The following is a 72,089-nucleotide window of genomic DNA, read 5'->3' on the forward strand; positions in this document are numbered from 1 at the left end:
CCTCCACACCGCGACAAGGTAACGTAAATCCCGGCACTATAGATTTGAGTTGTATACCTGATGAGAGGGAAAACAAAAGTAGAGAGTGGCAAATATCAGCCGACCTATTCACAACACGTTAAATAGCCACCGGGCAGCCAACTGGTTCTGTACCGCCACGCAGTACACCACTACAGCACGTCGTGGCCTGCAGTTTCACAGCAGTATCAGTGCACCATAACTGCACACAACCAAGGTCTCACCATATCTCATTAACTGGTGAAGTTGACCTCTGACCTGTTGCGGTGAGATTTGCGGCCCTTAAATGTCCTTAAACCTGTTGACCCATTGACCCGCTGGACCTGCGAGGCAAAACATTTCAAGCTATAGACTACATTATGGGGAAATATTTTATTGTACAATCAACAACTAAGGTCCGTTCGCCTCCCCCCCCCCCACCCCCTGAACCACGAACCCCCGAGAGATGCGGACTCATGAACCCGAGGCGGTAGGCTGATTACTTAATTATCTTCTAAAATTCTTGGGGTGAGGTGAAAGGCAGGAATATGCTCACTGGCCAAGACTATATTGAGAGAGAGAGAGAGAGGTGGCAAGTCAGGGGCAGGACTCCAGTTGGTGACGTAACAGGACAACAATAAACAAGTTTTTCTTTACTTGAAGCCCTCTGAGGCATAGTCCCGGTATAAGAGGTGGAGGCGTATCCCAGACACACTACCACCACCACCACCATCACCACCACCGCCACTACCACCACCACCATCACCACCACCGCCACTACCACCACCACCACCACCGCCACTACCACCACCACCACCACCATCACCACCACCGCCACTACCACTACACACTACTACCACCACTACCACCACCACCACCATCGCATGACCCATTCCATCCATCCACCCATCCATCCCATTCTATACCCACCAACACCCACCAACATTCCCCAACATCCACCAACACTCACCAACACCCACCAACATTCCCCAACACCTACCAACACCCACCAACATTCCCCAACATCCACCAACACTCACCAACACCCACCAACACCAACACCCACCAACACTTCAACAACCACCAACACCAACACCCACCAACATTCCCCAACATCCACCAACACCCACCAACACTCCCCAACAACCACCAACACTCACCAACACCCCCCAACAACCACCAACACTCCCCAACACCCCCCAACAACCAACAACACTCCCCAACACCCACCAACACTCACCAACACTTCAACAACCACCAACACTCCCCAACACCCCCCAACAACCACCAACACTACCAACATTCCCCAACACTCACCAACACTCCCAACACCCCAACAACCACCAACAACACTCCCCAACACCTACCAACACTCACCAACACCACCAACACTCCCCAACACCCTCCAACACCCACCAACACTCCCCCAACACCCAAGTTATCCTGGGACCAAAACACAGGCAGTGATGTAATAGAATCAGACCATTTCCGCCACCGGTGATCAGCCAATCCTGGGAACGATTTGGTTGTCTTGGCATCACACACACACATTCACTCGATCAATAATGTTATCAACCCAAGAAGAGTTTTATTGTCAGGCTGTGTGGCGGGGATAGAGGAGATTTAGGGAGGAGAAAGGAGAAGGGGAAAGTGACGTATAAAAGCGCGGACAAAAGTTGGAAGACACTGACCCAAAGGAATATGGACATTGAATCTTTGATCTGTTGAGTCAAGAAGCTTCATAAACAAGTTGTTTTGTATGCTCTACATTACCCCTTCCCTTCTCTCCACTCCTTCCTTCCTCTTCCCTTTGTCTCCTCTTTCCTTGTTTCCCACACTTCTCCTACCCCTCCCCCATCCTTCATTTCTCCTCCCCCTCTCCTATCCGCCCTTGACCTAATACTTCATCATCTAAGGAGACGTGAGGAGGCTCGGCGCTATTACTACAATTAAGAGAGGCTTCCCGCTCACTGCATTGTGGTGAGGAGAGTAACTTGAACTTATAGGTTAGGTTAGATGGCCCAAAGCTCAAACTAGCCCAATTTTACATTAACGTAACTAAACTCAACCTATCACCTCCCCTCCTCCTCCATCCACCTTCCCACAGTTCCCCTACGTCTCCCATCCTCCTCCTCCCCCTTTCCACACTCTCCCTGCCCTTCCAACCTCTGAAGACAAGAGAGAAGTAACAAGGAATATAGCTCAGGATGACCCCACAGGTGGTCGACAACCCACCACAAACATGGGACTAATAAGACGCAGCTAAACATCATAACACCCCAGGCCGAGGTGTTCAGCCCTGGAGATGTACTGTATGTTGTCTCGGCTATTTTTTATTTATTTTTTTATAATTCCTGGACCGCGATAAGGAGCAGTAATGAATAGTTCTGAGTCTCTGTATTCGCACTATAACCTATTCCTTCATGTCAGAGGTATATAAACAACCTGCTGTAATAAACCAGCCTGTTTTTGTCTCACGTAAACTGATAAAACATGAGTTTACTGTGAACGAACAGTGTTCTTCTATTATCTGTGTCTGTAAGAATTGGAATTGTAAACCGGCAAATCTTCTGCTTACTTTATTTTATTTATTTTTTGCCAAATTTTGCTTAATGATCTAACTCAAAGTTCCACCGGGATTGTGCTAAGGTATCAGTGTCCTTATATAGCCCTTCACAGCTGACTAAATCATCAAATATATATAATTTTTACATTATAGTATAGTATGACGGTTTTTGTCGTGGGTTCCTTATGGCTTCCTTCATCGGTCATATCGTGGTTGAAGGACACCAGACTGGTTAAGAGCTTCTCGAGTTACTGTCTATATGGCGTTAATTAGTTCATAAAGCAGTAATGGGTGTGGTAGAGTACACTGGTGATGAAGGACTTGTAGGATAAAGAACAACAGAAGATAAAGGACTTGTAGAATAAAGAACAACTTTAGATGAAGGACTTGTAGGATAAAGAACAACAGAAGATAAAGGACTTGTAGAATAAAGAACAACTTTAGATGAAGGACTTGTAAGATAAAGAACAACAGAAGATGAAGGACTTGTAAGATAAAGAACAACAGAAGATGAAGGACTTGTAGCATAGATAACAACAGATGCTTGGATCAACACTTCACCTCACTTCTAAAGCTGTCTTGTATATCCTCTGCCATCTCTAACAATTAATCTTTGCCCTCAACACCGTCACCTGGAAAGACCATAAATCTACCTGATAATTATGTCATGTAAAAGGTGTAATTGTGCGTGTTTTATTTTTAAATCCTATGTAACTGGTGTCATCGTTCCCTTGTCGTGGTTATTTTTGCCTCTTAATCGACACCAACCTAACATCCCAGTGTGTGTGTGTGTGTGGTCAGCATACTCGCCTTACGAGCCAATGGACCCAGGTTCGTTACGGTTAACAAATTTATTGACAAAGCTTGGAGTATCCAGGTTCGATCACCGGGCAAGGTGAAATAATGAGCAAGTGCCTTTACCTCCAATTGCCTGTCTACCCAGCAGTAATTGGGAACCTGGTGTTAATTGATTTGCTGAACGTGTTTTGGGTTAATGGTTAGCGAGAGCAGTTGGCGAGTTGTTTGGTCTTTCTAGGTGAGTGAGTGAATTAGGGACGGAGGGTGGGAGTTAGTAAGTGGGGGTGGGACGGAGGGAGTGAGGGAGGATGGTGATGGTTCAAGGTGGATATCAGAGTTAAGGGTGGTAAGCCATGGCGGCTGACTCCCTCCCTGTTGAACGTCTCGTCGCAAGCCCGTCGCTAATTCACCTTAATCTCATTATGTGGAAGAAAATGTTGAAGGAGAGAACCGCTAAAAATACTGTAATACCCCGTCAAGACCAGATGTTCCTTCGAGGTTTAGTCTTTGTTTTTCATTACCTCTGTACTGTTGTGCGTCGTCTTTCTATTCCTTAATATGTCATTATATTCCTGACCTTAAAAGAATTTCGAAACCTAATACTGTTCTTATACTTAATCAAATAGTTTATTTCTACAATTCCTTGTTAGTCACTCGAGTTAATTAACATTAATAAGTACCATTTAATGCTGTACGCCTGAGTGTTTGTATCAGGTGGGTCTCTAAAACATTTTTTTTTAATTAAATAGAATCTTGCATTGGGTATTGAGGAGGTGGAGCGACCCCAAGGGAGGTGGCCAGCGAAGGTTGGCTTTTAATCTAATGAACTTTTATTGTGGGATTAAGTGCTCCCAAGGGAGTGTTAGTCGATGTGTCGGGGAGGGGGAGATATGGATCACGGGTACACCCTCCCAAAATGTGGCTACACAGTGTTAATCACGGCCAAATTTAGGAGAAACGTAGATAAAGTTTCTGTTGATCTACTCACTGAAGCTGGCTGGTATAGCTTACCCAGAGAATGGGAAGACGCTGAATCTCTGGGTACCATGTGTGTGTCTCGGACTGCGAATCGAACCCAGGACATACAAGATATACACACACTTTACCACTTGACTGTTCCACCAACACCCATTAAAATTTCTAACATGGTTATACAATATATGACTCGGTTAAGCATATTTTAGGTTATCCGAAGTAATTTATCATAATATAGAGGCCATTAACTCAGTTTGTTCACTTTAACAATTCCTATTACACATGTCGTCAGTGTCAGATCCAAATATTTGTCAACTCACGTGACAGATCATAAGAACATAAGAATGGAGGAAACTGCAGTGGGCCTATTGACCCATACTGGGCAGTCCCATTTATACCCAACCCCTATTGCTCATATAAACATCCAACCTTGTTTGAAGCTATCCATCGTATTCGAGTTAATGATGATATTTGGTAACTTGTTCCATTCATCCACTACTCTGTTTCCAAACCAGTGTTTACCTATTTCACGCCGAAATCTAAATTTGTCTAATTTAAAACCATTGTTACGAGTTCGCTCCTGGTTGGATAGTTTGAATACCTTTGTAATGTCCCCTTTGTTTAACCAGGACTTCCATTTATACACCTCTATCATGTCGCCCCTCACTCTACGTCTCTCGAGGGAGTGCAAATTAAGATGCTTTAACCTGTCTCTGTATTCAAGGTTCCTAATGCCCGGGATTAGTCTTGTCATTCTCCTCTGGATTCTTTCCAAGGATTCTATATCCATTCTGTAATACGGTGACCAGAACTGAACTGCGTAATCCAGGTGAGGTCTCACAAGCGCTAGATATAATTTTAAGATGACCTCGCTAGTCTTGTAACTAACACTCCTTTGTATGAACCCAGTACTTTATTAGCCTTGTTACGAGCAAAAACACATTGTTTCCTTGGCTTAAGATATATACTTATCATTACTCCTAAATCTCTCTCGCAGTCTGATTCCATAATGGCATCGTTGTTCATCTGGTAACTGGTTTCCCAGTTTACATCTCCTATACTGAGTACTTTACATTTGTCCACATTGAATTTCATCTGCCATTTTTCCGACCATTTGAAAAATTTGTTTAAATCTTCCTGTAGTTTTGCAGAGTCCTCGTCAGATTCAATTACACGTCCTATTTTAGTGTCATCAGCAAATTTACTTCTGTTGCTGTCCATGCTGATATCTATGTCGTTTATGTATATAATAAATAATAATGGTCCAAGTACCGAGCCTTGGGGAACTCTAGTGACGTTGCTCCAATGCGATTTAGTGCCGATTATGCTCACTCGCTGTTTCCTGTCCCATAACCACGCCCTAATCCATTTAAGGATATTACCTTTGATGCCATGCGCTTCTACCTTTCTAATTAGTCTTTCGTGGGGGACTCTGTCGAAGGCTTTGCTAAAGTCGAGATATACCACATCATAATTGTGCCCCTCGTCCACCGATTCAAAAACTGATGAAAAGAATGTTAATAGATTGGTTAGACATGAACGCCCGCTTGTGAAACCATGTTGGGAATCATTGATCAACTTGTGCTTCTCCAGGTGGTTTCAAATAGGACAGTTATCACGTTATTAGTGATAGGAAAATAACTGACACAGGTATGTGTTTAATATAATATAATATTAATTTATTTTTTATAGTTCAATAAAGCAGCGAGTTCATTTTGGGTACTCTGATCTAGTAAGAGTCAGTCCGGCCCAGCCACACACAAAAGAACAAGGAGAGTATACGTGAGCCATGAGGCCGCCTCACTTCCGTGAAAACTGGCGGGCTTCTTTTTTATTTATTATTTTTTTTTTTACGGGGATTAGCCCACCCGTGCACAGGTCACTGACCTACATCGAGGCCTGGGAGGCGAAAATGTAGTAGTAATAATAATAGTAGTAATAATAATAGTAGTAATAATAATAATAATAATAATAATAACAATAACAATAATAATAATAATACTATTACTGTACTACTACTACTACTAATGATAATAATAATACTAATAATACTAATAATACTAATACTAATACTAATACTAATAATAATAATAATAATAATAAATAATAGTGATAATAATAATAATAATAATAATAATAATAATAATAATAATAATAATAATAATAATTCTTCAGTAAAAAAAATTTAATAAAGAATACAAAATTGAAAATAAAATAATAAAATTATAATGATAATAATAACACTAATAATAATAATAATAATAATAAAAAAATACCTAAATGAAAAAAAAAAAAAAATCAAGTGAGAAACCATATAAATGTTGTGTTGTCAATAGTAAGAAAAACAATTGAAATCCCACAATTGTGTAAATGAGGCAGTAAGTCAGAGCAGCAACCTGGGACTTGGTCACAATTTTTGTGATGCCATATGGCAGCAGGGTCTACCACTAGACAACACATTATGCTTCCAATATCTTCCCAGGCGGTAGTACCTCCCTGTTTGGTAGCTGCCTACTACCTACTACCTGTTAATCTGACGTCACATTTCTAATTCACGGTGATGCTGGATGATTGGTGACGCCTGTGTCAGCCGCCAGGGCAGGGAAAGGAGAGTGAATGGGTGTGAACGGCTGTGAAGATAGTGTGAACGCCAGTAAAGATGAATGCCAGTGAAACTAAACGCTAGTGTAATGCAGGCCATGACTGAGGAAAGGTTACTCGTGTCTGATTTTACTGTCATGCTGCAGGCTAAATATTCTATCTTTGTAAACGGTTCAAATAAGTGTGTAATGGTTTGTAACAAAAAAGATATTCTGAAATAATTGTGTGTCACTGAGTTGATACTGCCAGTGATGTATAAACCTTTGAAACAGAATACAGTAGTGTTACAATTTACTTATTAAATGTTATGTTGATTTGAATTTGTCATAATAATGAAAGGTTTTGAATGTCTGATGTTGCATTTCAACCTTTCTCTTTTACCTGTAATATCAATAATAAATTCTTTAATGCTATACTGTACAGTACTGTACTCATGATTTTTCTCATTACAAAAAGGAGTATATTGGATGTCTAAAGAGTGCCAAAGTCCAAATTGCCTGGGATGTGAACAAACACTAAAGTAGGCCTTGGCTGTTGCCTTTATCAACAGCATGAGGACCTTCTCTTCAAGTGACAGGAAAGATATATGCAATCAGCTGACAAGTTTGATGGTGCATGGCAGTGAAACATGGGAAGTTAAAGAGGATGACATATTTAGTCTTGAACAAACTGAAATGAGAATGGCAAAATGAATTTGTAATGTATCACTGATAGATGAGATACCCTGTTCAGAGATAACAGTGGAGCTAGGTACTGAGAATACTGTATTGGCAAGGTTTTACAAAAAGATAGGCCAATATGGTTTGGGCAAGTGGATAAAATGTTAAGAGATCAACTGAGTCAAGAGATACAGAGCTTGAATACGACGGGGACTTCCCTTAAGGAAGAGAGCTAGGGATAAGCCGAGAATAACATGGCGGCGAGAGGTTGTAAGAAATGCTCTCAAAGATGAGAACCGACACTTGACTGCAAGAGATCATGCAGCATGGACAGCTACCATCAGGTAATGATGGCTAACCTATGCAAACATGGAAAATGGCCATAATACAACAGTGATGACGATCCCCTATCTCTCAAATACTCGGCTAAACATAATTTAGCCTACTTTAAAACTGTTTCATTGAGTTTGCATTACATCTTTTGCTAAAGTATGTTTGCTCCCATCTACATTTGATGTGACAGCCATGACCTAATTTATATTCTTCCACACACACATCTTCCTCCTACCTTTCATAATACAAGCTGCAACTCCTTCACAAGCTCTTATCTCCCTTCTCTTATCTCCACCTGATCAAACCTTATACTTCTCAGTTCACCAAATCCCACATCCATAGTTTTACATGCACCCTGAACTGAACACTGTTTATATCAGTCAAACCTCTTACATTTAAAAGACAGAAATAATACAACAATAATAATATGACACTTGTTACACATACCAGATTCAGTAAACCTAAAATGATTAAATATACAGTAGGTATATTATATTAAATGTGGTGGTCAACATACCTGCCTGCCTTATCAGAAAGTGAGTGATTCTTGGTGATTAGGTTCAACTTCTATATGTGACAGTTGATATGGCCTCGGGACCAATTCATATTTAGCTACACTTCTCAATAAACTGTTTCTAAATAAGTTTGTTTAAGATGCTGTAGTGAAACCTTTATATAACAGACTTCTCTCTTCATATAATCCATTAGGTGGGGGTGGTTCACATCAAACAAACCCTCGATATAATGGACTTTCATCTCCGTATAGTTCGTTAATTAGAGGTTTCACTGTACAAAGTATATTTTCCAGGGCTTCATATCTGGTTAATTTCTGGTCATATACAAAACAATATATACTGATGAACCATAGGAGATAAAATACACACAATGTACTTGAAAGTCTTTATGTGCAGTTATTCATTAATTAAAACTACATCTCATCCCCACTGAATGACTGACAAATGGAATTCACAAAAAAATTAAACACAACTTATTCCAATACAAATACTACTGAAGATTTTTCATATTTGCATTACAATTGGTTTATATTCACTGTACAGTCTATTTAATACACAGAACATTCCACAAGAGTTCTGTATAGGAGTACATACTGAAATACAACTATAAAGTCCATATGAACATATTTGAGGAGATCACACATTTCTCCAGGTCATTCACCACACAGTAATTTTAAGTAGTAGTCATCTGCAACAGTTATATATGACCAAAATTAATACTCAGGATTTTACCTCTTAGCTACTTCTACTCTAAGGAAGTATGACTGAAAATTTTTGTCATATATATACTGAAATGTTTACAAAAAAGTCAATACCTGTAATTCATTAAATTTTCACAATTGAACTTACATTAATGTGAGATAAATCATGTATCAACTGACAAACTTCCATGCTTTATGGATAATGACATTATCCAACTACAATATTTTAGAAGGAATTCATAAAGAACTAAATTGATTAACAAGCATAACAGCATTCAGATGACAACCAAAAGTCCTAACACCACTTAAAATATCAAACCTATAAGACTTAGCTGACAGTTGGTTGTCAAGAAGTTTCTTGATCTGCGACACAAAAAATCTAAATTTTTACCTCAAGAAAGACCACAAAGGCAAACAAAAATTTACTCATGTCATAAATATTAGTTCAAAAGTGTCAAGAAATATTCTCCACTTATTCACGCATGTCTGTTGAATACATTTCAGCTAAATTTACTTTGGTGCATTCACTTCGTTTCAACACTAAACAAATTCTAGTTTGCATAACTTTTTCCTTAAACAAAATATCGCATAACTTTTTACTTAAACAAAAAAATCACATTCTAATAAAGACAACCTGGTATAAGTTCACTGTTGTGCTATTATATAAGGGACCAGTTACTTTTGACAGGAGTAAAAATTGCAGCTTTTGCTGAGCAATGGTCAGGTAAAGTTTTGACAGCAGCTCACCTATATTATCCTGTAGTCGTCAGTCAACACTAAACTTAGGTATTGTTACCATAAATTTTTATCAAAATTTCTAAACCAGGAATAAAACTCAATCATTTCTACATTCCTCACATTTTCATGGAAAATATATATTCCTCTGTAGAAAATGATATTATCTTAGATGAAACAGAAAATCAGAAGAGAATACTGTAGTTCCCAAAGTGAAATCTAATACAGTATTAAACAATGGATCAGGATCACTTTAAAAAATATACTTGAGACGTACCAGTGTGTAAATAAAATAAATGTTTACTTTGAGGTTGCAAAGTGACTTCCACACAAATGAAGTAAAGGTGTGTATATTACAGTGCAATTTAAATAAAAACTTCAAATTTACTTCATTCACCTTAAAGTAATACAGTACTTCCATAACTTCAGTTCCTGCTGCAGATTTAGTTATTTGTTCTTTGTGGCATTAGTTTCAAGAGTACTAATACCTTTTATCTCTGGTACTGATGATTTGGACTGTATTTGAACTTGGGAAGCAATACAATCTCCCCTCCCAAGTTGCCTTACACATAACACATTGGTTAAATCACCAAATTCTAAAAATGTAAGAGAACATTCCACAACTTTACTCAATGCCCAATTTCTTACTAATGATATTGTCTCTTATTAAAGTCACAAAAAAAAAAAATGCTTGGGATGATTCAGGTCATATAGGCAATACATGTACCAATAATTTTAATTCACTTAAGGTTATTGAAAAATAACTTGGGTCTTCTAAGCAACATGTTAAATCTGGATCATATACAACCTTTGAGGAATCTTGTGGTTTAGCTTAAGGTGACAGCAGTCGTGGCACAAGCATCAATACTTGTATCTCCCTGAAATAAAAATACGCACTTGAAGAGAATGAAATTAAAGAGAAAAATAACGTAATCCTCGATATGTTAGACTACGGAGTGAGTAATTAAAAAATATAAAAAGTCAATAAATACAAGTAGCTACAGCATTAAACAAATCTACAAGGGTAAACTACACCAAAGAGAAATAATAATTTCAAACTTCCTTCAAAGGTGAACCCACAGCAAAAGAAAACAAGTCTACAGAAAAGGCCGGGAGTGTGGTTTATGTAAGGAAATGCTTTTATCATGAACAGAAAAAAGGTGTTGTAGTTAAGTTCTATATCTTTAAAGGAGAAAAGAGTATGCAGAGGTGTGCTAATATATGTAAATCACACTCAACAGGACCACAGAAACTAGGTCCAATACCATGCAGTATAACATGCTAAAAGATTCTTGTAGACAAAGACTCAAAAAGAAAATTCCGTGTGCACATCTACATCATCATCTCCATAGTGTCAATATTGTATACAGTACAGTACACCTTTTCCCACTGCTGAAGGGTGGTGGCATGAGACCAATCTTCACCAAACATTTCAATAAATATCATCATCTTTGCAACAATAGTGTAGTTTCCCATTTAGCAAACTCCTGAAACATTTAACTACAGTAGACTTATATACATGTTAACTTGCCTACCATATATTGTGAAATATTAATAAAGTAATTGTCAACTGGCTTCCATTATTGTTTCTTTTTTACTTTATAGATGAAAAGTGAGTGTGACTCCATTATGCACAGAGAGAAGATCTGGTTTAAAAAATAAATAAAAAAAATATACAAGAAATCAAAGGTGGTGATGGTGGTGGTGTGTTTGAAAAAGGCAAAAACACAAAGAATGTTCCCAAAGAGAGGTTATAGTAAACAGAAGACAGTCCTTAACTCCCACAACAAAACAGTACAGTACTCTCCATACATTATCAAAAATTTATATTCAAATACAAGTATGAATATATTTTCTGGTGAATCATGGCTAAAACTATATTTTATGGAATATAAGACTTTTCTAAATAGTTATAAAAAAAAAATCATCCCATGTCCTGTATGTGAAGTTACAGTCTTCCACTAGCTAAATTCTACCTAGCCCAAGCCAGAATTAAAAATATATTCTTGTTTACTTAAACATATTACTTTTATTTAATTAAAAAGGAATTCATGTATATATAAAGCTGGATTTATAACTAATAATGATGGAAACCCATGATGATTAGGATCTGCACAGCACCCAACTCTTCAGAGCTAAGCAGTAACTTTCTGAACTCGTACAAAAGAATTATTATCTATTATTGTCTTATCTGCAACACTTATCTTATTTTTATTAGGAAACATCTTTAGCTTTTGAAAGAAGTTAAAAATTATGATAACAATGAATAACATCTACAGCCATCACCGCGTGTTCGTAAGGTCTCACTAGTACTTGCATGTCAAGACCTAGTAATAACTTGAACAGTAATGTCATCTTACGGCAAAGACTTGTATTCAGTCGCCATTACGTGTTTTTGGAGTGCTTAATACGGACATCATATTACAACAAGTAATGACCATAACAATAACAACTGAGAGAGTACTGACAATTTGAATGTGATTTTACCTACATTTTAAGAAAACTTTGGCTCCAGGAGAAAAATACATTAAAAAGTTTTCCCCCTAAATATTCCATGCTGAAATACGAGTGTGCCCGTGACTCTTATATGCCATAAAATACAGTACATCCAAATTGTTTAAAATACCAGACCAGAGGCAGATGATGGGGGACACAGTACATAAATTACCTACAGTTACACCTCTTAATAATCTATGATTCACTTTGATCAGCCTTACACTATCATCAGAGCTACTCCAGTGACAAGCAACAACCAAATAAAGGGAGAGTGCTAAGCAATATTTCTAATTAGGAGGATACAATATTTAACTCTCTATACAATTAAAACATTACAAAAAATTTAATTCAACACTTTTTAACATTTCAAAGAAACCAATCAATCACAAGTCCAATTTGGGGTAACCAATAATAAAAACACTGCTGGGACATTTTACGTTCTTTCTTTCATTTCAACCTCAGTATTATCATTGCTGCTTAGTTTCTATACATAACCCTAAGATAATCATTCGAGATATAGAGTACAGTATATAAATAACTACACAGGTATCAACAGATTCACCGACTTATTTTTTTTCAAAATGTGACCCTAATCTATTAAAAAAACCAGATGTTAACAAGAAAACAACGGTAAATATTTCATGACATTTACAAAAGCATGTCAAAAAAGTCAGTTTCTACCTGATTGCTGGTTAACTCTTCACCCATTGGAATGACTCACATTGAGCAACAAATCATAACAGAACATGGTTTAAATTTTTAGCGACAGTACCTACTATACATTAATAATACTGAATATGATTTTTGGTACAGTACAGTACTGCCCAAAGCTAGATTATGTACAGAAAAAAAATATATATATATATATATATATATATATATATATATATATATATATATATATATATATATATATATATATATATATATATATATATATATATATATATTTGGTTGATTGGAGGATATTATGAGGCATGAATAAAATTGGAATATTGTCATGGGTGTTGAGGATGAACAAATATAAAAACAAAAATAAAATGGGAAAAATAAAATAGCTTGATGTTACTGTTACTATGGCTCATAAAAGAGATACAGTGCTTTTATTACAAGCTGCCAAGCCTACTCAATGGGAAATTCTGTACAAAACATTAATTTTGTGCAAAGCTACTACACTAATGATGTGATGAATCTGCAAATACTTCAGTGAATGCGGAGTAAAGAAATCTTTTGTAATGTTTTCACACTTCACTGATCTCTCTAAACATTAATAACTTGTCATGAATACAGGAGAGTACTGTAATATATGTGGTAGAAACTCAAAGGTGATTATTATGCTATTATGTAACACTGAGTAGTACCAGGTTCAGTTGAATGATGAGTGTGTTGAGTGCATGTGCCACTGCCTGTCATTCTGCTTGTCCACTACCTTCTCTGAAGGGTTGTCAATCTACTCAACATGAAGCCTATATAACTGAAATCATATCCTATACACACTGTACTAGTATATCTTTCGTCATTACAAATTATAATAACTACACCAATATGAATGCTAAGTGAATACTGAGACAATTTATAATAACTAATAAACATTAAAACAAAAATAACATGGAAGCATGTCAAATAAAAGCCACAATATAATGTCTTGTTTATTGAACTAGCTCTTGTATGATTCATCACTCCTTTGCTGAGAGAGAGAGAGAGCATCCTGCATACTGTACGCTGAAATTACACCTTGTCAGCGGTTTCCCATTTCATTGGCATCGTTTTGACATCTAATCCGATGTCTTCAGCCGACCTGGGTTGATACAAACATACAGATCATTAGGGTAAATCTCAAAGATTTTTTAATTACTACAATTATAACTCATTATGGGTAACTGACTCCTTTATTCCCAATTCTAACTTTAAAATTGCCAGCTTAAGAAGTATACCATAGTTAAGCAAATCATCCAAACAGGAACTTAAGCTTAAATTCCATATTGACAGGAGGGCATGCTATGAACAAGTGCTAAAAGATTAACACCAGGGAGTTCAGTCTAATTTATTATGTTGTATACCATATTTTGAGGCTAATGACTGACATTATTACAGTAGAGAGCTGTACTGCCACAAGAGAGTTGGGAGGCACAGGAAGGGGAAGGGTTTTAGTGTTACCTATACACCATACGAGGGTGTAGGAATATGTAAGGTGTTTTCCTTTCTGCAAATTAAAAAATATATTGTGGCTTTTACACAACATGCACACATCTTAAATATTTACATTGGCTCAGACGATCAGCGTCTGGCACCAGCACCTCGGGAGTTAGCGTGAGATTCTCCTGAGAAGGTAATCACTCTTTAGCAAATTAAAGGTTATTTTGCAGCCTTAAATTCAAGAACACTTTGAAAAAGAATACAAGAAATTAAGAAAACATTGAAATAAGAAAAAAAGGGAGATTCAAAGAACTAAAAACCAAAATTGGATAATATTCACAATAAAGTGTAAAGGCCCAGCTCAGTCATTTCTTATACTTCATGGTACAAGCTAGGATGGGTACAATGTATGTTGCTTAATGCCACCCTAAAAATCCTATTGTATATAAATATAAGATCATAATTAACTACAGCAGAGTAAGTAACACCTCTGCAACTTAATGCACATCAAAATTATTTCACAGCTAGTGACATAAAATTATCAAAAGCTTCTTGGCTTTTGTTTGTTTTCTTGTATGTATTCTGCCCCAGGCTTAGAAAGTTAAGATACTGTATAAAGGTTTAGGGAGGCTACATTGGCCCTCGGACAGGGAAGCACCATGAAAGATCTGAGAAGCTAAATGAGCCTTTTTAACCTAGTTAAGTGTATATAATATTCTGCCTTCTTTTTTAAGTTTTACAAAACAACCAGTGTTGTGTTTCATTTACTGTATGTGAATGACTCATTGAAGCAAAATTCTTCCGACTCATCACTACTTGCCATAAGAGTATGTTCTCTCGACTTTTGTGGAAATACAGCATTTGATAATTTATGACTACTGTACAGTGGAACCCTGTTTGTATCAGTCTTCGTGCAGCATGAGACATGAAGAGTGTGCTCTTGAACATTTGCCCGTTGATGTACAGGGTCATGTACGTACACATAAAAACACTTAGCAGCATTATCTATATACAGTACAGTAGCTATACCTAACACTTAAGAAATAAATACAGTAGTACACATTCTGAACCTTTTTTCTCATTAGAGAGAAGTTATGTGATAAAACATAAAATTGACTGGTGTCCAATTTTAATATATCTTTTAATCACAAGTTCATTCACTGTCTTTTAGGGCTTAGTTATATTCCCCAAGCTCAAAATGGTTCATAAAAGTGAACTACCTCTCAGTGAAAAGGAAATCTTAAGCACATCAAGACACAGCTTGCTGACAATCACATGCCACCCTGGCCTACAATGCCGACAAAAAAAAATTATTTAAGCTGTGTGACCTCACCTGGGTCCTACTGTACCTAACACATCTCTACTTAACTTCAAATAATCAGATGAAGTTGTCTAACATCACAAAGTGTGGCTTTAATTGGTACCCAACACCTTTAACAAGAGATGTGTGACTAAGATTTATGAGAGTAAGCAAGGCTAACACGAGGTTTTCAAAAAATTCTAAAATTACACCAAATTTCAACACTAAGCAAGTTGATATAGCACTTTTCCTAACCCAACGATCATCAGTTCATATTCCGTGGTAAGCCACCGAGTGGAAGGCTTCCAGTCAACAAAGATGTAGATAGAGTACCAACTTTATGGCAGGGAAAGTGTAACACTCTCCTATCTACCAATGGCTGATGAGTCTTAAGTGTGCTGTCACCACACTGCCCATAACGGGTTATCAAGATTATGGAACCCACTTTCATTATATATACATGTAACTGATCTTGGCCTAATTATCCCATCAAAGGCATGGAAGGCCAGCCCAGTTGTGAGTCTCGACATGTTGCTGAGTGCATTCTTATTACAGTCAGTTCTGCTATAACGCGATAGTTGTGTTCTTGTAAAATATCGTGTTATAGAAAATCGCGTAATAGAAATAACAGGGCTTATGGAGAAAATAGGGTTAGGTGCAGATTACTCGAAATCGAAAAAATTTAGTAGTTAGCCTAACACAAAGGATAGCACAGTCTAAATAAATGTTACATTCATATCTAATAATGAAATCATACAGTAAATATAACACTTTACCTTGAAAAAATATGAATGTAACTTGATGGGGGAGAAGGGTGATTTTGAGGTTGATAACATCGAGCTTCTCTTCAAGTGTTATATCCTTTCTTTTACGATCATCACCGGGAATTCTATCACCAGAACGCTTCTTGGAGATATTCTTCTTTACCATATTCACAGTTAATACCACAAAATTGGAGAAATAATAAGCAAAAATCGCGTTATAGCAAACAAGCGTTCGCGTTATACAAATATCGTTCCTCTATTCATAAATCGCGTTACAGCAAATTCACGTTATCAAAACACGCGTTATAGCAGAACTCACTGTATATGCAAATGTTACCGATGCCACAGTTGATATCAAACAATACAATGCAACAGATTTGATACTGTACACACTTTATAGCATTAACAAAAAATGCACACAAATACTGTAATTGTACCCTTTACATACTACAATATAAAGAGCAACAATACACAGCAAAAACTACAAATTCACTTCCAAATACAGTTGGGGAGTAGTGAACAACCCACAACAGCTGTCCGAGTGTTGGTGGAGTCAGTGCCAAGTGAAAGGGGAGCGGAGATATGCTTGACAGTTGGGGGAGGAGAGGCTTCATCCAAAAGATACTGTAATGCATTGTAGCTTTCCCACCTTGTCAACGTATATGAATCCACATGAACCTGTTATCTCAGGGACAAAGTGAGGTCAGTAATAAGAGTGTCTTTTAAACTCTATTGCCTCCTTTCTCCCGAGTCCCAGTCTTACTATATGGATGAAAATACAAGTGGCACAAAAGTAAAAAAAAATTTAACCACCACTGTTTTAAACCAGCCTCTATGAATAAGCTGACAATGACACAAAGATGCCCCCTGAGAACAGCTACATGACTAGGGTAGAGGAGATGAAACAAAAATGAACTACCTAAAACTTTATGGTATACACTGAATCTTTAGTTAAAAAGAAATTTAATAGTTCTGCCAACCATTTCCCATCAAAGTTTGAAAAACAAAAAAAAATTTTGAGAAAAACAAAAACAAAAAAACAAATCCTTGTCACCTATATAACATCTAAAATAATGAGTGGCTAGAATGAGAAATAAACACACTCACCCTCCACAGCACATTTAATCATCATGAATGCTGTAGCACAGGGGTTCTTATACAGTATTCTGATTCCACAATAAAACCCAAAATATCAGACTGGTTACTGTATACAGTGTATAAACCTATCCCATTGTACAGTTTTTCATATACAGTGATCTCCCCGTTAGCTGGACCTCTCCAAAGCCAGAATTGAAAGCCTTAGTTTGTAAATGGTATCATCGTGCTGGACAGAATTTTTCAACATAAAATACATTTGGGAGGAGGAAGCTGATAATATATATGCTACTAAGTTTAGTTGTAAACTTAAAGGAGACAGCTGCCATAAATCTGTTTATATTATATACCTGAGTTAATTTATTAAATTTTTGGCAGTACAGGTAATAATTAGTCTTAAGTGCAACTTTCTCCATTCAAAAGTTATTTGTAAATATTGTAATGGGGAATCAAGAATTTTCTGATATTGTAGTGTACACCATTCCCTACACTGTCCTCTCTATAGTTCATATAGTATACAACATATGACTTGAAAACACATTGTAGCCAACCACTATGTTTACTTACGTGGCGAGTATGAGCGTGATCTGGACCTTTCGTAGCGCTCATACTTGTCGTAAGCACGATCATATCTGTCATAACGATCATAATGTTGCTGTCGGTCGTAGCGATCGTAGCCGCCGCCGCCTCTGTAGTAACTGCGATCTCCACGGTCATATCTACCAAGGAAGTGAAACAAGAATATGAACATTTATCTGTATCACCACAAGTAATCAAAGGAAAACCCCAAACCACTTCATGTATCACTAAAGTAGTCAACAATATGCTGATACAGTATCTATTAAGAGGTGACCTAAAGCTTGAAATAAAATCCACAATGATAGCCATTAAAAGTTTTCCACTAATGTTTTAAGGGAAAAAAAATAAAAAAAAAATAGATGAACCAAGAGTTAAGTGGAACAATTAGATTTCCACATCACTGAATATTTGAGAAACAAGGGCTCAACCTCTGACATAACAGAGATGGAGTATACTACCACTGTACTGTAAATGGTACAATTCTGAGAACAATAATTACTCTAATAATAAACATCAAAGGGAACTGGTTATCAGGCATTGAAGAATGAGCAATTCAGGCAAGTTGTTTTCAAAAGGTGGCAAATGTTGGCAATGTACAGTACTTATTCTACATGTAAAGGATTTTTTTTGTTTTTTGTTTTTTTTTTCATTAAATTATTTCTTTTTTGTTTTGGTAACAGGTAACACAAGGCCAAACTTTGACTCCTGTTAAGCCAAGTATACATTTACAATAACCTATGATCAATGAGAAGCTGAAGATAAGCCATAAACACGATTCAACATAAGACCATGACAAATTTTCAAAGGGAAAAAAAAAAGACTAACACATAAGGTTCATAACTCACGGTGCTTCTATGTTTAACTCGACCTTTGACTACGCTTAGGTAAAAAGAGACACACACACACACACACACCAAAAAGGGCTGTACAATACATACAGTTTCAGGGATTTGCATACTGAGGTTTTCTTTGCAAAGACGAAGCTACAGATATAAATATGGAAACTCGAAATTAGTTTTAAATGGTTTCTCTTCTTGACATGAAGTTGATCCCTACATGAAAGCACCATATAAAAATCTACGATATACTTTACTGGCTCGGCAAGTCTCGCAAATCTAAGCAAAGTAAAGAAAATTAAAAAATGATTCCCCTAATAGGTACAGTATCACCTAGGAACAAAGGCCCTTCACCTATGAAACTTAGGTCAGTAAATTCTTATTCACTATAAATTTTCCGTGAAAATAAAAATAGGTAAAACATATTCTAAAAATCACTTACTTCACCATGCATTGATATAGAACAAAATACATTCCATCCCTAATTTGTTCTGAAAAATATACCTAACACTGAGAAGCAGTTCACTTCAACTACAGTACAGTACAATACAATACTATTAAAACTATCATAGACTACAATTTCAGAGTTAACTACAGGTGAGTACAGTATTTTTAGAAATTGTTTCTTACTATTTTAGTAATTTTTTTTATATTTTCTCTTTTATTCTTCTCCCACTTTTCTCTGGAGTGGGTTAAGATGTACACAAACCACATAAAAGGAGCACATTACAGGGAGCGTGGTGCATGGAGAGTGGCAAGGGACAGTAAAGGGCTACGATTACAAGTAGAAATATCCACACGTGTATTGTTTCACCTTGCATGGTATGTAAAGTGAATTTCAAGTGTCCACAGCAATTTGCATGTTTCAGATCACTTCAAAATGGAAATGAAACTGAACTGATGTAAATGTGAATCAATGCAGGTGCTAAGAATGCCCTTTTTTTCACGCTTCAAAAGTCCCTTATTCACATTATTGCAAGATTGTCAGATTCAAGAACCAAAGCATTCTTCCTCTTCAGTTACTGTTTAAAATTTATTCTCACTTACATAACAGATGTGTTCTGCTGTGGTAGTCCCCTTTATAAGGGCTCCAAATACCTACCAAGTTCATCCCTCATCAAAATTTAAGTATATAGTATTCACCAAGCAAACACCGTACAGTGTCTCATACCTGACAATTTTAGGAAAATCGAAAGAGCAGTTCTGAAATATTGTATAGTTTTATCCACCTCCTACACCATCCAATGACATTAAATTTCATGAGTTTCAGGCGTGAGAATTATAAAAAGCAGTAGGAACAAGAGCAATCCTCCCCCATATTTATATAACAAACTTCCAGACTTCAAGGTGCACAACTCCTATGCAGTGTACTAAATCAGCTCAAAACATGGAGAGGCAAACACACAAGACAAATTTTGTGCCACCTAGTCTCTGCTATAAAGGATATCCGTACAAATATATCCAAGTAAACATGAACACAATGCTACAGATGTACTATGTATTTCCTTACATATTTTCAGCTTTTGGCTCTTCAATTACGGGGGTACTAAATTAAAATGACTGCAGGCAAATACTCAACACTTACGAGAGATTAGTAATACAAATTCCAAAAAAAATATCTGTATACAGTATTAGAAAAACAGAGTAAATGAAATCCCAGAAAATCTTCGATGAGCCCAACCAGGTTATTACCACACCACGGTGACAAGTAAACAATTGTAACCTAAAATGTTCACATGCACTAGTCTTATCAATCAGGTTTTGAACATTTTGGCAGCATAATCCTGAAACTGGTTTAACCTAATCTTGCATTGTAAACATTAAACAAAGGTAACAAGATAGTGTAAAGGGATGCAATCTCCTCTGCATAAACTATAATCATTCAAGGGTTAATTGATTTATTTGGCCAAGTTAAATAGCATTATGAACAAAAGGACAAATCATATTTTTACACAAGCTAAGAAGTACTAGAGACAGAAAGATGGATGAGTAGACAGAGTCCTGTGCTATAACTGCAGGTTCCACAATAGGGAGACAGAGGGTTGAAATATGAAACCCAAACTGATGTTCAACTACTGTGTAATGTTCCTCTCTTTTTCCAACCACTTTTCATAATGAAAACATGGTAGACTAAGAGCACTGCAAACAACAAGTAAATTGGCCACAGAGCTGAAGAAAACTCCCCCTATATACAGTACTCGGGTAATGCTGATCTTGATCATTTGACCCCAAAATTCAGTCTAAAAACCCAACCAAATTTAGCAAATGCAAAATCCACACAAAACTATATTTTCTTGTCAGGATTCTAAGAACCTTGACCATAAGACCTTTGACTACTAAAAAAATTGAGAGAATTCTGCATATCCCTAACATCAACTCCCTTGTAATGTCTGGTGAAACACAATTAGCAGAACAACAATTATTGAGAAAACATCAAAATTATATCACTATAAACACCACAAAAAGCACAAATAAAAACTCAAATCTCCCCAGGCTTGAATGCTCATTTACGATCTCTTGTGTGAAACTGGAAGTGTTGTCTGACATATTAATTATTGAATGTTATCAAAATTTCCTTACACAAAACTATGGAGGAACAATTACTTAGCACCATAGTTACTCTGAAGGAATGTTTAAAAGACTCAGTAAAGTATTTAGCCTTTAGCCAGGTCATTATCTTTTACTACAAGAGGCGACTTCAACTTCAAGCAACAATACACACACATAAGAACCTCAATAATTAAATAGTTCTTTCTGTAGTGTTGGTAATCAAATGCAACTCTGGAACCTTTTACAACATTTGGAAAAGCTAAAATGTTCTGGGACAATAGCCTCTAAGACCAAGCCAATTTTATAACACTAGGATAATAAAGAAGTGAAATAATCAGGTTGAAGGACAAGATTGACAAATTAAGCCCATAATTTACAGCATGTTGTACTAGCTTTTAACCATGAGGTGAAGCCAATACACACAACACACCTAGTAATGTAATCTCTGCTATGCCACTGTTACTATTATAATGATTCAGGGTGGACCAAATTTGCAAATACTGAGTGACGTGGTAATCAAATACTTTATCATGAGTTGCTGCAAATTGTAAGTGATAATAACCCTTTATTTTGTTCTCAAATTATCCCATCTTACCTCATGCTAGAGAGAATCCTCAATTCTTAGTGTTTCTCACATTATATTTGTGTTTCATGTTGGACTTGTCAACTGCCAAAGGAACTTGTTCTTAACGAACCTGAATACTTCTCATTCAATGCTTAACAACCTTCACCAATAACTTGTGGTTCATCATCTTCAGCCCAGAGGCCTATACAACAAGCTTCTGTACACTTGCTTAACTAGCTTGCCTCCACATGAATACTTTGTCTGGTGGTGGCTTGAGTTGTGCAGTAACTCCCAGGCCGGGTACATACCCACGGTCATAATAGTCGCGGCGGCCACCGCTGGAACGTTGCCTGTAACGTGGCGACGGAGAACGGTATCTATCACCCCTGTACCCGCCGCCACCTCGCCCACCATATCCTCTGTCATAACCTCCTCGGCTGAAACACACAGAGAACAGTACTTTTTATGTAATACTGGAGTTTATTATGTGATATCCATAAATAAATTAAAACCACATACAAGAAGTTGACGACTTACCTACAGTATGTACACTAAAACCACTGTTAATAGACAAAAAACTAAAGCCCGAGACACTGCAGGTGAGCTATGCATTGTCGACTTTCCAATGAAACAATTGCATTCTCATTTTATTTCAGTGAAACCTCTATCTAACGGACTACTCTCTCCATATAGAGCGTCAGATGAAGGTTTCACATCCGAGAAACCCTCGATAAAGCAGACTTTCATCTCTGTAAAGTCCATTAAATGGAGGTCTCGCCATTTATAAACAGCTGTAAATAAAATCCAAGGCCAAGTGTCCCACTGTAAAGAGGTAATTATGATATATAAATTGGAAAGAAATTGGAAAAAAAAAGCATTATATTAATCTGAGAAATCTTGTGATCTATCCAGGCACAATCTCCTACACTCCCTCACCTTACTGTTGATTTCTTCATATATTTCTCTCCCTTAGTATCATTCCTAGTTTGTAAAATCTCTGTCTTTGGGTCTTCCTTATCTTACCCATCACTTGGGTACACTCTTTCTATCATCACGTCTCCGTCCATCCTTCCAACAAGCCTTCATCACGTTGAATTTAGTTAACCTTCAATTATTCAACATCCCATTGCTTTAGTTAGTCTCATAATATCTTTCAGGTTCATCCTCTTTTTAAGGTTACGCTTCCTGTTTCATGATCGGTTCTCAGATAAGAGAAAAAAGAAAAGAAAAATTACATGGAGGGGGAGAGGAGGAATGCTTAACAATAACAAAAGAAACAAATAAAACTATAGCCAAAAAAAAAAAAAAAGGGTCCTTCGAAAGAACTTACGTGGTGGGTCGACCCATGTAAATGCCTGGAGTAGGTGTGTGAGGTCGCTTGGTGATGGAGAAGTCGACTCTGATCCTCCGTCCGTCGATCTCCATGCCTGAACACTCATCCTTGGCTTCAGCAGCATCTTTTATGGACTCAAAGTACACAAATGCAAATCCTCTTGATTTTCCAGTCTGATAGAGTGAAGTATGAGGGTTAATAGTACAGTTCAGTTTAAAAGAAAGAAAGAAAAATAAAATAAAATCCCAATCTTGTTTAATTCCCTGAAAAATATATATATATATATATATATATATATATATATATATATATATATATATATATATATATATATTAGTTTACATACTGTATACCCTAATACTCAATCTATATAAAGTAAAATGGGAGTTAACGTACAGTACAGTACAGAAGGAATTCAACCACAAAACATTCTTTACTACACACAGTACTGTAGTCTCTAGGCCAATGAAATATCTTCTATCTAATATATGAACAAGTGTCAGGATGACTATAAGTGTTGTTGAAGAGTAAGATAAACCACAGTTAGGGAAAGAAATACTGCACAATCCAAATATAAGGTAAGTATGACATGATAATCTTTCTTTATATATCTTTTTCCTTAATAGCTGGGTATTTTGCTGTGTTCTAATAGTTCTGAGGTTCATAAAAATATTATATGGTATATAAAAAGTAAGCAGAGAATCAGAACATAACCCTCTCAATGATGGAGAACTGCCCCCTCCCCCCCCCCCGATATTTGAGACACTTGACTAGACTCGTCATGCCTGAACTTGAGGAGCATTTCAACTTCTGGAAGCCTAAACATCCCACTAGCCCCTCCCACAAGCCCAATGCATGTACTGTGCTGTGCTTGATGCATGCAACTAGTGATCCTTCAACAAGCTCCCGTTTTCATGAATGTGTAAATTCTGACATCTTAATAATAAGTTCAAATCAGGGAAAAACTCACCTTTGAGTCAAGCACTACTTGCACTTTCTCCAGTGGTCCAAACTTGTCAAAGATGCTATGAAGCTCTCTCTCTGTTGTGTACACACTTAGACCGAACACTCCAAGACACTTTGAAGGCTCGGGGTTGTCTCGAGTACCAATATGACGGCGGCGATTAGACATGGGGGATCTTGATTGAGGCGACCTGTCGAGTTGAGCAAACTTAACTGTTACGAGAGGGATCGACTGTCCACAGTGTGTCCAGTAGAGATGTAACATAAGCAATAATAAGGGCAAACTCAAGTCAACACCACTGCTACCCAAGTATAAGAGCTATCAGTGATTACCACAAAGCTAAATACTGGAAATAAGGCAACAGAGAAAGTTGATGTGAACTTTTGGCAACAGAGAAAGTTGATGTTAACTTTGGGCAACAGGAATCCAAAGTACAACTAACATCTGATTGGCTTATAAGTTTCGAAACTTGGAACAATAAGGTATTCAAGGTTTGTTGTTGGTCTACAGTATATATGCTTTTTACAATCACAAACAAATACAACTGGTCATATCAATCATTCAAACGGTTTTAATTAAACGAAGTGCAGCGCGTCACCGTACACAGGATCGAAATATAACCGTCACGCACCATCCATCAATAATTATAATCCAATTTTGCGACAGTTTAATACTGAGATATAGGACAAGATACAGTACTGCACTCAACACCAGGTGTCATGGAAGTGAATCTGGAAAAATACTGTACTACATCCAAAGATGGTTACTTTACCAGTATTTTACTAATGGCATAAAAAATAATTTGGGGACATCAATCGGTTGAACAATGGCGTCCGACTATCATGAATAAGGTACAGTATTGGTGATCACTGACCTATTTATTACTTACTAATGTGAAGTATTCTTAAAAATATTAGTTTAAAAATATTTGATCACTGATCTGTCTTATAAGTTTTTTCTACTCTATCATGCTGTTTAAATATTACAGTTATTGTATATACGTACTGTAATTTGTTCTACTCAAGCTACGAAAAACTAGAAATATATCCACCGAGACCATCAGTCCAAAATACTGAATGCAAATTTACATGCAGAGTTCAGGAAATAATATTACATACAGTAATAAGAGTTACTTATAAAATGTGCCACAATACATGCATGATCTACACACCCAAAAAAGCCCCAAATCAAACAAATGCATTTAGCTCTCATTGTATTTATATGTAACAGGCACCTGGTCTTAAACTTAGTAAATACCAAGTAAAAATAAAGTCTTGCACTACAATGATGCACTGCTGGATAAAGGTTAAACCTCTGCTTGGGAAGTACAGTATAAGGTAGTCAATAAGAATATGGATAAGGAAATTTAAGCACCTTCCCAAAAGATAACATTAATATATTTAAAAAATGTACCAGTATCACCCATATATTGTACAGTGACTCCACAATGGACAATAACCTTATACATGCATCACCTTCCATGGTTTGGCTTAACTAAGCGAAGACTCGGGATAACTGGAGGGTAAAGTAAAACATTCATGAGGGTAACTTTCTTCAACTACTACATAGAAAAAAAAAAAAAAACCGAGGTACATTTTTTTCCTTCTCATACAGTTTCTTCTTCCAGAGCAGATGATAGTACTGTAGAGGTATAGAGGCATAAAATGTTATACAGTATACTGTACACACTGGTACCCATAAAATAAGGATCCAAACACCACAACACTCTCACACATATGGACAAACGCCACACAGAACTTTCGCATACCGAGTACGTCGTGAGCGCCGGCTTCCATCGTGACCATTACGGGGCGACCCACTTCGAGAGCGGTGCCTACGAGGCGTGCGGGAACGTGACCTGAAATTTTATAATGACCACAATAATTACCCACCCACTCATCATGTATGCAGGAAACACATTAATAAATACTGTACTCAAGAGAGCCACTGAATAAAATAAAATTAATCGAGGTTAGTAATGTGTTGAGGATAATAACATTAATGGGCAAAGTTGAGGGCAGGAGGGCCAAGGGAAAGCAGAGACTGGAATGGACGAATTAAATTAAAAGCGGAGTCAACAGAAAGGTAAAAAAAAATCTCACAGGATTGGTAAAAACAGCCTGAAAACGTTTCGAGTAGAGAACTGTGGTCGCCAACCCTCAGGTATGAGTACGGTAATCTGACTGATTGATTGATGAGCATTAGCAAGGTAAAATTTACATTCGGGAAAATTGGTAAAAAGAAAAATTGGTAAAAAGAAAAATTGCCTCCATACCAGCCATCTTGAGTGATTTCATTATTATTCCAGAATTCTGTACCAGCACCTGCTCCAATTTTAGTTTTCCTGACAATTTTACAGTACAGTATATAACCCAATTCACCTTTTCTTCTTTACAACAACCAATTCTTTGAGAAAATACAAGTATCACTTGATCTCATACCAGAGGACTTTATAGTATACAGAAACCAAAGCCCATTACCCACTATATTTCTACTGTGGTTCAGGGGGAGTGGCAAAAGGACTTAGTACAGTACAGTAGTTGACTGCACAAGTGAAGGATAGCAATAATGTATTACTTACTTCCAGGTAATGTAACAACAAGGTTTCTCCTGCAATTAGCTCAGGAGGAACCTTACCGTAAGGTTAATTTATATTTAATTGAATTTACTAGTACAGTAGGGTTGGGATATATCGCGACTTTATAGAACGATATTTTGTTATCGTGTTTACCAAAATCATCATAATTTTCCTTTATATAGTGATAATTTTTTTTATTTTGCGAGGGAAATCGGGCAGGAAATATTTCAAATGTGCCGCCATGGCAAACAAATGCGTTATTTGCACACCAGAGGTGCCACTGTGGCTGCTCACTCACTTATTCACGCCCGCCCGCTCAGTCACGCTTGCCCGCTCAGTCTTTCTGAGTGAGTGACGAGAAAGCAGCCGACTCTACTGCAGATTCCGACTTCTAAGGCGAGTGTAAATGGGTTGCTAGTGACGTGAAAAGTGAAGTGAACATAATGGAAAGCTTAATGGAAATGATTTAATACTGTAACTAATATTTTTGGTGTTCGTTTATGTAGGTGTGGGATTGTCAAGTGAGGGTGGCAGTGTGTCGTCAGCTGCCGAGTCTGGTGTTCCTTGATATTGAAATAGCCTGTTGTTCCCGAGTTTAGTGTTCATTGGTGCTTTAGTTGGTAAGAAAATTAACTCGTAAAGTCAAGTTTAGTCAATTTTTTTTGCCTCCAGAACCTAACCCTATTTTCCCCTTTGATTACATGTAATTATATATCGCGATTTAGTATATAGCGACCATCGTTGGACCCTATCTCGCTATATATCCAGACCCTACTGTACAGTACTTCTAGAGGTATTTATGCCCAACCTCAATGGTCAACATGCACATCTGCTTAAATCTAATAACACTCACTATCAGTTCACACAGCTCGAGCCTTAACTAAGTATGAAACATGCCTTTCACTTAAAACGGTCGGTGATGACGGAGAATACATGGCCTTCACAAAATGCACCCAATCAACAAGTGTCAAGGTGTGTCCAAAAGACAGGTCAAACATGGACACACACACAATATCTCACTACCATCAATGTAATGATGTTTCTTAATTATTCCTTTTCTTTTTGACATTAAGCCAATATCACTTCTTGATGTTCAACTTATATCACAAAGATCCTGCAACAAACCAGCTGTTGTTGATATCTTGGTCACTCCTATATAACTGTCTTTTAGACCTGTCCAATACACTGGTCAGCATTAGCTGACTTACAAGTCCACAGCTGTAACCACTTCCCCATTAATTACCACCTCCCATAATGAGGGTTTCCGACATGCAAATAGGAGACGACGTCTAATTTTTTAGTGGGCTCTATGGTTAAATATACATGAGGGAATAATGTAATCACACAGTATGTAGGGGCTGTAAGTCCTACACCTCAACACTAAACTCTCACCTTTAAACTTTATACTATTTTATTATTCAGTTCAGTTTGGGGGATGATTTAATAGTAATAAGATCATTACAGTTCCAGCTGTTGTATACATAACTGAACCTGTAATTACCCCTAATCAATTAAATATACTCGGCATTAACATTCACATATGACAAAGACAAGTGTTACCCTCGTCTTCCTCCCCTTCTCTCCAGCCTATACATTTTCCAATATGTTAATGGTGTTAGAGGGTTCGGTTAATGTTGTTTCACCTTACATAATATTAACCAAGTCTGGTGGCTTTTGTTATGGAAACCTTTTATACTGGCATATTTACTGTAATACTCTATTTGCCAGTGTATCTGATGCTCCTAGATCTTGGAAGGAAATATTCAAGATTTTTTCCCCAATGAATATATGGTATATATTTAACCCCTGCACTACTGGATGCCACTTTTGAGTACAGTATTTCATTTGGCTGACATTAGATGATCTTATTTAGCACACAAGACACACCTTGTACCCATAAGGATAATATTTATTCTGACCACTACAGAACAAAACATCAAATGAAAATAAAAGGAAAAGGTATTTTAGTGAATATGTAAGTATGTGTGTGCTGTATGTATGTACTGTATGTATGTACTGTATGTGTGTAGTGTATGTGTGTAGTGTATGTGTGTAGTGTACTGTATGTGTGTGCTGTATGTGTACAGTACTGTATGTGTGTGCTGTATGTATGTACTGTATGTATGTACTGTATGTGTGTAGTGTATGTGTGTAGTGTATGTGTGTAGTGTACTGTATGTGTGTGCTGTATGTGTACAGTACTGTATGTGTGTGCTGTATATGTACTGTATGTATGTACTGTATGTGTGTACTGTATGTGTGTAGTGTATGTGTGTGCTGTATGTATGTGTGTACAGTACTGTATGTGTGTACTGTAGTTTACCATAATTATCTTATTATTCCTTACTGAATAAACATCAATGCATCATAAAGGTCTTTACTAATCTTGGAAGCCTGAAAAACCCTAATCACTGCTGTTACCCTTAAATAATTTTATACAGTATACAATAGATTAATATACTTGTATTACTTACTATACAGTATAATGTACTGTATCTGTTGAGCCATCGTCTAAAACAATGGTTCCCTCTAATACTGTAGTACTGCACTAACTTCAGATAAAGAGATGAGGAGTTGGGATAGCAAAGCACGGAGTTGACTTGAGGGTAGACTCTTGCATTTTTCTAAATTTTGTTGTCTTGTTTCTGATTATTTGAGAGAGGATTTTCCCATTATTATTTATTTGTATGTATTTTGTGTGTTTCTACACACACACATATATAAAGTATACAATACAGGTAAAAGAAATAATTGTCCTAAGGGCAAACACATAGGGAATACAGTATACATTTCTTTGCATACGAGTAAAAAATGTACCCCCCGCCAAGTCAGCAAATGTTATTCACGGATTTGGCTATTCGCAGCCAATTTTGAGAACCTAACCCCCGCAAATTTTATGGGCACGCTGTACTGTGCAATAAGTAAAAAATATAAAAGTTTGATGCTCATCTTTAGCCTATTTTAAGAGATGCCCCCCCCCCCCTTTTCTTGGCTAAATTTTTTCCATCAAGTTAAAATCAACTATAAATAAAACAATCCATTCAAAAAAATAAATAAATAAAAGTTGGTAAGACAATGAATGAGGTTCTCCAAGACTGTCCCACAAAATTAAAAGTTAAGTAATAAACCACTTGTCACTTGCATTGTTTGGACACCACTGACTTGTATAACTGAAAATTTCACATAAAAAACAATAAATATAAATTTCAAATGGCACTCCTCCTCCCTATACCAAAGGTAATACAAAACTGATAACTATACAGACTGAGCAAAGTCAAAATTGATCTGACACTATGTGCTGTCTCTCTAAAAGATCTAAAACATTTGGTTACTTCTGACCAGACAAAATTTATATACCGTAATTAGAAACAATTTGATATTCCCAACCTGTTGTCAGCAATTTCCTCCAACACCACAAACTCTGAAAGATCTTGTCCTGCTAACCACTGGGGACCGTCGAATGTCACAGACTCCCACATGTCCAGCATATTGGTTATTCTGTTTACTGTACAAGTATTTCAAAGTCCTCAAGACCCAACAACAAGCTTCGTTACTCGTGTCTAAATTCTGTCTTGACTCAAGCACTTTCCAGTTAGTCTTGTGAAACACCAAACTCAATACAGTACAGTAGCAGATTAACGGCCAACACGATGTTTCTGTTACATTATCAAGGATAGGTTCTTAGCCTGATCATGTGGATCACTATCAGCGTACATCCTTCGTGCATCCACCTCTCAAGTCAAGTATGAGAGGTGACAAGGTGACAAATTATATTCATGTCAATTTGCATGCGTGTAATTATTCAAATGAGACGAGTCATATAACTTTCTGGTCATGTGTTTTCTAATTTGACCATAAGTTTTAGGTAAAAGAAAATATCTTAATGAAATTCAACAAAGCAAAGTATTTTAAACACTTTCCTACATCCTCCTTATTTTAGTACAGTAACTGTACTTTGTGGAATTTGAATTAAATGGTAATGAAGAAAAATTAGTTAAGAGAAGTTAAGTTATGGTATCTAAAAACTCAGCCCAGGAATGCATCCTCTAATCATAACACAGAGACTATGAAAAAAGTGTCCAGTTTATGCTGCCTTTTTAGAAGAACCAGGGCTGGCATATACACTAAGTGCATTTCTAATCCATTACTCATACTTTAAGGAGAAAAAGAGGATGACTGTCTTTCAATTAGCCTATAACTTTAACACAATACTGTATATCTGCACAGCACTGTACAGTACATAGCTCCACCCATTCTCCTTAAAGCAACAATGACTCCACCACCAAGTGTCCAGAAGACACTGATGATGAAGCAATTTTTTAGGTTCCACTTAGTTCACCACAAAACTTACTACATCTGTCCCACCCAACTTATTCACGAATGAAGTAAAAATTATATGCTGAATCCATATATGCTAGCAAAAATTTTACCTGAAAATAACTGCAGTTAGCTGATGCCAAGCAAGTTGTATAGTTATACTGTACTGCATGTAAGAGCATGTATCTTTAACACTTAGATTTTAAGATTTCATAAATATTAAAATTAATAGAGAATTACCGGTATATTTTTTTCTAATTTCAAGATTCAGGAAACACAAATGATAATAATTATGTCTTTGGTGTAGGAACTGAACACAAGTGGAATTAAATGAAAAACTGGGGCACAGACAAGGGAAGGCCCAAGACAAAATATTTGGTTAATAATTTAAAAATTTTCCCGTCTCAACTAAAGATATACAAAATAATAAGAGTACAGTAATGTTACCTGCTAAAGGATCGTCTACGTGGCTGTGGAGAGCGGGACTGTGATGCAGCACGGCGATGAGGGGGCGAATTGGCTGGCGACTCCAGTCGTGACCTTGAACGAGAGCGAGACCTTGGCGTGAGGCTGTTCCGCTCACCCTCTGGGCTCTGTAAAAGAAAAGAAAGAGAAATAAAATAAAATTAAATTCTAAAAATGGACTCGCCAATACTGTATGTACAGAATGTGTTATTAAACTCCTTAAAAAGAGACAACCTGTACCTTTATTAGCTATAGTACAGTACAGGTAGTTCATATTCCAGTGTTAGGATGCAGCTTTCTCCAATCCCTCAACAGAAAAGAATTAGCTTAACATCTGTGTTACTGGACTGGCAAAAGGTAATGTGTCGCCCATAAACCTATAGAGTAAATCCTTCATCAAAGCTTATCTCCCATCCCTTATAGTGTGTTTCAAAACTCCTTCACTACACAAAGCAGCTGTCATCCTCCTCCAAATATATTCATCACCTCCCGCAATGGCTTCTTCATATCCATATATGCTGCACAGTTCCCTATTTTTTTTTTGTCCTGAACACAAATCTAAGTCAACTTGCCAGCTCCATAGAGCAGCAATTATCAGCTGTTTATGTACGCGCTAATAGACAAAAGCTTCATAGACATTAACGCCTTTGTTCCATAAACTTGAAAAAACGGCAGCTACTTCTCAGCATTTTTGTACAGACGATTAATTTATTTTCTTAATAATATACTGTACAAATAAATAACCATGTTTTACAGCAATTTAACTATTACAGGTAACAGTGGTAACTTTGTGCTGTATGGTGCGGTGTCATCATACCTGAACATCATCTCACCACAAACATTAGCCAGTGGTTGTTTGGTTATTTTGATGGAAAGTTTGCTGGGAAGCTTACTGTTATGTTACTTACTGTGAGGCATGTCAACCAAACCTAATCTAACCCTAAAAATGATATCTGCAAGTATGGATCATATTTACTTGACAAAAACTGAAGAATAACAAAAGTAGGATACTAGCAGTTGTAATTGCAGGTATTTTTCACCACCGAAAACTTAAACATGATACCCGAGGCACCGACTATATATACAGAGATACTGAAGAAAATAGATTAAGCGAGATAGTAATGACTAGTAACGATGTTATTAAGCAAATAGACAAGCTAAAGCTTAATAAGTCACCAGGTCCCAATGTGATATTTGCCAGAGTATTAAAGGAATGTAAGGAAAAGCTTAGTATGCCCTGAGCAAATTTGTTGAACATGTCATTAAAAATGGGTGTAGTACCAGAATCCTGGAGGATAGTGAATGTGATACCTATTTTAAAGAAGGGAGATAGATCACTATCCTCTAACTACTGTCCAATCAGTTTAACATCAATTGTAGCCAAATTGCTGGAAGCAATAATTTCAGAATATTCGAAATCACCTGGAGAAGCAAGTTACGAATGTGAATCATGGTTCATTGATCAAGTTATACTAACAAACTCATAAAATTCGTCCTTCATACCAATTGAACCCTCGGTATTCACTCATTCACACCCTCCATATTTCAGTGAACCAGAAGAGACATAAAATATCTCAAACTCATTCCTGAACCTCTAGTCAGCTACTTGCTTTTAGTGTGCAAGGTGGGCCGAGTTGGTTATTTATGGTGGGCTGAGTTGGTTATTTATGGTGGGCTGAGTTGGTTATTTATGGTGGGCAGAGTTGGTTATTCATGGTGGGCCGAAATGGAGGTACTGTACACCACCTGAAGGCACCGCATGTATAGTCCCTCCACTGTTACTCAACCTTACTCCTACAGTTAGGTGTGCAAGATTCCAGAGGATTAATTAGTTCTGAAAACTGTTTCCTGTTTTTAATAACTGGTGTTCCAGAAGGGCATAAGCAAATGGCTCATGTTGCTAAGATAAACCCCACCTGGCATAATGTGTAAACAATTTCACCTTTCGGTTAACCTTCACCAACTTTTAGGAGAAGACACAATTGTAAATACCTTTTTGCTGTGGAGATTTGTTCAGTTGTTGGTTATATACATTTTTAGACTCGCCAAAAGGAGTTGATAGAACTGGATGAAACTTTGTGGAACGTTAATTACAATCCATTAAATAGATAAATGGAAATGAGAATCCATTCAGTGTTGTTAGGTATGTTTAAAAAAATATTCTGGTAAGTTAGGTTGGGTTAGGTAGGTTACTTTAGGTTAGGTAGGGTTACTTTAGGTTAGGTAGGGTTACTTTAGGTTAGGTCAAGTTGTAATAGGTTCTGTGCATTCTTGTTTCCATTTATCTATCAAATATATAGTAACTGACCTTTCCAAAAAGTTGTCAAATTCTATCAACTCCTTCTGGTGATAGTCTAAAAAACCTACCTAGCCGACAAAAGGACAAAATAGCCACAGCCTTCTTTTTTACCGAGGCTAAATAAAATTCTAAAGGAAAGACTGGTTCTGTTCACCTTTAAATTACAAATGCAGCACCTGGATATCAAGATATGGTAAAGTTTCAGGACAAGGGCATGGGTTAACTAGCTACCAAACAAAAAAATATAGAAGAAACCTTATTCATTAACTGAAGAATAAAGGAAATCAGGTGTTGGAATAGCAATATAATCCCAAGTGTTTCTGGTAAATAAAGACACTGCCAACACCCGGCTACACGAGGCGGAAGACACTACCTTTAACAAGAGGCATCATCTGAATAACGTTAGGATACGCTATTCTATTTCTTACTTACTATGAGAAAATAGTTGCTGCAGCATTAATTTTAGATAATTTTTTTAAGGGCAATAATGGCAAATTATTATTTCTTAAATAAAAAAAAATAGTTTTCCAAAAAAGTACAATTATTATTGTTTATATTTGATTTTTTTTTAAACATCAGCAGCACCAGCATCGTTATCACGGTCTTTTCCACCACAAACACTTGTAGTGAATGTTATTATTATATACATTTTATTATTTGTTGTGGATAACATGAACCAAAAACCCTACCTAACACACCTGTCCTGGGATGGAACTATATGCTCACAATAACTAAGGTTAAGTAGGTTACATTTTATGGGAAGAATGAAAGGAAGGGCAGTCAATCATTATTCGCTGGCTGGGAAGCGTTCGGTCAAACAGCCAATCAGTTGGGTGCCGAGCATTGAATTTGTCATATCACGCAACATGGCTTCATCATGAGCTGGGCAGGTGGCAGCTTTATCTTTATTTACAAGAAAAACTTTTGGGGAAAAACCTGGTTACAATAAGTGTTATTCCTTCAACCGATTTGATTTATTGGGTACGGTAGTCTCAGTATAAGATATGTTTTCTTCTAAAGAGTTATTGTTTGGTAGGTGAATAACCCAGACCTTACTCTTCAATTTTAACTAAAAATATTTACCAATCAATGCCTGGCTGACTTTCTTTCTATATATCCACACGGTCAAATATATATTTATCCATTTATAACATGATGCAACTGAAAATGAATAAAAATTAAAGAACAGAGGTAATTGGAAGTAGCAATAGTTAAAACATTATCATATAGAGATGAACTGATGTAAAGCAAATCTCAAGTCCATTACACTGACCAGCAAACGTTTGGAAAATCAAGAATGGATTGAAGAGGGACATTGCAGGCAGGGAGAATTAACCAACCCGAACATTTATTCCTTTGGCTACATTCCTTTAAATAATAAGACCGCGCTGAATGTCCTGAAACAATAACAACTCAAGAGCATGAGGTTATACACAGAGAACAACTTACATGTGTATGAAGTGGTTCTAGAAAAACAACTCTGGTCCCCCTCTTTGATCACCACCTTGTTGTAAGCACCTCTAGTACTCCATTAACTCCTCTCCTTCTATCGTGATCATAAAACACAGCGTTAGGAAAGTTATAAACACGTCCTTACCTCCATATTTAAGTAGTAATGCCAATATTGTTTTCAAAATAAAGTGAGCTCACACGATGCGCGGCCTTTTCCTCACCATGTACAAACAATGCCAAAACCCTAAAGAACGCGTGCTCTGATTGGTCACTACAGAGACACGCCGTGTGATAGGCCCACGAGAGCGTCGAATTCTATACCCCAAACTCCCTCGTTATTCAGTCTTACAGGGAATTAAGTTGGTAAATATGTATGGTTCTCAGAACGCAAGGTTAAAAATTTACATAGTTTTTATACACCAGATTCTTTTATTTACAATGAAGATATACATTACAGACAAAACTAGATATTTTCGGCGGGGAAGACAAAAAGCTGTCCAAAGCTTATGGGAATGGCTAACTTCGAAAATCGATTTGGTAAGTCTTGGCACCCAGGGCTCGCCTGGGTGTTATTTAACAAGTTACTACCAGCATCCGATAACTTAGTTAACTATTTGTATCACTATTTAACCAATAACATGTGAAAGGATGTTTACAGGATTTCCTATTATTTACAGTTGTCAGAAACGTGGTCGGAATTTCTATATAAGATTATTTAATACTGTAAATAAATATTCACATGATATAAACTGCCGAAAGTCACCAAGGGGCTATAGTGAGTGTTATCACTGTGACCGAGTCACAGTTCAGTCTCTGAGTCTGTTAGTTGGATTAAGCCGCGTCCTCTGGCAGACATTATTTTATCATTTTCGCCTCGTATCAACTAACTGGTCGGTTGGGAGGTCTGTCTGTTAATTGTTACGACCTTCATGGTAGTGTTTCTATAGGAGGAAAACGGAGTACCCGACTACCCAGAGGAAACCTGTTATGTTTGGGAGTGATGGCCACGCTGGATAACACTCTCCCTACATCCAAACCAGGTGCGGTGAATCTAATCGGGGATGCAACGGTTTGAGCACACTACCGCTATGCTATAACTGGAACCATGAAGCAATGGCTATTGCTGGAATTGAAAATAAGGGTTTGATATTTTGAAATAAGGCAAGGACAACCTGAAAATAAAGGAAAACTCTCATAGAAGAAGGAACATGAAGAGGACAAATTATAATCAGGGAGGTAGAACAATATTTCCGTTGTGGCTGAGAGGATTTTATTTTCCCCTTTCATGAATTCATGCTCTAAAAGAATTTACTTCTCACGGAAATAAAACTTAATTCATGTGACGTCGACAAATTGATGTGGTGTTACAATAAGGTTAGGTTGGGTTAGGATGGCTCGTGTAGCTTGATACACAGTTAGGTGGTCCTGTTCTTTTTTTTTTTAATTTTGGACTATCTGTTGTCCTAACCATAAGGTTAGGCTAGTTTAGGTTGTCTGTAAGTTATTTTGCAAAATTACCAATATGCATGCCGGTCATTTTGCAAAATAACCAATTCCGCAAAAAAAAGTAACAAACACACACACACACACACACACACACACACATATATATATATATATATATATATATATATATATATATATATATATATATATATATATATATATATATATATATATATATATATATATATAAAGCACACAGTACTAATGTAAATAAACACACATTAATAAAGAGCAACATTTAATACACCAATGTATCTCATTGGGAATATTACCTCACCGAATCTTGTGGTGGGTCATATTTCTAATATATACGGCATTAGGTTATCTGAGGTTGGTTTAACCCAACGTAACTTAAGCTGAAGAAAGTAAAGCTTTAGCAAATAAGATACACCCTTCACCAGCACTGAAGACACATAGACGCGTGGGTCTGTTGCACGTGTATCCATGCAAACTGTGGAGATTTTGTATTACGTGAGATCGAATCTTAAACCAGGTCAAACTCGGTGTTCTTGAGGGGAGCGAGATGCAAGGACATTGTGGAGAAGAATTCTCACTCTCGATCGGCGTGCCTCAGGGCTCTTGTCTTTCACCAACCCTTTACACGCTCTACACGGCTGACCTGCCACCCCCAATCGTCGACAGCGAGTACGTCATGTATGCCGACGATATAACCCAGATTGTCACATGCCCAGGACGGTCCACGACAAGGATGGCGCGACTCACTTCTCTGGCAATAGAAGATATCTCTGCGTATGAAAATAAATGGAAAATAAAAAACAAACAAAACGAAATTCGACGTCATACTCATAGCCAAATTCAAGCCGGCGCCACTGATGATCGACGACGAAGAGATTGAGTACTCTAAACAAGGCAGGTTACTCGGCCTCATCATCTCTCGGACGGGCATCATTTCCCACTTGAATGACAGACTAAAGAAAGCCAAAGTCGCCGCCGCCAAATTAAAACGTTTTAAACTGATGCCTGAGAAAATAAAAGTCCACCTGTGCAAGGCGCTGGTGAGGCCTGTGTTGGAGTACCCACACTTACCACACGTCACACTCTGAAGACCAGACCACAACAACTACAGAGCTTCCGAAACAAGTGTCTAGGTCAGCCAGTGGCCAAACGCCACCCTACCAGGACACAGTGAAAACCATCCGCCTGAGAAATAAAACAGAGGCCCTCAACGTCAGGTTCCATCGCCTAGGGAAGAAGGTTTGGGACAAGCTCCTGGACAACCCTCACAGCCCAGACCACCTACGCGGGGAAGACATCAATGGAGGGCGACCCTACGCCTGGTGGCCCCGGAGTCTGCCCGCACTTCAACAACCCAACCCGCGACCCATCTATGTCGGCCACAACGATCCACCTTAGATAAAAACTTAAATGATATAAGTTCACATTTAACGAGTCACAATCTAGGGTGTCCATAACGTAATACAGTATAAGATATTAATAAACATGTAATTGTAAAATCAAACTAGTCATTGTCTACTAAATTAACCATTATGCAACCTCATCCTAAATCCTAGGTTAGTTTAGTTAGGCAACAAACTCTGTAATATGTAAAACAAGGGGTGTCGTTCCCCTCTGTTTAACTCATTAAATTTCTTTTCCAACCTTTCCCCCCACGACTTTATGTTGTGACTTCTCTATCCCTCACGTCTGGCTGTGCCTTGAGCCCCAGCATGCCTTCCATCCTTTCCCCACCTTAACCTAAAAAAAAAAAAAAAAATCCAGAGAGATGAGTCGTAGATCGAGTTATGTTTAGTGTTGAGATCATTTGATTTAATTAACTCTCTTTTACCATTGATAACGACCCAATCTTCATAATTACTTATGAACATTAGAGTATTAATATGATATATAGACTAAGCAGGATACCGTTGTGTTGTCCACTAGTTTTTAAGTAATTTGTCCACCGACAAACCAGTGTTTAGCTCTCCTCTTTCTCTGTGAAAACTTGATTGTCTCTTCTAGCCCGCGGGAGTTCAAAACTGTCGAATACATGTACAAGATTTTCATTTAGTGTGTATGTGTGTGTGTGTGTGTACTGGTGGGGTTGGGCCAGCATCGTAATCCACAAGTGTATTACCTGGTTACCATTTCACAATTATACTGACTGAAATATGGAAAGTATTAAATATTACCTTCTTCGATATGTTCATTGTTGATGTTCCGTATTATTCTTGTTTCTTCTTTGCATAGAGTTTATTGTATAACTTTGTGCCGGCGGTAGCTACCACTATTGCATAGTAACTGATGTGGCAGCCTCTACATACTGTGCACCTGCGTTCTGCTGGCAGATGTTACAAGCCAAATGCCATTGTACTGAGCGTCACACCTGCCCCGACGACCGCACACCACCAAGAACAACACACTCGTTTTCTTTGTGTGTGGGGAAGCTAATAGAGGTATAAATTTGTAAATTCAGGTAACCCCAGAGAGAAAAGAAATACAAGACCGCCCGCCACCCCAAGCGCTTCGAGTTTCATTATATCTTCACGGGGAATTTGATGCAGCTCCCATGAGGATGTGATTACTGTAAATGAAAGATGATTCCGACATTTTTCTGTATAATCTTTTATCAACACAAACGTAAAGTTCTAACTATGATGAATGAGGAGTTAAGGTAATTGGTAAATACTGTATATTGTGTTGGGAAACTATTAAGTGACTCTCTCTCTCTCTCTCTCTTTCTCTCTCTCATTTTGCTTTGTGACTGAGTGAATATAAAAATTAGTTATTATCCCTTTACTCCTGGACGCCACTTTACCATTTTATTTCGCTAACGGCAGACGATTTTATTCAGCAGAAAAAGACCCTCGTACCCAAGGAGTTATTACTATATAGCGTTAAAATTATGCAGTTTTTGTCGAAATCTAGACTTTAATTGAAGTGGTAAGTAGAACAAATACGCGGAGTTTCAAATACTACTTGTATATAAATGAACACTGCTGAGAACAATGTGCAACAGATTATTATTATTATTATTATTATTATTATTATTATTATTATTATTATATAGTGGGAAGGGAAAAAGAAAACAACGAAGAAAAACAGAAAATGTAACAGGAAAAAATAAGCGAAACAAAAAGAGAACAAGGAGGAAAAAAGAGTGAGGAGGGGGATGAGAGAGAGTAAGGGGAGAGAGGGAGGGAGGGCGAGGACTTAGGAGAGACAGCAGCAGGTGTGGACGACATGTGTGGAGGAGAACACATGTTTAGGATTTACTAATAAGGCTAGTTGACACTTGCCTCGTCCGTCATCCATCCCCATATACACATTAATTCCTCACACCTTATACTACACCTCATGTCATTCCTCACCCTTGCCACCTCATGGTCTCAACCTGACCCCCTGAGCGCCAAACTTCAGCTATCCACACACATATGTCCTCGTAAATTAGAGTACGACAGCATAATTGGTTACTTAATGAGAATCTATGCAAAAAAATGAAGCCAGTTTTGTAAGTTATACTGGGTGTCCACATGAAACCTTTTACAACTTGGAATAAGCATAACTTTCGATTGGGATCATTATAATTTAATGCAGACAAAGGGCGGCTCATATTAAAGTGGAATAATTAATGACGAGTGAAAATATATTTTAGTAGTAAAAAGTTTCATGTGAACAGCCTGTAGTTGCGTCGTTGTTTAGACAGCGATAATAATAATAATAACAACAATAATAATAATATCGAAAGTCAGTCACACTAATCTACAATAATAGTCTAATTCAGTCTGACAACAAAAATTTACGGCTCCTGGGTGGAGCAGCATCACAACACTATGAACAACTAACTATCCAATGATGCATATTTTGAAAGGCGCATAATAAGTTTACGAAATATAGAATACTGTATAAGCTAAGAAAAAGATACGTTACGAAAGTAAAAAATTACGAGAAGCGAATAAAAATATCACAATAGAAGTGGTGAAAAGTGTAATTATTTAACATGATATCCGTGGAAAAGGGTATTACTGGTATAAGAAAACGACTACGAGTATTTCATAAATAATATTGTTTAAGATTTTAGCAATGCTGAACTAGAAATACCAGTCAACGCCACCTCTTGGTGGTTACGGGAACTAGGACAACACGTCACCGCCATCTCCCGGTGATAAGAGTGTACTGAAACTGCCGTATCGTGAAATGTGAACACCTGCTAGTTACATGCAACACAGGTGTCACAGTGCGTCCAGCACACGTCTCGAAAGACTATTCAATAAATGTCTGATTTTCTGCCTAAAATTTTAACGACGCAGGGCGCATGCGTTGTAAACTGTTTTTTAACCTATTATTTTGCATCAGCTCGTTCGTTTATTGTGGAGAGGGATAAATGCTTCCGTACCCAATATTAATTTTATAATCTATAAATTTCTAAGTACAGGTATTTAGTTTACAAATTAATAATGCTTTTCAATTTTATGCATTGATCTTCAGTTACGAGGAACATTCGTCATTCTATCATATATGAATCCGCGAACAGATTACCAGTCGGCTTTGGAATCGGGCAGCATTACTGGCTATTTTTTATTAGTAAAGCTATTTGTCAGAGTGTAGCTCAACTCAGTGAAAGAGAAGCTAAACTTGAGAGGACACTGATGAGCTCAGTTTGTAGTATGAAAGAGGATTTTGGTGAGTCGGAAATAACCTAGCAGGTGTTCCCTTAGTGAGATCTCTATCTTATAGACTTGACAAGTCTTAACACGAAGATAAATTAGCCAGAGGCATGTGTGTGTGCGTGTGGTCATTATATACTACGTAGACATGACTCTAACACGAAGGTGAATAAGTTAGAGAGAGTGTGTGTGTGTGTGTGTGTGACTTATTTGTGGGTTATATACGGATATATCTGATGAACGCCGCTACTTTTCAATATAAATCCTATCAAAATAGCATGGAAAAAAACCTCTGCTACACAATGAAATCTCTGTCCGCCGCACTACACAACTCAGTTAAATGCCAGACATTGCAAGTTGGCAATGGAATTTTGGCCACCAACAAATATCAGAAACAAGACGATCAGAACCCACAAAAAATATATATGTATATATATTTTTATCAAGGTATAGAAAAATATATTCGCTGATTTTTTTTAATTAAATGTACAGTACATACATAAATTTATTGGATCACTGGGTATAATTGTACGGTGTCTTACTAACTTTATTACGCGTCTAAAGACCTTCGTTTTGAAGCGGAATAACATTATAACAACACCATACAAATGTTCCCCTGAACTACCAATAATACTGTACATGGTCAGCATTAATAAACATGGTAATACATATTAACAGAACCTGCTACAGTACGTCCAAATGCCACTGTAATATATCCAGACATTTATATATATATAAATCGCCAACATGAAAGTAAATCAGATATGAAAATCACTGTTAGTGTATATATTAACATATATCACTGAAGCTAGAAGTCACGATGCCGAGGAGAGAAATTTATGGTTGAAATTTTATTTAAAACTGACAGGTAACTAAGCCTCGGTACCCACATAACAAATTTAATGACAAGTGTTTTTATGATTGAGGCAACCGGTGTAGATTTTTTGTTAGTGAAGACGTACAGAAATATTTTGCAACATAATATATCTATACGTCTTAATGTACTGTATATACAAAACAATATTTCTTAGTATATTGTGTATATTATTAAAAGTTGCTTACAGTAGCAAGTAAATTATGAAGGGATATACATTTTTTCTGCAATTATAAATTCTTATACAAGAAACCCATGCTCCTGAGGGTAGGTAGGGTGAAGGGAGAGAGAGTCCCCGCCTGCACTGCTGTATACATATATGAGGAAAGATATAACACTGGAAGATGTACACAGGGACACTAGGATTATTTTTAGAAGAACAAAATTTACAACTTGTTTTCTATTCCCATTTTCTAACAAAACCAAAATCAGTCGGCCACAATAAATATAACAAAACTAACAAAAACGGGTAAACACATTCAATGATAAATAAAAACACACAGATGTGACACGATATACCAAAAGATTGCACGTACTATAGCAGCCTTGTGGAGGGATGTGTAGGTGGTGATGGTGAGTCGTGACATTCAGCGTGAGGGGAAGATACTGAGTTGCGTGATTAAGTCTTTAAAAAAAATCCTATTTCATAAGGCGGAATAATTATCGTCCATTTGCTGCAGGGTTGAATTTCAATTGAGGAGGCAAAATATCTTACTACAATCTGTCCGTGGTAGGTGACGCTAAGCCCACGTGACAGACTTTAAATTCCGTTGTGTCGTAAACAATATTGAGATGAAAAATTTATTAAAAATGACTCGCCAAACATTAATAACTCTTACGTGATAAGTCAATCAGAGGTCATCTTTGGTATGACTTCTGTGTGTCGTTCAAAATATTCAAGCGTTGTTAACTAAGCGACACCTTCATATCCTGTAACTAACGAAGAGGAACCTATAGTTTATCGATTTAGCGGGATGTATACAAATATGTCAGCTTAAATATCAATGTAACAATCATGATATATCAAATTTCAAGGAACCTTCCCATTATAAGTCAAAGAAGAAATAGGGATCTTTTTGTCAGAAATTTTGAATGGTTGTTCTTTTTGGCAGCCTATCTCAGCCAACCACGTCACTTTTTACTGAAACAACACGATATTGTAAAATTATGGCAACTTTTTTTCAGTTCCAATCTCGAACTCATTTAATATTTATATATGTCCTCTTTAAGAAACAGTATATATAAACTACACTACTAGTAGAGAATATCATAAAACATAATATTGTACTTGTATACTTCAGACTTAAACCGCTTTCGTGTGATGTTATCCCACAGTATTAATTCCCATCAGAGTTAATATAACACGCCTCCTCGGCCAACATGATTTTCCTTTTTGTGTGTGTGTGCATGTTTGGGAGCATAGATATTTTTTTTTCAATTGCCATAATTTATATCTCTGTACTGAAGCAGAACGCAGAAGTGGTGATTAAAGTGGCAGTAGGTAAATATTAAACAGCCTGAATGCTATATAGTACATAATTATGAAGACCTGTACAGTAGAGCTTTAAAGATTCATAGCTAGGATTTTTTTTTTCCGTTAGTGCGAAGGTGACAGTGTGCTGAGGCAGTGGTGTACAGAAAGCGTCTGAGGGGATAACACAGTTCAAGGACTTTCACGAGATCACTGGCGAGTCTGTATTACTTTGAGTTAATAGAATGAAGTTCGAACAAAAAATGAATCATTATATTGCAACTCTTACCTTTCCTTCGCGCTTGAAAAACGAAATAACGTCTTTCCTGTACATTATTTTGCTGTAATTGAAACAGTTTCCTGCGGCACAGCTAAGTGGCCATAACGAGGCGCTTCAGCTATATAGTTCATGTGAGCGACACGGGCTGCAGCACCAGCGGCGATATTACACGCAAGGCAGAACCTTACGGCACATCATCTGTGAAGTCAAGTGTGCATGTAAACATTACTCTCAAGGCACATGTTAGCAGGGAAGGAGACGAATTGCACGAGTGATCGCCTGCTCAGCCTTGGGAAAGCTGACAGGTAGCATGATATAATATGCACGCTGGATTACGAACCTCGCACGGATTAAAACCAAAAGATGGACGAGATGATGCAAACACACACACACACACACAATTACACAGGCGGTGTTCATACTACGGATCCACGAGGTGTCACGTATTAATACTCGTAACTGTATCACCGTGTTCTTGCCGCTGATAGCCAGACAGACAGTAGCCAGGACTTACCTTGATGACAGAGAGGACTGTGTATTTCCGGGTCATCTTGGAAGGTGTCAGTCACTTGAGTCTACTGGGGGTGTGTGAGTAGTTTCCAAGAGGCCTGGGCGTGTGTGGGTCTCCAAGGGGCGTGCAAACCTTAAGTAAGAAAGAAAAATATCACATCAATACCCGTAGCAAATAACTATTATCGTTCAGTGAATTGTGTGGATCTTCCAGCAACATTTACTGATTAAATAAATTTCAGTTTCAAGAACTACACTACACTACCATGCTCACTGTTCACCTAGATTCTGAAACAACATTCGTAACGTAACTTATCTTCGACGTGATCTCTGAGCAGTCAGATATCAGAAAAAAAGGTGTTCGAGTCATGCGCTTCTGTGTGGCCATTACGTTTCCACGGTCTTAGTGGCCTCAAGTCTTTCGCAATAAATTACCGCAATGCCGGGAAATTATTTAGGAGAGGAATGCCAGCTTATTTCTGGATATTTAATTTATTGGATCCTTTTTGATGTGTTTGTGTTAGATTATAAAATTCAAATTCTGGCCTCGAAAAAAGAAAAATAATAAACTTTTGGAAATAACGTATAAAATATCCTAAGGAACATTCACCGCTTAGCTTAGAGACTGTGCGTGGGCCTAATCCCGCCACGATAACAACAGTCGCAAGCTAATTTCAAGTTTCATCAGTCAACACCTGCGCCTTCAAGACTTGTGCTAATTTTAACACAACATGAACCCTGGACCAACCACGAGCAGAGAAGCTACATGCAGCTGTTGCCCCCCCCCCCCAAAAAAAATAATAATAATAACATAATTATCGACGGTTCACATGAGATACTCTGACGTACGTTTGATTACGACTGACTAATATAAGAGATCACACTATATATATATTATGAGCTTATTACACTGTCTGACTCAACAGAAAATCAATAGGTGTAACTTTTCTTTATATAATCATTCTCAGATTTTCAGTAAGATTTTCAGTGTCCAAAATAATAAAGAGTAATTAACATCATTCTGGAGACAACAAATATTATTTTAATGGATAAGAGACTCAATACAATATCAAATCAAAATAGAATAATATAAAAGGCAAAAATGGAAATGCAAAGAATAGTTGAGCTGACAATATTGTACATACTGTATGTGAAGGATATATATTTTTTATTGCTATAATTCAATGGAAATCAAATGGTATACGGTAAAATTTGTTGTTTCATTTAAGACGTCGCTTACTATAAGATAACAAAATTATACCTGAAGTAAATTAGGTTAGGTTAGGTTACGTTGTGCAAAGCTCTTCATTTTATGTATCTCTTATGAACTACATGCATATGATCTCTTATATCCAGTCTGTAGTTTCTAAAAAAGAAGTTATCGTTAAATCGGCAATTATCCCCATTTAGTATAAATACATATATCATCCATGCCGGAGGGACACTGGCAGGCTCATTCATCAACACAGGAAATAAATATTTCATAATTAAAAAAAAATAAAATAAAAAGGGGAAAGAAATATACTCCACAACGTCAGTGGTACATATGTTGACTATAAATTAGAGTTATCACAAGTGGAGTTGGCAATAATTCAAACACTGTACACACGTTTCAGTGACTTAGGAAGTATGTCAGGTGTAGATCCCAGCTATGCTAAATTATCCCACAGTCTCACCCAATGTTTGTATCTTGTCTCAGGGAAAACAGACGCGCCTGACAGGTCTGGGAGAGAAATAAATAGAATAGCTCACAAAAATAAAACAATACTTTCAGGATTTTTTTGAGGCAAAGACACACATTTGTGAAAATTTTGCTAGGAATAGAGTGAAGGGACTGGGGTCATGTGTGTTATTGGGCAGTGGGGTTGTACACGTGAAGGTGTTAGGCTACTGATGCATAGTAGTCTAATAGATATGAAACATGAATTACTGCCGAGCAAGACGAAGAATGTGACAGTCAGAAAAGTATCTCAGGAAACACATATTTTCTACAGTAAACATAGACAGTAATGTATAAAAGATGAAGGGATTGTTAAAAAAAATAATTAGAGGTTAGAATAAGTGAAATGGATATAAATGAATCGGGGTTGTCTCAGAGTCAAGAGGCGAGAAGAGCGCAGGAAAACTGAATGACCAGGAGGGTGTGGCAAGAAGAGGTGGAGAGAGATCAATTGAGCTTTCTTTCTTATCCTTCTTCACTGTCTTTCCTCACATTATCCTTATTATCTTTCGTGCTTCTCATATTCTCTATCTCGGTTCCCTCTTAAATCACCGGGTTCTCTCTTATTAACCATTTCTCTTACTTTGGTAAATTGGTAACCTCCCCGCCTCTCCCTCAGCATACTTGAGTCTGACTGGCTTATCCGTGCATCCTTACTTTACCTATACCTCCCTCTGCCTTAACTTACCTTATTACTCATTTCAGTATCTTTCAAACCAGTATCTCTTTTAAGACATCCAACCACGCTGTCCAGTCTCCAACACTAACCTCAATAATCGTCGCTTGGAGTCAACCTCGCACCCAGTAGACACACCCTTATTCTTGCTTGGGCAGTTCCTCCTCTTCCTGGCGGACGTCTCCACAATCACAGATCTTTCAACATGCGTACGTTTATTTCATTCCGTATAAGTGAGCACGAGAGAACGTAATCTAGGTCACGTACAGTATATACACCGAAGGAATACTTAAACATTTATTGTAAATCTCAGACAATCCCAGTTTCAAATATATACAACAAGATTCCTCCCCCTTCCGATGAAACGAATCAAGTTCTCTGGATTCGCTTCCACAGACACATGTTACACACTCGTGAATAACCACAACACGGACCAAAACGCGGCTGCTATCGACGCTTTGATCTCACTACCCGGCGAGTACCAGAAAGAACACTTCAACATGAACCATGATACCAGTTTAACGTTCACCCTCCAATCACGGTAGGGATGGGCTATAATTACTATACGCCAGAGAGAGTGACGTGGATTATGCAGCCCCCTTGATCTTTACTGAACTAAGCTACGAGTACAACAGCTGCGTTATGCACACGCCTCCACGTCTAGGATACACCTGGTCGTGGTAATTACGGGGAGTCATGTCACGAACAGGTGGTGGAGACGGTATTGGGGGAGACAGACTACTCCGAGGTGTACTAATAACTGCTTGTTTACCACCAAAGCAGATCATGTATCTTTACGCCATAGTGGGCCGTCATTGTCCTATTCATCAGTAGCATTATAGGGCAGGAATGAATATAATCGAAGTTGGATACATGTAAGAATATATCTCACGGGAAATATATAAACTCAGATATTAAAAACAAAATCTACATACAAATATATTACTTGATTTATTGAAAAAAAAACCCAGATGTGACAAGGTAATGAGGCATTGGTGGAGTGTGTTGATGAGTTGGTTGGTGATGGGTGTGTTGACGATGAAGTGTGTTGATTATGTTGATGGTGTAGTGAGGTGATGATGAAGTGTGCTGTTGTTATAGTGTGACGGTGGCGTAGTGGGGGAGGAAGATGATCAAGATATCTTCAAGGAGTAAGTAACACAAGGTTAGTTAGTCACAGCTGATGGCGCCTCACCTCAACCTTATAACCGAAAGGAGATCTACCACCACAACACTGTCTTCAAGTCACGGTGATTAGCTCGCTTGTGGGAGGTATAAGCAGGTATCTTGTAGTTAGAGCACGTATCTCACCTTGCACTCTCCACGTCTAACAGAGAACTAACCGACATTTATATAAAACAAGATGTGCGGTGCTTCATTTTTCTCTCTAAGTTTTATTTTAGATGTGTTTGCCGAGAGTCTATCTTTACCCTAACACAATTTCTTCCTGACACTTGTTTTAAAGATCCTTTTTTAATTACTATATAGCATTTTTAATGTATTGTATCCCATTTCGAGGTTAGTCTCAAGAACTTCGTAATCATTTTAGCCTGGACAAATTTTAAGAAACGTGTTTTATTAATCAAAATCAAATTTTATATATTATATGGAGTGTGTTGGTATTTATATTAATGGTGAAGTATGTTGATGATTATGTTGAACTGTAAGATGTTATATGAGAAAAAAATAAAAAATAAAGAAAATCCTCTAATTGCTAGACAGTGGTAAAAGTATCATTAGGATCCAAACACAGACCAAGAATTCATGGAGAACATTAATCGAAAAAAGTATCCGTCCTTAAACACTCACTCGGCTATTTTTAGGCAAGTCGTCGTGGTGTGACACTGAACCTCCATGTATATACTTATTCTCATCTTATCACAGCAGCTTACTGACAAATCGGTTGGGATAGTAGTCACTTGAACATAATGCTGAAGTACCAGTTTTATTCATAAAACACCTATACTGGATAACCAACACGTCACTTCTGAAGTTAAGAGGTCTACTTTCAACCTTTGACTTCCATATTTGATTCCTACAATAAACGTTGCATATACACAACTAACTTAATGTGGGCCAAGTGCAATATAGGTGACTTATTTTGGCTGAGGCTGAATATTATCAGTCATATTCATATACGAGGTAAAGGGGTCCTCACGATCTTATGTATTGACGAGTAAACTGCAACAGGTACTAATAGGCTTATCTTTAAAGATGACTCACACATCCAATAGCTAAATGATATTGCTAAATACTCTTTGAGCTTGGCAGCAACGTGTCATGCGAGAGAAGACGAGGAATAAGTGTTGGCAACTCATGGCCCAGGGGCATGACTCTAAATGACCAGGGAGTCTTAACACTTCCAGCAGGAGAGTTATCTTGGGTTAGTCTTTAGATCACAGAAACAGTCTCTCTAACGTTAACTCCAAGTCCAGTCAGACAGTCTCTCACACACCACTCACTAGTGCTAACAACTAGACTCGTCTGGCAAGTCTCGTGAGTCTTCTCTCACCTGCTGGTGCCGTCAGTGCTCGTCCTCTACATCCACGACCCAAAACCAAAGGTACGTGCAGCGAGGCTTGGGGGAAATGAATGATGCAGGCGCAGATTTCTTATTTCTAAAAGGCAATACACAAAATTCACTATTATAGGTAAAGAAAGTTTTTGCTGTGTTGAATATGCAGAAGAAATATGTAAAACCACACCGTGCCCAAATTGTCCTGCCGTGATTTGCGAGGCTTGGAAGTGAACTTACTCATGCGTCAAACACTGTCAATATTAAACGACATTTGACATACGATATAAAGATTCCCAGGAATCTGAATTTCATATTGCGTCAAACAACAGATAATTAGGACCAATTAAGAATATTACACAAGCAAGATGAATTGGTTACATGGAATTTAGGGATATGATACTGTTATAGTACTTCACCGGGACTTGATTTTGAGATAAGCAGTGTCACTACATACCAAGTTTCAATGAAGATAATTGCATTAAAAAGTTAGCTTAGTTATACGAAGGTAATACGAGGTACCGTTACCAGGCAACAAGTACTGTAGTGACACAAGGACAGTTTATCCAGTGTGAACGATTTAAGGAAGAATTGTAACAATATAACGCGTTTTATTCGATTCTCTCTGTTTCTTGGGGAATGTTGTAGCTACATAGCAACAGCATTATGAAAATGGACACCACTGTCAACATTCAATTGACGGGTTGTTTAGCATGGGAGTTAATACGTTCACCGTGTCATGTCACAAGGAGAAATGAGTTAACATCACGTAACGTTCGTCCTGTCATGTTGCAGAACCAAATTTAAGTGAAAAGACTCAAAAGTACCACATAGTTATAAAAACAACTAATTTTGGGTCAAAACATGAAATTTCAGGAGCGCCGTATATCTGTAAGAATTGAGTAGGCTATCTTCTGAATCACAATACTGTACAACCTCAGTATAACGTCAATGAAATGGACCATGATTGCTTTACCCTCACATTTTGCATTCTACTGTAAATACCATAATTTAACCCGATGGAAATTGAACTTTTTTAAAAGTATTGTTACAAAATGTACACTATACGGTATGAATACTTTGACTGACCTGTGATCATTAGACAGAAACTATGGTTTGGGTAATAAGTACTTAACAAAATGACGCTGCCTTTGTATGTTGATATAGGAAGTACTGTAGATCCAATTTCCATTAAGGTGATGTGATAAATGGAGGTAATTAAAGGCTTGAATGTGGGCTGCTTAGTTAATGACTAGGGCATGGTTTGGATCAATCAATTAATCATTTTAATTTAACCATTAATTAATAAAAAAAAAATTTTACACATTAATTCACCCTGTACCTGTACTCTCACACTCAATGACCAAATACTGTACACTTGGGTAATATGACCTCTGATTAAACTGAACGAAACCGACGACTTTCCAGTTTTACATCGGTAAACGAATGAAAGAAATCACTGACGTGTAATTTATGTACGAAAATAGTAGGAAGTGGCTACTTAGCAGGGAATTCCTGGCCAGGCAGACAAATGGCAACTTCACCGGGAAACCAATCGTGACGAGCTGGTGTGTTCAGCGATCGTATTCTCGGCTAATTCATGTGCCGTTCTAGTATTACGCCTCTCATTTATACACTCTTTTCTTATAGACAACTAACAAAATTTCCCGGCTTCTCTCGGGTTAGGTTTATACGGAATAACCTTAACTGTCACAGTTTGCGGCGGCGATATCAGTCGAGGAACTTTTTTTAGTCATTTTTATCGTCTTGCCATTAAATTTGACAAATGCTTACCTAGTACTACTAAGGTTCACAACCTTGGCACCCATGTAATATACAGTAGGCTATGTGTAAAGTTTTGGAGCTATGGCGAGAACAGACAGACACACAGACAGACAGACAAATATACACGTCTTTTCATATTATTATTAGTAGTAGTATTAGTATAGCAGTTACATGAATGAATAATATTAAAAATTAGTCTAAAGGTTCCAAGGGAATTAGAACTCCAAGTCGACGGTCAGGTTTGTTGTCAGGGTTCTTAACATCGTCTCAGTCGAGTGAGAACCATATTTTGTCCGTCCTTCAACACACACATATCATCCATTCTGTACTGATTGGTTATACTATTTTCTTATATACCTTTAATTTGTTCTGTGTTTAAGTAAATATGGTTTGAACCCAGCAGGGACATGTTACAAACCTCCTGTTTTCTTATGTTTCAGGAAAGGGTCGTGTTAAAAAGTGGAGACGGTAGGTGTGTAGCTTAGTATAGACGAGGCTTGTCTTTTTTCCACCTGAAGGATACTGCTACTGACGGAGAAGCCATTCACATTGCCTGCGGGAGAAAATAACAACTCACTCCTGAAACTGTATTTGGAAATCCTGCACTAATAATGAGTTGCTCTTCCTAGAAACAAACCATAGTTGACGGTTTACTATATATTTAAGCATCACATAATACGACACAACGCCTTACCTATAAAAACAACGGGATTTGAGTAATCTGGAAAGCCAAGGAAGCCTAAGCAAATTCGATGCACCTAACATTTGAAAGAACATCTAACCGGCTTTAAAACTGAAAGCAAATTAGGAGCATAATTAACTTCAGGATATTAATAAAGCAAAGATGGAACGTAAAATACTTTATGGTGTCTGAGAAACAATAGGAAATACTCTGGTAAAACTGCCCCATGATTTCATCCTCAAGTCAAAAGTTTAAGAACCATCATTGTTCAATGATATAAGAGACATATGAGCTTTTTTCCAAGTTAAAGAGCACAACCATCTCATATATGCTCCTGGCAATATGGAGTACAACGGGGAATCATACTGGAGGGGTTCCGGAAATTCAGGTCAAGATATTATGTCGATTCCAGACATCAAAATCACTGACACAAACTTAGACAACATGGAAGAGCAAAGCCATTCGGCTAGTGGAGCCGACCCAAAATATCATCGCCGGAAGTCAAGCACCGGATCTATTACTAACATGAGATATCAAGCCCAAGCAGATGATGAAAGAGAGGAGCACCTAAACACGCGCCGGGAGTCCTCTAGGCGTATGTCTAGCACAGGTTCGATCTCTGAATTTCAAGACACCGAGACATCCATGCAGGACCGCCAGCCCCGTAGATCAAGCACTAGTTCGTCAAATGGCCGCACAGCTAGATCAAGGAGTGGATCAACAGCAGAATTTCAGTACTCGTCAGCTGAGGACGAGAGACAACTGCTGGTAGACACTTCCACTGTTTTCTCACTACCTGACTTGCATGACTATATGACATCTCCCAAGCCTTCAGAAGGAAAACTGATACCTGTGTCGGTGAATGAGCCTCCTGCAGGAAAGGAAACACCTGGATCAGTTAGAGAGACAATAACTTCAACAGAGCGTGACAAAAGTCTGTCAGTTAGTGGTTCATCCCCTGATAAACGCCGCCGCAGATCAATAAATGATATATCATTCAACATTCAGCCTCGTAAATCAATTGCCGAATTCACTCCGAAAATGCAAGAACAAATAGCAAAGTTTGAGCCCTTACTAAACGATCATAGAAGCGGCGATATGTCATCAGATATGGATTATCAAGAGCTGACCGAAGGCGATGGACCAGAAATGAGTCGTCGACGATCAACCATGGATAATGACGTATCAGAAATGGGTCGTCGACGATCGACCAGAAATGATGATGTACCAGAAATGGGTCGTCGACGATCGACCAGAAATGATGATGGACCAGAAATGGGTCGTCGACGATCGACCAGAAATGATGATGTACCAGAAATGGGTCGTCGACGATCGACCAGAAATGATGATGTACCAGAAATGGGTCGTCGACGATCGACTAGAGATGATGACGTACCAGAAATGGGTCGTCGACGATCGACCAGAAATGATGATGGACCAGAAATGGGTCGTCGACGATCGACCAGAAATGATGATGTACCAGAAATGGGTCGTCGACCGATGGTCGTCGACGATCGACTAGAGATGATGACGTACCAGAAATGGGTCGTCGACGATCGACCAGAAATGATGATGGACCAGAAATGGGTCGTCGACGATCGACCAGAAATGATGATGTACCAGAAATGGGTCGTCGACGATCGACCAGGATGATGACGTACCAGAAATGGGTCGTCGACGATCGACCAGAGATGATGATGGACCAGAAATGGGTCGTCGACGATCGACCAGAAATGATGATGTACCAGAAATGGGTCGTCGACGATCGACCAGGGATAATGACGTACCAGAAATGGGTCGTCGACGATCGACTAGAGATGATGACGTACCAGAAATGGGTCGTCGACGATCGACCAGAGATGATGATGGACCAGAAATGGGTCGTCGACGATCGACCAGAAATGATGATGTACCAGAAATGGGTCGTCGACGATCGACCAGGGATGATGATGTACCAGAAATGGGTCGTCGACGATCAACCAGGGAGGATGACATAACAGATTTAGGTCGTCGACGATCGACCAGGGAGGATGCACCCTATATGGATCTTCAAGGGTTGAACACAGAAGACATACCAAACATGGAACGTCGGCCATCAATAAAAAAGAAAATCCAGGAGATGGAACACCGCAAGTCTATGAGTGAGGACATGGCAGCGTTGGAGCATCACTTGTCAACCAACGAGAACAATGGAAATATGGAGTACAGAGAGGCTCTAGACGCTGACGATGAGATGATACCGGAGCAAATGGCAGTGCCAAAGATTCAGGTTCATAGTTTCAGTGACTTAGTAGATGAAAATTCTGAAGACGCTGCAGACTTGGATGAGAGGTCTCTGAAGTTAGCGGAGCCGTATCTTAAATACCGCAAGTCAATCTCAGAACTGGAACCATACCTTCAGTTCCAGGATGAAGTCAGTAAACTGACACCAGAAATCCAAGCACAATGGTCAACAACTGAGGCAGAAACTCGTGGATCACTAGACATACAAGGCCACAGTTCGGGCAGCAATTGTCCATCAGACGACGAAAATGACGAACCCAACAATGAGAATAGACCTGATGTAGCGGATGGTCTGCAGGCTCACATGACAAGTATTCTGTCTATGTCAGATACAGAACCCAAAGAATCAGACAACATCCAGTCCTCTTGGTCACTCACAGGATCGCGTGACTCAATCAATGGAAAAAAGTCTCAACAAACTAGAGATTCAGAAAGCGAGGCAGCTGACCCTGCGAGCTCAGGAAGTGAGGGAGAATCGGACTTGGACGTAAACTGGAAATTAGGTGAGCCTGTGCCGAATCTGGAATATCGTAGATCAATCAGTGATATAGTACGGGGTGGTGGATCAAGTGGCGAATCAGAACCGGAGCTCATGAATTACCGGGAGACTGGTGAGGGGGAGGAGGAGCCTCAACATCCAGATAGTCGTCGCTCCAGCGGAGAGCATGAACCAACCCCTGGCGATGAACCACGCAAGTCGATTGGCATAGAGATGCTCGACTCCTTGGTTCACCAGCAGAGTAGCGAGCCAATACCTGCCCACAAGTCCCCGATACCACCTGACTCCCAAGAAGATGACGCTCAGTGGAGTATGAATGAAACACCAGTGATTTCAGCGGCAGACATGGGTGTTCGCTCACCAAGAGGTTCAACGGCAGGTTTGGACACTCGTTCACCAAGAGGTTCAACGGCAGGTTTGGACACTCGTTCACCAAGAGGGTCAACGGCAGGTTTGGACACTCGTTCACCAAGAGAGTCAACGGCAGGTTTGGAGTCCGGTTCACCAAGAGGTTCAATTGCAGATTTGGAGGCTCCATCTCCCAGGGAATCAGCGACATTCTTGGAGACGGGTGAGACAGAGTTAGCAGTGAGTGAGGAGCCACGGCGGAAGTCAATCAGTATGACGGTGATGGACTTCTTGACTAGCAGGTTCAGCGGGGTTCAGGAGGCACAAGACTCACCCGCACCACAGGCAGAGGTTCAGGATAGTTGCAGCGAAGTCTGTGGCCTAACTGAGGGTTCAGCAAGTGATCAGGAGGTTCATTCACCTAGAGGTTCAACGGCAGGTTTGGACACTCGTTCACCAAGAGGTTCAACGGCAGGTTTGGACACTCGTTCACCAAGAGGGTCAACAGCAGGTTTGGACACTCGTTCACCAAGAGGTTCAACGGCAGGTTTGGACACTCGTTCACCAAGAGGGTCAACGGCAGGTTTGGACACTCGTTCACCAAGAGGTTCAACGGCAGGTTTGGACAGGTTTGGACACTCGTTCACCAAGAGGGTCAACGGCAGGTTTGGACACTCGTTCACCAAGAGGTTCAACGGCAGGTTTGGACACTCGTTGGACAACTGGACACGTTCACCAAGAGGTTCAACGGCAGGTTTGACACTCGTTCACCAAGACAACTCGTTCACCAAGAGGGTCAACGGCAGGTTTGGACACTCGTTCACCAAGAGGGTCAACGGCAGGTTTGGAATCTGGTTCACCAAGAGGTTCAACAGCAGGACATTCATTCACAAGAGGGTCAACAGGTTTGGACACTCGTTCATCAAGAGGGTCAACGGCAGGTTTGGAATCTGGTTCACCAAGAGGTTCAACAGCAGGTTTGGACACTCGTTCACCAAGAGGGTCAACGGCAGGTTTGGACACCTGTTCACCAAGAGGTTCAACGGCAGGTTTGGACACTCGTTCACCAAGAGGTTCAACGGCAGGTTTGGACACTCGTTCACCAAGAGGTTCAACGGCTGGACACTCGTTCACCAAGAGGTTCAACGGCAGGTTTGGACACTAGTTCACCAAGAGGGTCAACGGCAGGTTTGGACACTCGTTCACCAAGAGGTTCAACGGCAGGTTTGGACACTCGTTCACCAAGAGGGTCAACGGCAGGTTTGGACACTGTTCACCAAGAGGTTCAACGGCAGGTTTGGACACTCGTTCACCAAGAGGTTCAACGGCAGGTTTGGACACTCGTTCACCAAGAGGGTCAACGGCAGGTTTGGAAGTTCACCAAGAGGTTCAACAGCAGGTTTGGACACTCGTTCACCAAGAGTCAAGACACTCGTCACCAAGACGGCAGGTTTGGACACTCGTTCACCAAGAGGGTCAACGGCAGGTTTGGACACTCGTTCACCAAGAGGGTCAACGGCAGGTTTGGACACTCGTTCACCAAGAGGGTCAACGGCAGGTTTGGAGTCCGGTTCACCAAGAGGTTCAATTGCAGATTTGGAGGCTCCATCTCCCAGGGAATCAGCGACATTCTTGGAGACGGGTGAGACAGAGTTAGCAGTGAGTGAGGAGCCACGGCGGAAGTCAATCAGTATGGCGGTGATGGACTTCTTGACTAGCAGGTTCAGCGGGGTTCAGGAGGCACAAGACTCACCCGCACCACAGGCAGAGGTTCAGGATAGTTGCAGCGAAGTCTGTGGCCTAACTGAGGGTTCAGCAAGTGATCAGGAGGTTCATTCACCTAGAGGTTCAACGGCAGGCTTGGACACTCGTTCACCAAGAGGTTCAACGGCAGGTTTGGACACTCGTTCACCAAGAGGTTCAACGGCAGGTTTGGACACTCGTTCACCAAGAGGGTCAACGGCAGGTTTGGACACTCGTTCACCAAGAGGGTCAACGGCAGGTTTGGAATCTGGTTCACCAAGAGGTTCAACAGCAGGTTTGGACATTCATTCACCAAGAGGGTCAACGAAAGGTTTGGACACTCGTTCATCAAGAGGGTCAACGGCAGGTTTGGAATCTGGTTCACCAAGAGGTTCAACAGCAGGTTTGGACACTCGTTCACCAAGAGGGTCAAAGGCAGGTTTGGAATCTGGTTCACCAAGAGGTTCAACGGCAGGTTTGGATACTCGTTCACAAGAGGTTCAACGGCAGGTTTGGACACTCGTTCACCAACGGCAGGTTTGGACACTCGTTCACCAAGAGGGTCAACGGCAGGTTTGGAATCTGGTTCACCAAGAGGTTCAACAGCAGGTTTGGACATTCATTCACCAAGAGGGTCAACGAAAGGTTTGGACACTCGTTCATCAAGAGGGTCAACGGCAGGTTTGGAATCTGGTTCACCAAGAGGTTCAACAGCAGGTTTGGACACTCGTTCACCAAGAGGGTCAAAGGCAGGTTTGGAATCTGGTTCACCAAGAGGTTCAACGGCAGGTTTGGATACTCGTTCACCAAAGAGGTTTCAACGGCAGGTTTGGACACTCGTTCACCAAGAGGGTCAACGGCAGGTTTGGAATCTGGTTCACCAAGAGGTTCAACAGCAGGTTTGGACACTCGTTCACCAAGAGGTTCAACGGCAGGTTCGGAAGATCAATCACCCGGAGATACAACAGCACTTTCGGAGAGTCACTGGCCTCCAAGGGGTTCAAATGATATGGAAGATCGTAGGTCTTCTAGAGATTCAGTAGATGAAGATCACAAGTCACGTAAAAGTTCAGTTGGTGCCCTGGAAGGTCGTATTTCACCAAGAGGTTCAGTTGGTGCTCTAGAGGGTCGTATTTCACCAAGAGGATCAGTTGGTACCCTGGAAGGTCGTATTTCACCAAGAGGTTCAGTTGGTGTTCTAGAGGGTCGTATTTCACCAAGAGGTTCAGTTGGTGCCCTGGAAGGTCGTATTTCACCAAGAGGTTCAGTTGGTGCTCTAGAGGGTCGTATTTCACCAAGAGGTTCAGTTGGTGCCCTGGAGGGTCGTATTTTACCAGGAGGTTCAGTTGGTGCCCTGGAGGGTCGTATTTCACCAAGAGGTTCAGTTGGTGCCCTGGAGGGTCGTATTTCACCAGGAGGTTCAGTTGGTGCCCTGGAGGGTCGTATTTCACCAAGAGGTTCAGTTGGTGATGTTAAGAGTCACAGGTCGCCCAGAGGTTCAACAGCAGGCCTGGATGATACTAAAACATACAGAAAAACAATCCCAGTAATGAACTATCCCGGTGAGGAAGACACAGACTGGGCAGCGGAGTCCCAGACAAAGAATCATAAGTCTGTCGGTGATGCGGTTCCTGGGTTCCAAGGTCTCAGGTCTTTCCTTGAAACTGCCCAAAATGGAAAGTCCAACAATGAACTCTTTCCAGTGGTGACTAATGAGCCCCGTAAGTCAATTGGGATGGAAATGTTCAATTATCTGGTGCGTCGGTTCAGCAATGTCGAACCAGGACAAGACTTCGAGCCCGAACGACCCTTGGAACGGGATGCTCAGAAATCTCCGAGAGCCTCCTTTGATGCCAAAGATAACCGAAGCTCATGCAGAGGTTCAACAAGTGACCTAGATGCCAACAGGTCACCCAGAGGTTCAAGAAGTGACCTAGACAACAACAGGTCACCTAGAGGTTCAAGGACTGACCTAGATGCCAATAGGTCACCCAGAGGTTCAAGGACTGACCTAGATGCCAACAGGTCACCCAGAGGTTCAAGAAGTGACTTAAATGACCGACACTCATCAGAAAAAATAGTCGACAATATTTCTTCTAATGAGGAGGAATTGCTCGACTCTGTTGATGACTCGGGATCGGATTTGGAAACAAGCTGGACAGTGAATAAAGAGGATTCAGATAGCAAGTCGCTATCAAGGTATCCTGAAAATCGGTCGGAAATCCAAAAATATTCACCGGTGAATGAAATGGCTAGTATCTACTCTTCACGACGAGGGTCTATGAAGAAGAGGGAAATCACAGAATACTACCAAATGGATATCGAGACAGGAGACTTGTATTACTATGAGGCGCCAGACTTGTTTACATCCCTATTCCACCACATCATGACCATCTTGTGCCTACCTGACCTAGATATGGTAGAGTACGAGCTCCCTCTCCCATCAGAGGACGACCTTGGGAATCCCGGGATGATGGAGGATCCTTCAGAGCTTCAGATTTTAGGTACACACCCTAAGAACAAAATCCAATGAATAACACTATAAAGAGCACTTGAGTACCCACTTAGAATTTCCATAAACTAATTGAATTACAATTTTAGCAGCTATGAATGAGTACAGCAAGGGGCACTCACTTGTCCCTGTTACAGGTGAAAAATTGATGCAGTGTGTGAAACGCTTGGACGGGTCGGAGGGCTGGACCACCATGGACAATATACAGAAAGACAAGATTAAGAAAAAATTGGAGAGGTAAATATAGTACAGCAGCTGTATTTGTATGAAAACATCAATATGTGCTTTTGTCGTTTATCTTAACTGGAATTAAATTTACACATGAAGCCACTATCAAATGTCATTTATATTCAGATGAAAGTAGTTTGACATTTATTGTATTAAAGTAATGTCTCAGTCTTGCTCAACAGCAAGTGGAGAAATTTTTCTACGAATTCTTTAATCAGGGACAGAAGCTACTGTACTTTATTATGTATATTTCCCAAGTCTGTTATAACAAAAGAATACGAGTTATTAGACAACATATTCGAAGGCTAATCTAGAGGGACTATGAAGTCAAATTTAACATGAGATGAAATGGTCTTCATAAGAGAAGAATAAATTAATAATTCTTTAAGGGATCTTGACGTCAAATTATTATGAGTAAATCATTAAGAAAGAGAGGATAATTAAGGAACGAAATGAAGAATGATATGTCAGTTGTATTTCTACATTTGTGCTGGAGATATAAAGTGACTAAAGGTGCAGGCCAACCACAAAGTTGCTCACAGAGCACTTTATGTTGTTGATGTCGAGAATTAGAATGGTTGTGTTTCAGAGGCTTTGTTTTAGGCCTAATAAATCGTTTGTGTCTTCACTCTTAGTATGTTACAGATGCCCACCTCCATATGAGCCCCATGAAGCTTTACTCTCACCCACCTCACCGCCAACTCCAGCACTGTCATCACCATAACTCCTGCCACCATCATCATCAAGCACCACCACATGCCTTCATCTCCACTGACGTCATCACCTCATCACCATTTGTGGTAATTGTCTAGAAAAAAATCACGCTCATTTTACTCATTGCCCTTGTTGCCTATCTTTTTTTAACATATCTGAGAGCTTAAGTGTTGTTCTGCTCATGAAATTGCATAAAATAATCTGTCATGATTTTTAACAATTCATTGTCTAGGAAAGTAATGAACCTTGCTTTCTGGTTTCGATCAGTTTAAAGTGATATACAGTAATTTTTTTTTTCAAGACAACTGAGATATCAAACATTGGATTTGGAAATTGTCATGGATTTGTTATCCACATGTGTACAGGGTCCCTCTGATCTAAATAAAATCCTCTGGTGTTAAGGAACATGGAGCATTGGAGCACCAGCAACATGTACTGGTATGCCATTGCCAACTGGCACTTTGTCTCCTCCAGTGAATCAAAACACACAAAAACTGACCTGAGTCTGACCTTAGCAGGAAATACTGTTGTGTGTTAATATGTATGTTTTTGGTCTCGCTTAATAACCTAATCTTGTTAAAATTAGCCAGAGTTCCCTGAAGATCTGATTTACTTCGCGGGAGGGTGTGCTGAGCTGCATATAAAGAAAGAAAATTAGCTGTAGTGCACAGTACACTTCGTCACTAGTGTTAAAACTGCTAATAACTAAAAGTCTCCGTAGTGCATGCGTTAGCCCAACTTCAACTCGTTCCATTTCTATTTTCCAAATATAAAAAAGTACAAACGAGAGTTAAGATTTCGTATAGGAAGATAGAGCAAAAAAATATATATATAAATATTTTATTCTAATGCAATTTTTGTCAGAAATGTATAGTTTTGGAGTTGTTTCAATTACTGTTTAAACTTATGAAAATTTGTACAACTTTGGCAGTTCTCCAGTTGGCTGGGGTGCATTTATTGTTTACTTCTTCACATGATCAGCCTCCACCATTAGTTAAACAAGGTAAGGTCAGACTAGGTAAATTTAGGACAGGTTAGGTCAAGTTCCCTTTGGTTTGATGGTTCAATATTTTTTCGTGTTTTTACCCCACAATTCCCCTCGACATCAAAGCCCTGTCCTCTTTGTACATTCATTATCATTGGTAGTGGGTCATATCTCCATAAATATTAATTTCTGCCCCAAAAAATGGTTCACGTTCCTTTAAATCACCATCGTTTACATGAGAAAAAAAAATTTTGTTAGCGATCCCATTCGTGTCTCCTACCAAATTTTTACCCAAAATAGCTTCAAACATATGTAAAAATATTGAAAGAAAAACCACTAACTTTTCTTAATGTTTTCTATAATCTAATATAATGAGGAAAAAATGTGGGCTATGTAAAGGATATTGCTAGAGAGGAGTCGGGTGACCCATGGGGAGAGCAAAAGGACATGATTTTACAAAAGATAGAAATTACCCCATAAATAAGTATTGAATCATGACCGAGATCGTTACGCGATGGACCTCTCTTATAAGGTATGTAAAATAAACAATATATTCATGAAAAACAATGGGCGTGTCATAGGCAATTATCTCATCAGCTTTTGCCACCATCACACCACAGTTACAACAGCTATCATCAATACGGTCCTTCCCTTCCTCATCAGTGTCACAACTACATCCCCTCCACTAATATGACTACTATCATCACCACAATTATCAACATTCTCACAATTAACACCATTATCACTACCATCACCACCACCTTGACGTGCGTCGCAGCATCACAGCTGTGACCTTCTGTGGGTGCGGGTTCTTGGGTGGCTACCTGGTGGGGGCGGCCACCTACATCCAGGAACACGCCCCCGGGCTGCTGAGGGGGCGGCTGGGGGGCTCCTCCGTGGGCTCACTCATTGCCACTTGCATTGTTTGCGACGTTCCCCTGCAGGTTGGTGCTCACTGTTGCTCTACCATAACCCTGAAGCCTTGTTACATACTGATCTTGTGTTTCCATCAGAGGCATTATTAGAATTAAAACTTTCCTATGAACACACCCTACAATTATTGATGCCGTTTGTGGCAGTAAATAGATCTCTTTTACACTAAACCTGAAGAAATTAGTACCACTTACACTGATACAAAAACCAGGTGCAATGTATGCATGTAATGTGTATTTCCAGATATTCCAGGTGTTGTGACATGAAGACACTGCAATCACCTCCCCTTTTGAGTGTTGAAGGGCTAAACCTTCTCCAGGGCTAAGAGTTCAACAAAAATAAATGTGCTATAACATAGTGTTCAGACAGTTCAGCAGAGATTAACTTTAGTAAATATAACTTACATCGTGTTCTGTGTCATCAAATTTCCTAATTATTGTAGTTGCAGAACATTACATTAAAAACAACCCCAGCATGGGACTCCTTGGTCTTAATAGGACCCAACTTAACCATTAAAACTGGGGTCCACTAAGACTGAATTAAATACATTTGGACTGGCTCCGAACCTTAAGAAATAAATAAAAACAGATTGAGTTGATGAGGATCAACAGGCCTGTAACCCATTTGAGCAATCACTTAACCCAGGTGGTTAAGGAAGTTGAAAACTCACAACACTACAGAGGTCTGTTATGCCATAATCTTATTACATTTGTGATTTTTTGTAAAAACTCATACAAACAATATAAAGGCTTGCTCTGTTATCAGCACATTGTAAAGTGCAAGTTTAATATATCCTGTAAACTATCAACACTGGAGAAATTTTTTATTTTCAACTCATGACAATGAAAGAAAGGTTTCTTGCGCATTGAGCTGTCACAAGGAGAGATGTGTTGTGTGGTTGTAACACTATGAGAGGTGTGGTGTGGTTGTAACACAAGGAGATGATTGGTTCAGCAAATCACAGGAGGTCATCTTTCGCAGGCGGTGAGGGAGACGATACTGAAGACTGCCAAGGCATCGCGGGCTTACTTGTTTGGCCCACTCAGCCCATTCTTCCCCCTGGAGGAGCCGCTGCTCAAGAACCTGCTGAAGATGCTGCCAGAAGACGCACATATCCGCGCCTCTGGTCGACTCTTCCTCTCTCTCACTCGTGCCTCCACCCTTACCAATGAGGTAGCCATACCACAATGTACACATGTCTCTATGCATAAATTTACACACACACAGACACTAACATTCATGTAACCTGTGGATGTAGTATGTAACATACCACACATGAAAGGATGTGTATTCATATCTTTTCTCCATTTTCTATATTTTACAGTACAGTACAGTAATTGTATATGATAAATGCACTGAAGTTTCCAAATTTATCAATCCAACATTACCCTTAACTCTTAGAATGAACCAGTAATTTGACTCAACAAAAGACAAAATAACACTAAAACACTTCATACTGCCTGATACACTGACCTGATATATATCTTGTGCTGTCACTGTATGAACCCCCTCCCCTTTGTGTCTCCTCTATTGTATGACAGCTGCATCTGTGTGTGGGGTCAAGATGCAAAATTAGTGTTCTGTAATACGATTCAAAGTGGCGGTCTATGTGGTAATGGTAGTGATTCAGTATGGTAATAATACTTCGTGTACATTTGTGGCAAGCTGATGTATTGATTATTCCAACTTGTTGTTTATTGTTAGTGAATAAGGAGCACGATACTGACAAAATGTGTTCTATAAACTAATGAATGAATGATGCAAGAATACTTCAAGGCTCTTTATGATATATGATATAGAGAACACATACAATAATATTACCAAAGGGGAACTAACATTTTACTTCATCCTCTCTGCCTCTGATCGCCCTGTGACAATCAGTCACGTCTCTTTTAGACTCTGTTGGCAAGAAGTGGGCATACACTGACTCCAGAATGTATCTGTACCATATACAATAAATGCTTTGAAATAGTGTATTAATGCTAATATATGTGACATGTTAAAGAGAGAAATGACACCAGCACATGTACGACAGATTTTCAGAGCGTACAACGACACCGACACATGTACAACTCAGGTTTTGAATGGGCACGCTAATGCTGAAGCATATGGCACAAGTTTTAAACCAGTACTGTATAGTAATACTGACACGTGTATGTCACAGGTGGTGAGCGAGTATAAGACCCGAGATGAGTTAGTACGAGCTGTGTTGTGCTGTTGTTTCCTGCCTGGCATCTCCGGGTTCTCTGCCCCCACGTTCCAAGGACGCAGGTTAGTCCCTGTAACAATAATTTATAACATGATAAATTTTGTGTAAAATCCTTATGTCTCTCTTTGTATCCTTTGTTTGTTTCCTCGCCTTATTATTTCATCATTCATTATCTACTTTTTTTGTTTCCACACCACCTACCCTCTCCTCCTATTTTTCCCTCACTTTCTATCCCTCCTCACCTTCTACCTTCGTCTCCTCTCATCCCCGTTCCTTCAGCAAATGTATTTTCTTGTCTACCAAATTAATTACTTATTATCTTGGTGATCCTTCATGCAAAAGCGCCTGGATTTGATTCCCGGGAGGGTGGAACTGTAGACAAATTCCTTTGTGTCACTTATCTTTGTCTCTGTACTCTGCAGAATTTGAGGACTTGAATGTAAATCAATTAGCAGGTCTTGTTCCTAGGAAGGGAGATAATGGTTAGTTAGGGCAGTTGGTGAATTGTCCAATCTTCCTGGGTTCCCTGGACACTAGTTTATATGGCCTGTTAAATATGAGGTAGTACAGTACAATTGTGTTGGGGACAGCCTCCACACCTTCGACACATTGCCACCCAGGTGGCCTTAAGGCAACCGTTTTGAGCAGCGTAGAGTAATAAACATTTCACAACCACAGTTCAATGCTTCATTTTATGCATGGAGGTGACAACATTGGCAGAAACCCCTACCTCACCACCATCACAGTCTACCAGTCCAAGTTGTGGAATCAAGAACGGTACTGGGCTTCAAAATAACCCTCAATAAAATTGCCCAAATACAATGGAGGGAGATCCTACGCAGGCCACTGGCCTCCTTCACTCAGTGTGGCCACCTCTAGTGGGTGGCCATTAGGTAAATATGTCCTAGCCTGGAAGACTGTTCAGGGAAAGCCCAGGAATATCAGACAATTCATCCACTGCATAAGCTAACCATTACCTTCCTGGAATGTGATCCACTTATTGTATGAGACTAGATTATGTCACACTTTGTCTAGTGGTAATTATTATCATGTGTGTTAATGTTACCATGTGTGTTTATATCATTAACATTTAGTCAATAAGACCATAGAATTCCTCTCATAGGATTCTATGTTATCTTTACTGGCTGCTTGAAATATATTGGTCTTTTCACAACTACCACAACAATGTCAATTAATCTGTATATTTCTTCAATGTTTGGTTTTAGTTGTTTGTATGTGAAGGTTTGACTGGATTATATATTCAAATGACAAACTTTTGGCATTATTTTATATATAGATATAAACGTAAAGGTAATGTGCGCATGTTGTGTGTGTCAAAGGTCAAGTCTGTTAACTTTAGGCCGTGAGAACTTGCTTCACCCTTCAGATACGTGGACGGCGGGATGAGCAACAACATGCCCCTTAAGGGACCCACCACCCTCAGCATCAATGTCTTTGCTGGAGAGTTCGACATTTCACCTGACGAAGACGATACTAACTACGGTCCAACTACGGTCTTCAACCAAACCTTGGAGATGTCCATGGAGAACCTTCGCAAGTTCTACTTGGCTATTGTCCCTCCAGAGTCCGAGGAACTTGACGTCTACTATGACCGTGGCTACGCTGACGCCAGAAAATACATAACTGGTCATTAACACATTGGTGATGGGAACGCGCTCGTTCATTATTACGCTGCAGATTTTCAGGTTTATTTTAACTACCTATATAATAAAATATTTGGGTGATTTTGCTTTTAACTTCAACTATTGATGTACAGGTAGTTATACTAGTACTGTAATGTATTATTCTACTTGGAATTACCGTCATTACTGTACGTCTTTGTAATGCTTGGATCTATGCAAGTGTTTTCGATGAATCTTTACAGTAATGTCAGTCAGTCATGGGTAATCAGAAATGTTGGAACACCTATTCCAAACAAACATAAGAAGGGAACATGTCAGAGTATAACTTCAGGATATTATACAACTGTAGCCCAATTGGGAGGTGACGAGCAAATCTAAAAGATAATTATTGTTTAATGTAATTTATAGCTAGGTATGACCTTGCTACTTCATGCAGAAGACATAATTAATGATTTCTTGTCTTTTTTTCTCTAAACCCTCAACTGTCGTTTCTCTCGCCATATAAACCTGAATTATGCAGTTCTGTTATTACTTTTAGACGGTGTTGCTGAAACATTGTTTTACTCTGTGTCAATGTTATCATTTTCACACTAGTCTACACTAATGTTATATATTGTTTGTTTCATCATATAAAATCAACATAATGTCACTGCAAATTAGTTCACATGTTTGCTTCATAAGTCACAAAATGTGATATTTTGCAATGGTTACTTCATAGTTTTGCAACTGAAGTCAAAGAATGCTTTCTATTATTGCAGCTGCTCCATATATGTGAAATTTTTACAAGAAAAATACTTATCCATTGCTTATTTATTACCGTCTTAAATACAGGTTGACAGCCCTTTATCCGAAATTCCGAAAACCGAAAAGCTCTGAAACCGAAATTTTTTTGTGGAGCAATTTTATTTTATTTATTTATTTTTTTTAAACAGGGATTAGCCCACACAGGCATAAATCACTGACCCACATCGGGGCCTGGGGGTCGAAAATGTAATAGTATTAATAATTATAATAATAGTTATTCATAGTAAATAAAAATTTTAATAAAAAACACACCAAAATAAAATAATAATGATAACAATAATACTGTATTAATAAAATAATAATAATAATAATAATAAAGAAATACAAGAATGAAAAAAGATAAAAGGTGAGAAACACGACCTAGACCTATGAATTATTATTATTACAGGTACTGTATTATTATTATTATTATTATTATTATTATTATTATTATTATTATTATTATTATTATTATAATTTTGCCCCCAGGCCCCATGTGGGTCAGTGACTTGTGCCCGGGTGGGCTAATACACATAAAAAAAAAAAACCTAACCATTCTGAAAACTGAAAAATTCCGAAATCCAAAATGCCTTTGGCCCCAAGGATTTCGGATAAGGGATTGTCAACCTGTACAAGTAACATGAAAGTGGAGACACCTCAAACTTTCATCATACTGTATTAAGAATTATGGATAAACGAGAAAAGGAAAACTTCATCCATTATATTGTTAAAATTTCCACCAACACAGTAATGATGTTTGTCTAAGCAATATGCACAAATATGACGTCACAACTGCCGATGCAAGCATGACGTCAGAGTTAACCTCTCGTGTGTTGTAGATCCATTTAGTCACAAACCTTATTGGTGTATTCTATGGGCCTGATATCTCGTTTATTCATGGTGCTAACTATACTGGCAAAATAAACTCTACTCGGTATTCCTGCTTTGTATTCTTCACTCCTGTACAATTTAGCTTCCATGGATGTTGCTGACGAATATAAGAAGTATTCGGACATATATAGAATTTATTCAGGAGGATATGGGAGACAAAATTTCACACGTTATGTTAGATCCAATAGGAATCATCGAAATGAACACCAAGATAATAAGAACTTGGATGCAGACTCAACATGAAAGGATACATCCCTCACATAACACACTCTGAATGTGATAAAGTCTGATGTGAAGTACAACTGAGCAAACAACTTCCAAAGGTTTTGAAGTTGCATTTCAATTCTTTTCTTTTACCATAAATAAATCCTTTATACCTTTATAGTTAATTTTTCTCATTATGAAATAGTTTTTAAATGGTATTTGTACTGGATATCTTAAGAGAGCTGACTACCCTATAGCTGTCCTCTGTGTGTTTAATACTGTAATGAACTTTCTTGTTAGTTCGGGGTTACACAGGGTAAAAGACAAGATTACATTCCATCTCCAAATTTGTATAGTACAGTACCTGCAATATCTATTCAGTATTATTAATGAGTTGTAAATAACAATAAAGACACAAAAGTTAATGATAAAGTACAGTAATATAAAATATATGCTATGCAGGTGATACTGCTCTTACCATGAATAGTGAAGTCGCTACAATAACTGATTAACATTACAGTGACCCCTCGGTTAACGAACTCAATCCGTTCCAGAAGGTCGTTCGTTAACCGAAACCATTGTTTCAATGGGTTTTTGGGTAATTGGTTCCAGCTCACCGAAAATTTCCTAAATTCAACAAAAATGGTAGAAAAGTTCACTTACTTTGGGGTGTGTATGTAGAAGGCTCCTGGATGATGATGATGGTGATGATGGGAATTAGAATGGGGGTGGAGGAGAAGGAAGAAGAAAAGGCATTGGGGTGGAAGAGAAGTCACCCCATGGCACCATTTCATCCATAAAATTTTAGTTCTCTTGGTGTATTTCAAGATTATTTTCTTTAAATCAACACTGCACTGCATTATATATTGTCAATATGTAAAATATATTTCAAAATGACCAATAATTTGCTTGGAAACACAGAAAAAAAGCGTTTAGTTGAAGAGAGTCTCAAGCAAGATGTTACCTCCAGTGAAAACAGAGAGACTAACGCCTGTCTGGTGTGTTAACAGGCTGGATGGCACGCCAGAAACTAGTTTCTTTACCTTCAATTATGTTCAATAATTGTTAAAATGACTAAAAAAGTTAATATTAAACTTTTAAAATTATTGAATAGTATAAACTTCTTGATATTTACTAAAATAGTAAGGAATTTAAGCCCTAGAACCGATTAATGTATTGGCGGACTGATACTAAAGCTGGTTGCCCGGTCAGTGCAAGCGAAAACATGTTGAGGTCGGTTCGTAAGAAATTCGTTAACCGAATTTTTGTTCGTTAACCGAATTGAAGATCCTTATGGAAGGCAGTTCGTTAACCGAAATTTCGTTAACCGAGGCGTTCGTTAAACGAGGGGTCACTGTACTGGAAAAATGTGAGAAATATGGGCTTATGAGTTAATGCTTTACAGACAAAGGTAATATTTGTTTCCAAATTAGATAATACAGGTATCTAATTTAGAAACAAATACACCTAGACCCCGACTTACGACTACGTGGACTTACGACCGCCTCAGATATAGATAAAAAAAAAAAAAAAAAATTTTAAATGACACGCATTTTCTATACCGAAACGTTTCAGTTAATGTAGTCTCCATGTATAATTAGAAAATTATGGGGCCCCATGTGCATTCAGCTGACTACATTAAAGGTTAAGTGCTCAGTCACACTGTATCCATTCCTTATTATTTATTACTTTCACTGTACTGTATCCATTCATCATTATTCATTACTTTTACTGTACTGTATTTCATTGTAGATTTTTTATTTAAAAAAAAAAAATTTTTTTTTTTTTTTTTTTTTATCTATGTCGGACTTACGACCATGTCGGACTTACGACCTGGATTTGGGTCCCTAACCCCGTCGTAAGTTGGGGTCTAGGTGTATTATAAATCACAAAATAAAAATTATGAAGGAAACTTGGAATTCAGTGGGAAATTTGTGTACAGTATTTTGGAATTATGGGAAGGTACCATTAAATGTGGAACTGATGAACAAGTGTAGTGTTTTAGGGTACAAAATTTCACTGAACAAACTTTTTTATACCGAGTAAAATTCTGAGTAAACCAGCTCGCATTATCATTTGTGGAGTCTGGATAGTTATCCATTGTCACTGGCTGGGCGGCCATCCAATCTAGTGCACTCAGGACATATTTTCTATACAGACGTACAGTACTCTGAGGTGAAGTCAGTGGCAGGCTGACCCAGCACCATTACCCAGTGAGCCTAGACAACATAGTGAAATATATTTTCTAGGGATGGGCTGCACAATAAACTATTTGATGTAAGTGGCAAAAATAAATAAATAAATAAAATAATTAGGTACTGTACAGCACAGGCCATTATCACATGTGCTCTGATCTTCTATCACTCGGAAAGCATTATGGATTTTAACCAGGTGTGCTGCCCTTAAATTGGCGCTTAAGTGTTGAAAGATGAACTGGCAGGATGAAATGTTGAGTCAGTTACTATACCAGTATACAGTTATATATTATCTTGGAGGAAAAATTATCATTGATACATGTATGTTTTCTTTTGGCACTATTGTACCCTGTACCATCACTTTTATAGTATCTTATCTAACTAGAAAGATACAGAAAGAAAGAAACAAAGAGAGAAAACTATACTGATGTGAGGAGAGAGAGAGAAGTAAATAAAACACTCTTAAACACTGCAGCATGAACTTTATTACTGAAGGATTGAGGCTAGCTAGAATTTCAGGGCAGTTGGTGTGACTACACAACCTGTCATCCCAAGTACACAGCCAGTGACACCAACTACCCACCATTCTAGACAATAGGCAGATATATCAACCACCTACCTCTTACCAAAGGGACTTGCTAGCAGCAGAGATTTTCTTCCCAAGTCTTCTAGTCAATACAGAATAAAACATTACATTTAGGCAACTGCCTTATAGTATATGGCTGCATCATTCTGGCAGGACATAATCAACACTTGTGTAACTTTCTACAGATGTCCCATTAAGGATACCAAAATGTTGAAGAAACAGAAAATAACTTGCAGAGTTAGCACAAGCTAACCGAATCAAAGAGCTAAATGGCTGTAAGGAAAGGACACGAAAACAATGAAATTCATTTGCGCTGATAAATAAAAATTTGAGAAATTTAAAATACCTCACACGTCAGAGCACAAAGACACGAAATTGTATCAAAATTAACGTGGTAACAGTTCAATGTACAGGTACAGTAAAAAAAAAAAAAAAAATTATTTATAAGTTTATCCACTCTGAATACTGCATTTAAATTACAGTACAGTAGATTGAAAAAAGCCATAAAACCCTGAAATAAAGGAGGGTTTATCTTATTCTGGCTCACAAAATGAACAGCAGCAAATTTCTGCACACACACAGGTATTACCTGTAGCCTTTCCCATGCACTAAATTTTGTGGGATGCTTAATACAGCAAGCGAGTGCACCAGAAAAAGGAAACACGTTGTCAGTAAATGTTAAATGCAAATTATCGCAGGTCTTGAAATTGTCAACAACGTATTCGCATGTTATGAAATTCAGTGATATTATCGAGGGTCTTCATAATATATCTGCAAAATGTTCACAAATAATCAGTAAAAACTAACACAGGAAACAGGTCACAACCACCACTACTTCCTGGACCCTTCTTCTCAACCACAAACTACATCAATGTTGCTAAATTACAACATCGTCAAAATGTAGTAAAACGAGAACTCCACAGTTTAAAATACAGAAATGGAGGGAAACCTTTTTCAATGAGCCCAATCGGGATCAATGCTTACGGCTGCAAATAAAAGGATCTAATTAAATGCATGGGAAGCTCTGCAAAGTGATAAAAAAAAACAGTTCACGGCCGTATCAATATTTCCAGAACATGG

General features: G+C 38.5%; 3 protein-coding genes across 18 annotated transcripts in view; 1 reads left to right on the forward strand and 2 right to left on the reverse strand.

The window, feature by feature from the left end:
- Positions 1-8,815: 8,815 nt before the first annotated feature.
- LOC121861383 (transformer-2 protein homolog alpha-like) lies at positions 8,816-45,004 on the reverse strand. Of its 9 annotated transcripts, none has more exons than XM_042359037.1 (9): positions 44,880-44,999; positions 31,841-31,986; positions 26,267-26,356; positions 24,505-24,688; positions 23,532-23,707; positions 22,510-22,638; positions 18,239-18,390; positions 14,640-14,697; positions 8,816-10,758 (listed from the first exon to the last, which is right to left on the reverse strand). In XM_042359037.1, exons 1-8 carry the CDS (start codon positions 44,913-44,915, stop codon positions 14,654-14,656), a joined length of 957 nt encoding a protein of 318 aa, XP_042214971.1. In that variant the 5' UTR covers positions 44,916-44,999; the 3' UTR covers positions 8,816-10,758; positions 14,640-14,653. The 9 variants fall into 9 exon arrangements, 7 of the variants coding, with proteins under 7 accessions (XP_042214971.1, XP_042214974.1, XP_042214975.1 ...); XM_042359040.1 differs by having other exon boundaries at positions 24,505-24,673; positions 44,880-44,994; XM_042359041.1 differs by lacking the exon at positions 44,880-44,999 and adding an exon at positions 39,266-39,331.
- An 8,908-nt stretch (positions 45,005-53,912) lies between these two features.
- On the forward strand, positions 53,913-66,804 carry LOC121861384. Of its 8 annotated transcripts, none has more exons than XM_042359047.1 (10): positions 53,913-55,930; positions 56,013-56,084; positions 56,190-56,249; positions 58,014-58,241; positions 58,359-59,630; positions 59,776-59,875; positions 62,344-62,509; positions 63,480-63,671; positions 64,663-64,769; positions 66,095-66,804. In XM_042359047.1, exons 1-10 carry the CDS (start codon positions 53,920-53,922, stop codon positions 66,360-66,362), a joined length of 4,476 nt encoding a protein of 1,491 aa, XP_042214981.1. In that variant the 5' UTR covers positions 53,913-53,919; the 3' UTR covers positions 66,363-66,804. The 8 variants fall into 8 exon arrangements, with proteins under 8 accessions (XP_042214981.1, XP_042214982.1, XP_042214983.1 ...); XM_042359048.1 differs by having other exon boundaries at positions 58,014-58,193; positions 58,350-59,630; XM_042359049.1 differs by having other exon boundaries at positions 53,913-55,522; positions 55,823-55,930; positions 58,014-59,630.
- A 4,084-nt stretch (positions 66,805-70,888) lies between these two features.
- The window catches only part of LOC121861387 (nuclear receptor coactivator 5-like), a 28,390-nt gene continuing 27,189 nt past the window's right edge, over positions 70,889-72,089 (reverse strand). The window contains exon 9 of the mRNA XM_042359054.1: positions 70,889-72,089. This exon is cut by the window's right edge and continues 1,948 nt beyond it. The gene's annotated coding sequence lies outside the window, so the exon portion shown is untranslated.

This window comes from Homarus americanus, unplaced genomic scaffold (genome assembly GCF_018991925.1).
Source record: "Homarus americanus isolate GMGI-L3 unplaced genomic scaffold, GMGI_Hamer_2.0 scaffold24260, whole genome shotgun sequence".
Lineage (NCBI taxonomy): Eukaryota > Metazoa > Arthropoda > Malacostraca > Decapoda > Nephropidae > Homarus > Homarus americanus.

Bases quoted from the DNA above. Each gene is read 5' to 3' on its own strand.
- LOC121861383 (XM_042359037.1), bottom strand. From the start codon at position 44,915: ATGACCCGGAAATACACAGTCCTCTCTGTCATCAAG. The intron at 26,357-31,840 runs GTAACATTACTG...ATAAAATTTCAG, and splicing joins CGTAGACGATCCTTTAGCAG to GTCACGTTCCCGCACGCCTC. The intron at 22,639-23,531 runs GTAAGTTCTTTC...TGTGTGTTTCAG, and splicing joins TACATGGGTCGACCCACCAC to CCGAGGAGGTTATGACAGAG.
- LOC121861384 (XM_042359045.1), top strand. From the start codon at position 53,920: ATGGGTCGTCGACGATCGACCAGAGATGATGATGGACCAGAAATGGGT. The intron at 59,631-59,775 runs GTACACACCCTA...TCCCTGTTACAG, and splicing joins TTCAGAGCTTCAGATTTTAG to GTGAAAAATTGATGCAGTGT. The intron at 62,510-63,479 runs GTTGGTGCTCAC...CATCTTTCGCAG, and splicing joins TTTGCGACGTTCCCCTGCAG to GCGGTGAGGGAGACGATACT.